Genomic DNA, 72089 nt, shown 5'->3' with positions numbered 1-72089 from the left:
TAGGTGCATCGTGTTCGTTCCTTTCCGTTTATTGAAAAATGAGTCATTTTAATCAAGAGAAAAAGTGTCAAGTTATAATTTATATAAATTTATAACTGCCGGTTATGACACGCATTTTCTGTTTTGTGACATATAGAACATTACTTATGTTCTTGGAGGTTCTATGACAGCAACTTATGACATACAAATATTTCTGTCATAAAGGCTCTATTTGATATTTTCTTGACGCAAACTTTTATATTGAATATTTACAAAATACTCCCTGACAGTTTGCAAAATAGTCACAAAGTTTCCTTTTTCGAAAATTACTAGAAATGGTGTCCACTTATCAAGATCCCTTTTTATAATTTATATCTCTAGACATAAGAGCATAGATAAAGGGGTTAAGTTGGACACACCCAATAGTTGGGAGGCTCTTTTGTACAAAGTATCCTCTGTTCTTTATGAAATTTAGAAATACTTCGTTCATGAGTATATTACTAAATAATAATTTAATAATATTTCACACACACATACAAACATACGTATATATGCAATGATTTAATAATCTAGACAAGATTTGACTTGTACTCTCCCCCAAAAACATTAAAACATTGAAAAAGGTGGGGTATGAAGCTCACCTTGAGTTTGTTGAGGAGTTGTTTGGAGTTATGGAGTGAAGATCTCAAGCTTAAACTTTTGGCTGAGATGAAGAACTTCCCTGGGAGGGATGTTTTCCTAAGGATGATCATCACATATTATTATGAGCAAAATAATATGGATTTATCTTGAAATATTATAAAATATTAGATGAGTGGAGGAATTTACCTTAAAATTTCCCAGGAAGAAGTTGAGAAATTTCCTTTCAGCAAGATCCCATGTTCTTGTTTGAAGATGAGTTTTTGAGAGAAAATGGGAAGAGTGTGGGAGAAGGTGAAGTCTAACCCCCTTACTGTCGTTGTATCGAGGAGTATAAGAAAAAGGGAGGAATCTTTGGTGCATGATCTGGTGGTCCATGCATGGATATTTGGTGGGTAAAGCATGGAATACTGTGATTTGCATGGGGAATAGGAGTTTCGTCAAATCACAAAGTCAACCTTTTTGTCTTTATCTTGATTTAGGATAGGATCTTCCTAAATCCTAAACTTTCATTTTATGTAAATATAATTTAAATAATTAAATTTGGCATAAAATAAAGGTTTTAGGGGTCTTAGTTAAGAAAAACACGAGTTTGGTGGGATTCCCGACCTCAAAATACCCCGAAATGAAGAAAAGGTCCAGAATAGTCCAAAATCCGAGGCTAAATAGTAAATTCCGGAGCTCTAGGGTAATTTCCGAAGCTGTAGCTCAAATTCCGGAGGGGAGTATTAAAGCTGCGAGGATCCGAAATGGTTGGCAAGAAGTTCCGGAGCAAACAGTACCTTCCGGAGTGCATTCTCGGATTCCGAAGTCAGAGCGGGTCCGCGGTCCGGACCGAGGATGCGAAGCGACTAGAATTTCCGAAGTCAGGCTTAACCGAAGCATTCCGGAGCTTGCACCTTCCGGAGTCAATCCATCCGGAGCAATAAGGAGGTCCGAAGCACATGGGTTCCGAAGTGAAATTCCTCTTGGCTCCTTAGAAAGCATTCCGGACTAAGAGGGTTCCGGACCAAGAGGAGTCCGGATCAAGAGGTTCAGGACCAAGAGGATTCCGGACCAAGAGGGTTCCGGACCAAGAGGAGTCCAGACCAAGAGGTTCAGGACCAAGAGGAGTCCGGACCAAGAGGGTTCCGGACCAAGAGGGTCCTTTTGGGGTTTCCTCTTCCGGTTTTGAGCTGTTTTCGACTGAGGAAGGTACTTCGGGAGATTTGAGAGAGATTTGAGATACGTGGAGAGATTTGGGAGAGATTTCACATACTTGGAGAGATTTGGGAGGGATTTCACATGCTTTGAGAGATTTGAGAGAGATTCACTATACTTGGAGAGATTTGGAAGAAGTTCACTATCCTTGGAGAGATTTAGCATACTTGGAGAGATTTGGGAGAGACTCACTATTCTTGGAGAGATTTCACATACTTAGAGAGATTTGGGAGAGATTCACTATTCTTGGAGAGATTTTGCATACTTAGAGAGATTTGGGAGTGATTTCACATACTTGGAGAGATTTGGGAGAGATTCACTATTCTTGGAGAGATTTGGGAGAGATTCACTATACTTGGAGAGATTTGCATTCTAACACTATACGGCTCCTTAGGAACTCATATTGTTCAGTTAGGAGTGTTAGCACAAGTCTCACAATAGTACTTACTTACTTGAGGACGGAATTTCCTAGCCAAAAAGGCTAGTTGTGACAGAATGCTAAGCGATGATTGTGAGATGAGTGTCTTCTATATTTTAGACACGAGCACAAGTTTATTTTAGGAAAGATGCCTAAAATGTTTTATGTGTTAAATATTTAATGTTATAGCTATAAAGATGCCTTATATGCTATTATTTGTTCGGATCTATGGTCTGTTGCCGACCGGATCTGGAAACTTTATGTGTTTAGGATTCTAAGCGTATGACTACGATATTAGAACTAGCATGTAAACGTTTCGAAGTGATAAGGAGATTTATACGTCTATCGTAAATAAAGCTTTCCTATCTTAAATTCTCGCCCGGTACACCGAACGTTTGTTTGGGTGTACAAAACATTATGGTGAAGACTCGTAGAGAATTGAGTAGATGGAGGAAATGAAAAGCTTATGATAGTGAATGATACCTATCAGAAGATATCGTAAGAGTGGTATCTTGCCTTTAGAATATGTCTAATAAAATAACGGAACGTTTAGAGGGGTACGGTATGTCTGAAGTACACCTTCGATTGGCAGGATGATGGAATGATTGGTGTAATTCTTGAAGTTGTCCTATCGTCTGGAATTTCCATCACCAACCAAGTTGAAGTAGAATTGATGATTGAAGATACGCATGGAAGAAGTCCTAGTAGAGTCTAGGAAAATTCTATGATTAATTGGACACATTCATATGTGTTAAATTGTTTTGTGATTTTAGGACTTGGGGACTGCGAGACAATACTTGGGACGAGTATGAGTAGGTGTGAATAGTAGTAGAGATCTATACGACTGGAAGCACAGGACTCACACTTGGATCAGGGAAAGTCACAAGGTTACCAAGGAACTAATAATTGATTCCGTCTTATTCTAGTCTGTCGTTACCATCGTTCCGGTAATGACTAAGAAGATGATTGTTATTCCGACCCTAGAGGTCATATCGAATCGAGTCCGACTACGATGAGTTTATTACGTGGTTCAGATAACCAAGTTCGATGTAGTATTTGACTTAAGCCAAATTGAAGTAAAGGATGATCAAAGCGATCAATAGAAGTATCGCGTTCGTTGTTAAAGAAGTTGGGTTAGGTTGTGTTCTGACCCAAAGGGATAAAGTGATAGTGTATGCATCGAGGCAATTGAAAGAGCATGAAAGAACTACCCCACTCATGATCTGGAGTTGGCAGTGGTAGTATTCGCCTTAAAGATATGGAGGCACTATCTTTATGGCATTAAATGCAAACTTTTCATTGATCATAAGAGTCTTCAATATCTCTTTAATCAGAAGGAATTGAACATGAGGCAACGGCGCTGGCTCGAGTTACTCAAGGACTACGACTGTGAGATACTTTACCACCCTGGTAAAGCAAATGTTGTTGCTGATGCTCTCAGTCGGAAGGTAAATCTTGAAAAGAAAAGGCCAAGAGCGTTGAGAATTGAAGTTGTCTCGACAATTGTGGAAAGTATAAAGAAAGCTCAAGAGGAAGCTTTAGAGAAAAATGACCGAAAGGAAGAACGTTTGGGGAAAACGTTAGTGTTTAATACAAACGGTCAAGGACTGAAGGTATTCAAAGATAGGATTTGGGTACCTAAGACGGGAGGAGTAAGAGATCTTCTGATGGAAGAAGCTCACAAGACCATGTACTCGATTCATCTCGGCAGTACAAAAATGTATAGGGATCTAAAACCCTATTACTGGTGGCCGACGATGAAGCTCAATGTTGCTAAGTATGTGGCCGAGTGTGTAACATGTGCTAGGGTTAAGGCACAACATCAGAAACCGTATGGGAGTTTAGAACCTTTGCCTGTACCCATGGGTAAATAGGAAGACATCACCATGGATTTTGTGACTAAACTGCCCAGAACAAGGAACGGTCACGACATGATTTGGGTGGTCGTTGATCGCTTCGCTAAGAGTGCGCATTTCATAGCAGCCAACGAGAAATGGTCTATGGATAAACTTGCGAATTCTTACGTGAAGGAAATTGTGAGGCTTCACGGTGTTCCGTTAACGATTGTATCCGTTTTACCTCAAGGTTTTGTAGGAGTCTACAAGAGGAATTGGGTACTAAGTTGTGTTTGAGTACAGCTTACCATCCACAAACCGATGGTCAGAGCGAACGAACAATTCAAACGTTGGAGGATATGCTGAGAGCATGTACCCTGGAATTCCAAGGTAACTGGGATGAACATTTACCTCTAGTATAATTTTCCTATAATAATAGTTTCCACTCAAGCATCAAGATGGCACCTTATCACGCTTTGTATGGAGAAAAGTGTCGAACGCCATCATGTTGGCTGAAGGCTGGGGAAAAGCAGTTTCTGGGACCTGAAATAGTCCATCAGACTGCTAAAAAGTTGAAAGTGATTAGGGAAAGGATGTTAGCAGCTCAAGATCGACAAAAGAGCTATGCTGACAAGAAAAGACAACCGATATCCTTCGAAGTTGGAGATTCGGTTTTACTTAAAGTCTCACCGTGGATGAGACTTATAAGATTTGGTAAAAGGGGAAAGTTGAGTCCAAGGTTTATTGGACCATTTAACGTTCTTCAGAGGATCGTAAATCAAGCTTACAAGCTAGAATTACCGGAAGAACTAAAGGGTATTCATAATACCTTTCATGTGTGTTATTTGAGAAAGTTCACGGGAGATGTGCCCGACATAATTCCCATTTTTGAATTAAGGTTGGATGAAAACAAGAGGTTGATTGAAGAACCTGAGGCAATCGTTGACCGTAAGACTAAAAAGTTGCGACGCAAGATGGTCGATTTAGTGCTTGTGCATTGGAAACATACGAATGGGCCAAATCTCACCTGGGAAACGGAGAGTGACATGATGAGTCGCTAACCGCATTTGTTTGCTGATGTGTGATTCCGGGGACGGAATCATCCTAAGGGGGAGAGAATTGTAACGCCCGTGTTTCTAGGCTAGGCATTAATATTGACATAATAGTCTAGGTTAACCTTTGAAACTCATTTTGAAGAAATGAAAAGGAATTATGTGAATATTATGTGTTTTATGCTTAATTACTAGGATTTAATTAATTAAGAATAAAAATGAGCGTCGAAAATAAATATTAGATAAAGCCGATATCTATTAAGAAAGTTATAGTGGTTGTGACAAGGATTACGGATATATAAAGAATACCGAAATCCGAGTTATAACGAAGAAGTTATGACCTGTCGAAGTTTTGCGACAAAATCGGCACGGTGCCGAATGACGTAAAAAGTGAGGTTTTGATAAACTACTTTTTAGCCTTAGTAATCTAAACGAAAGTCGTAGTGTTCGTTAAACCGAGAGTATGTATAAATACAACGTCCAAATCTGACTTCGTATAAGGAAGTTATGATTTTTCTAAGTTTCAGCTTAGCAGTAAACAGCTAAAAACTCGAATTTTAGATCGAGTGATTTTTAGCCGACACAACCTAAACGAGAATCGAAGGTCTCATCAATAGTAGTGCAACGGTAAAAAGACAGACGAAAACGGACGTCGGATGAAGAAGTTATGAATTTTTAACGGATTTCCTGTCCCGGTCGGTCAATAATGATAATATAAAAATTAAATTCAAAATTAGCCGACGAAGTCTAAACGAAAGTTGTAGAGCGTAATTTTACCTACGCGTGCATATAAAGAACGTCAAAAACGGAGCTCGTATGCAAAAGTTATGGATTTTAGAAGTTTTTGCACAAAAATCGAGGAAATTCGCATAGTCATGCTTCGGCCACGTCACCTTCGCTCTATGCGCGCCACGTGTCCGAACTGCTGAGTCACCCGAGGCCAACTGGCGAGACGTGTCGCCTTCCCTCGCATCCGAGGTGCGGTCCTCTCCTGATCCGACGAGTGGCCTTGCGCGGGCGCCTTCCGAGCTCCGTCTCGTGTCCCTCTCGTATGCCAGCCACCTGCCTTCCCCGTGTCAGCATGCGAACCGAGCCATGTGCTCCCCTTCGGCCGAGGCTCTCCCCTATAAATAGAAGGCAGCGAGCCTTCCCGAGTAATTTTGGAAAATTGTCAATTTTGACCCCTAAATCCATTTTTAAGCTATTTCCACCTCCCCCAAAGCCTCGGGATTAATTCCAACGCCCGGAACACGTCCCGGAGTGCCCGAGAAGCCCGAAAAATTTATCTTTTCGGTTTCGAAGCCCGACCCTCGCAGAGCCCGGTTTCTCAATAAAACTCCCGGTTTTATTAGAAACGATCGTTTTAGGAAACGAAGTGCTGCCCGATTATCGTTAAATCAAGTGAGTGTATAGTCACTTTCATCTTACACATAGATATGAAGTATTTTATATAAAATACGTGCTATGTGAATATATATTGCTTAGTTATTTGAGATGAATGATTTATACAGGTTTTTAAACTGTATATGTACTTTTATCTACAAATATGTTGGGTAAAACATGGGTAGATGAATTAGATGATGTGTGATGAAATAAAAATTGATGAGAGGTATCGATGTTTAAGATGATCTAGTCATCTAGCAGAGTATAGACAACGACCACAGACTACTCTAGATAGTCCAGTGGAACGTTAGCAGACTCGTAATCGGTAGGTATGTTTGAACTATATGTTCATAAGGTGTTCTCGAACTATATGTTCATTAGGTGTTTTTGAACCATGTGTTCATCCGATAGTTCTTCTTTTTGACACTACTACGTGTCGGGGTACGGGAGCGTACGGGAGTACTTTATTAGTATTTTCCATATCCTTTTTATTTTGAAGAGCTTTGGAGTCTTCGTTTCTTTTATGAAGTGATCGGACGAGATTCATGAGTCAGCGTTTCCATTCTCGATGCCGAATAGGGTAAGTCTGGGGGTAAAATACCTCACGATTTTAGACCACTGCCTAGGCATGAGTCAGCGTTTCCATTCTCGATGCCGGATAGGGTGAGTCTGGGGGTAAAATACCTCACGATATTCAGACCACAGCCTAGGCAAAGTTCGATGTTGGATAGGGTGCGTCTGGGGGTTACATACCTCACGATATTCAGACCACTACCTAGGCAAAGTTCGATGCTGGATAGGGTGAGTCTGGGGGTAAATTACCTCACGATATTCGGACCACGGCTAGGCATTGATAACTACCCCTGACTTAATTGTCTTGTGGTTCTTTCTTTTACGAACGAAGGTTCGTGGTTAAACTTATTCCATTCATTTGATGTCTTTATCGATCCTTGTTTGCTGCTACGGAATTTCCGAAGCAGTTTCGTTAGTTGGTTGTTCATATCGATCCTTTAGGCTAGATCTAGTAAGATCACTGTATAGGATCAGTATGTGGGGATCGACGTTTGTTAGTGCTTGTAGTATAAACTTTGGGCAACGATGGATTTCGTGCCTATTCCTTAGGATGAATCCTTAGGAATGAGTGATAGTTGATTCTTAGGGTAAATCCTTAAGAAATAAATAAGATACTGGGGATTGGGTAATTGGGTTGATTGTTTGATGTTTAAGCATAATAAATTTATTTATTGTGGGTTGAAAACCCTATATGCTCACCAGGCTCCCAAGCCTGACCCACTCAGTTTATTTGTATCACAGGTATCGATACGAAGTTGCTTTACACTGAGAGATTAAAAGAGAAGTAGATCACTGGTGTAAATGAATGTAAGTTTTGTTTATGCTTATGTTTTTGTATTGACGATGACATCCCAATGGTTTAAATGAATAAAATACATTTCTTCGGAAATGATTTGATAACATATTTATCTTGTTTTTCTGGGAACAAATTCCGCAACACTTTTAATCAAATGATTACTCTGAAATTATTTTAAAAGCATAAATTAAACCGGTCTTTTCTGGCCGTGAATTTGGGGATGTAACAAATCACTAGAACCACACTAGGATGTGATGATTCTTCATGTTGACCTTAAATTCATAAACCAAAACATAGAACCATGATTATAAACAATAAATACTCCTTATAACACCATCAATCACCATCAAGGTTCATAACTCATACTTGTCCCCAAATCTCATAATCTAAACAAAGGATTCTACCATTTTTTGAATTTTGCTCTTTTAAGAAGGATTTGCAATCATACATTCCTTAATGGTCATGAAATCATATAAGGGTTAGATTATCACATTATCATTATCATTGGAAAATCTAGAGTTTGTGGAGATTTAGAAATTCCAACATCAAATCTACCATGGGATGATGGATTTGAGTTAGAAACCCTCATAATCATCTTAACTTGCTTAGAACACAAAACCCTAGTCCTCAATTGAGATGAAAATCAAATTCAAAACTTACAAACAACATGTGAAACTCGAATTTGTACATAAAGGGAGGAAGATTTAATATTATTTATTCCAAAGTCATTAAATATCCACATGAATGTTCCAAGTGCATAACATCATGCTAAAACACATTCTAAGGATTCTAGAAACTTAGTGTAATTATGGAATTACCAAATCCATTCCATATTTTCCCAAATTGCCCTTATGGCCAAACAATCACTAGAACCACTTATAGATCAAGAGACTATTCATGTTTTACATCTAATTTACTCATAAATGTATCTATTCATGAATATGAACATCCTTTACATCAATATATTCCATCAAACTAAAAGGAAATCAATGATCCACTAATAAATCCCAAATTCGATGTATCAAAACTTGATTCTTTCATTTATTTTAGTGTGTGCATCCTTAAAGGATTGATTGCAACAAAGCTACAACAATGGTCATTAAATCATCTAGGATATAACTTGACAACTCCATAAACATTATATGAGTTTTCTAGGGTTTTGTTTTGATAGATTTCCCCCAAATCATCAAACCCTTTAAATGCATCGTGGATTTGAGCTTAGTATCATGAAAAACATCTAAAGAGGGTTAGAAATTGAAACCATAGTTATCATTTCAACATAAAATCGGTTTTAGATTATACTTCAAACATGAAACCTGAAGTCAATGTATAAAGGGGTAGAGTTATACCTTAGAATCATAGTTTTCTTCACACTTGATGTCAAATGAACCCTAGTAAACATGGAATCGAATCTAGGAGGTGATCTTCATGAAAATCGCAATTTCCTCCTTGTTCTCCCTCTCCAATCGATCAAAGTTCTGAAATGAGAAGAGATTGTGTTCTTATTTTCTAATTTTACAACTCCTACCCATTAATTTTTCATTTTGGCAAAAATAGCCCAATAGTCCAATATGTGTGACTTTACTTTAAGAATAGACATCCTAATTCCATATCCATCCTACATGTGACTTAAGAAGTCTAAATCATCCAAGTGGATTAAAAAACCTTGGCCAAACCCAACTTTATCGGTTTGACACTTTTAACCATGTCTTTCTAATGTATCACCTAACGACTCTAAGTCTTCAAAATCTTATTTATATTAATCCAATGTGCTAACCTTTATTGTTTTAAATTATTTTATTTAGTAAATTATTATTGATATTTTATTACTCATGTTGCTCTAACTTATTACATTACTTACTTATTTATTATTATTAATTTATTTACATAAAAAATTAAATTTACCTTAAATTTCTAGCGCCGAAAATCGGGTATTACATTCCTAGTAATTCTCATATCTCTATTGAAGTAGCAAAAGTAGAGTAGATATAATATAAGGAATCATCCAAGGCATTCAAAATATAATTTCTGCAATTATATTAATTCAATTTCCAAGATGCAACATTCCTTTGATGTTTAGTCATTTGGGCAGCAATGTTTGGATTTTGTCCTTCACCAATGGGATATGGTAGATTTTCATTAGTAAAAACATCCGCAACATGAAGAGTTCTTAGATAAAACAACATCTTCTTAAATTTGAACCTTTGAATTTCTTAGGTTTTTCCACATTGATGGATTGTTGATCTATTCTTGAGCTCTTTGATTTGTCTAAGAATGTTATGAAAGAAGTATATAATCAAGAAATGTATAATTAAAACAATAAAAAAAATAGATAACTAATATAAATTTTCAACAAATCGATCAGTAAACGTACTTGAATATGATGCTTACACAATAAAATAAGTTTATACTGAGGCATGCGAATGCATTGTCCTAAGACGAAAAAAATATTTGTGTACGGATATCTCTAGATGATACAATAATCCAATCAATAGGTGTTCAAAGGAATTAAATTTTGTTAAGTTCAAACAAATTAGTTTTCCAGCTGCTACATAATTTGAAATGATCATTCTTAATTTCCCTCAAGATTTCCCACTCTCCACAATGATTTCCAAACACATCTTCCACATATTACTCAAATACATAACATTCAAAAGTTGATCATTACTAAACGGTTGACATGCCATATGCACCCATTAGCATACACTCTCAGAGGATTAATTCCAACCATAATGGATAAAAAATCCTCCAACTATAGAATGTGCCAATACGTCCTCATATGTGCCCATTTTGCGATCAAACCTCTCAGCTTCATTTTACGTTGGTTGTAGCTTTTGATTTTGTTATTCATAAAAGTTCATTGATGTATAGATCTTTGTGTGGGAGATGTTGGCTTCCCGTAAAGCTTGAGGGGGGAAATGGGGTTATACGTTGATGATTAACAAAAAAATATTTTGTTTGGATTTAAAGTGTCAAACAAAGCTAGAAAAAACTTCACCAATTTTCAAATTGATTAAGGTTAATCATCATGCTATAAATCCTTGATTCAATTGGGATTTTTTTTATTCATGTCCATTTTGTTTCAATTCATTAGGATCCTCGATTTAAGGGATGGGTTGGGTGGGGATGGCTCACGAAAAAGGATGGGAATGGGAGTGGTGAGGATGCCTCACTACAGAGGATGGGATAGGAGATTGTAGAGGCTATCGAAGTTGTGAAGATTGTTGAAGTGCTAATTGTATATCCAAAGTCTACTTATCTGTTGAAGAGAAGTTTGAAGGAGTAAGAGAGTGTTCTCTAAATCGAAGTGTCAACTCTTCGATATATATTTTTATCATACATGGAATTATTTGTATACGTCATCGTTTAGTTCATGTATCTTTTTGTGATCAGTTGATAGCACTTTATCTGTGTCTATATATAGTGACGTATATTTGGTTAGTTTGGATCGTTCTTTCACACGTTCATAACACAATGTTACCTATCGTAACCAACATACATTCCTGATCAATATTAAGCTTAAACATAATTATTTACATCTTTTTCATGAATTGATTCACGAGTTAAACACACATCAGAGATGGTGTATTTAATCTTCACATTGGATGAGGCCATGAAAGGAGTTGGTGGTGCTAGTGATTTTCATGACAACAGTGGTATGTATCATAAACAAAGATGCATGGGTGGAAGAAGGTTTGGTGATTAGTATTTGATGATACCAGAAACAATCAATCCATTAATATGAGCTTTTAAGGTCAAATAAGTTCAAGTAAATTAAACAAGCTATAGAGGAGCTTTTTCATTTTATAAGTTTTTTTCAAAAAGTTTGGGTAGTTACAAATTCTTACCAAAAGCTTTTTGATTCTTTTACCTATTTTTTTATTTTTAATTTTCGAAAAGAATTAACCAAAAAGTTTTATTATTATAGAGATATTTTGAGTTTATATTTTGTTGAGACGACATGAAAAAAACTTAACCAAAAACTTTTGTTTTTGTGGATAATACAATGCATATAAACCTACCACCGGTATCCATCACAAAACATGTTATTGATTGAATCTCTAAAAGTTAACGCCTCGTATATCTTGATTTACACACGAGTAAACCTGTCGTCCCCACTTGTCTTAATTGTCCAAGTTGCCCTCGTGCTTCTTGTTATCTTGTAATCTTAGATAATATCCTTGGATAGAGAGTGAATGAGATTGACAAATTGGGACTTAATTGTCACCTTAATGACATAAAAAGTCAAACTAGGCACTAATAATGTGGAATGGAGGAAGTGATTTCCAACTGCCCTCACACCTTGACATTGACATATATGTTTTTCCGACTAGATACGATTATATGTTGGATTTTAATTGGTTTAAATGTATTGGTAAATTGTTTAAAAATATGTGAATGAAAAAAAAAATGCCCTCTTATTACGTAGATGGATTGACAACTTATATGGCATGTTAAGCGAATATGTTGTTGAAGTTAATCAATTTATTGTTATTAACTATCAAAAAATTAATTTTTATTTTAAATTAAAATATTTATTATTTTAACTAAGATATTATATAAAAAAAATTATTTTAAATTAAAATATTTATTATTTTAACTAAGATATTATATAACCTAAGTGATGGGCCCGTGTAAATATTAACCTTACAAATAAGATATTATATAAAGTATGTGTGATGGCCGTGTAAATATTGACCTTCCAAATAAGTTTTTAAAAGTTGAGTTTCATAGATTATTCAAAACAAAGAAACTAAATTTGAACTTGACAACCTATATTTGCTAAAAAAAATGAGTTTCATAGATTATTTAAAACAAAGAAACTAAGTTTTACTTGACAACCTACATTTGCTAAAAAAAATTAAAAAATATTATTATTATTATTATAAAATAACCAGTTAGGTCAAACAAAATAGTTGCCAACTTGTCATGTAGTGCATAAAATTTCCTAGTACACACAGTTTATTGAATTGATATCTAACTAATAATCATATTATACAAAAGAAAAACAACATAGATACATGAAAACAAACAACTATAAAACAAATAACCACTGTCCCCATAGCATAGTGAATCAATCATGCAGGCGTTGAAAAAAAGCTATTCGTTCTTTCTTTGATACTATGATCAACATAGGTGATAACATCTTACACACTCACCATATCGAGAACATATTTGTTTGTTAGCTCACAAGAAAGAAGGTTTGCTACATCCGCTTGATTTTATTTTCGTCAAGTATAAGTCAAAAAATTTATGTTGAAAAAACATCATAAATGGTCCTTGTGGTTACCCAAAATCTGAAGTTTAGTCATCGTGGTTTAAAAACCTCATAGATGGTCCCTGTGTTTTCAAAACTTTTGATGTTTGGTCCTTTTTGCTAACTCCGTTAAGTTTGTCCGTAAACTGAAGGGTATTTTCGTCATTTCACCACCACAGAGACCATTTATGATGTTTTCTCGTATTTTTTAAAAAAAGAAAAATTTAAACATAATTAAATATATAAAAGCTCTCTCTCTCTCTCTCTCTCTCTCTCTCTCTCTCTCTCTCTCTCTCTCTCTCAACAAACACATACATACACTAGATCCCCACTATTCTTCCCCAGCCTAACCATTCACCTTCATCGATCCTTGCTTCCCAATCTAATCATCCATCTCAATCTGGTGAACCAAACCTCCCACCATTTTCGTTTCCGATTCCCACCTCCTCCGATAACTCCATCGCCTCCAATGTCCAGTGGCCCCGTCTGAAAGCTTCACCGCTTCCCCATCATTGCTCGCCGGATATCAGAGCATCATCAGAAATCTCTCTTCATCCTCACCGAATTTCAAGTCGGAAGCCTCTCTTCATCCCACTAGATTTCAATCTGGAAACCACTTAAACTCTCTTCATCCCCACCGGAAAAACCTCCCAAGATACCAATGTTTTTGTGGCGGTTGTTCTGTTTGGTGGTGTTGTGAATCTGATGGCTAATGGTATCGGTGGTGGAGGGTTTATGGTTGTTCGATCTGTGTATATGTTGGAAACCCTAGCATTTGATTTCAGGGAAACTACTTCGGCGGCTTCCAAACAAGTTTAATCGATTTCATTCAATGGGGGGTTTTGCCTAATTTTGTTTTCGACTCGTTGAAGCACTGATCTCCGATTTCTTACATTTTTTGCATCTGATAATTTTGAAGGTCTATGTTCTAGTGTAGTTGATGGACTGTGATTGGTTTAATGAATGGGATGGTTGTTTTTGCTCATTATTGATTGGGTATTCACATGGGAGAAAAAATGAACAATTTCAATGAAGAAGATGAAGAATACGATATTAGTAAAGATAATGGCGGTGGTGAAGGTTATGTGGTGGTTTGGCAGGTGGAAGTTAACGATGACGATGGTGTTTTGTAGTGCTGGAATGGAGAAATAAGGGTGGTGATTTTGGTCTAATGATAGCAGTGGTGATGGTGGATGGTGGTGGCGATGGTGGTGTACGAGAGAGAGAGAGAGAGAGAGAGAGAGAGAGAGAGAGAGAGAGAGAGAGAGACCTTGGATATTAAATTTAATTTTTTAAAAATAAATAAATAAAAGAAGGGAAAACCTCATAAAAGGTCCCTGGATAGGTAAATGACGGAAATACCCTTCATTTAACGGTGGAAAGTTAACAGAGTTAGCAAAAAGGACCAAACATCAAAAGTATTGAAAGCACAGGGACCATCTATGACGTTTTTAAACCACAGGGATTAAACTTCAGATTTTGGGAAACCACAGGGACCATTTATGATGTTTTTTCTTTTATGTTATGTGTAAACAGCCATGTCCTTTAAATTAACCAAAACAATTTGTATAAAAAATTGTTTACAAATAATGCTTAATTTTCAATAATACCAATTGTGTTCAGTGCACTAGACACCACATATGTTCAGCGCACAGGGCATAGCATATGTTCAAATATGTTCAGTGTACAACGCTTACAATATGTTCGGTGTAAAGGGCTTTTAATATATGTTCGCAGTTCGGAGAATATACAGGGGGTGTTTGGGAGTGCTTTTTGAACTCTAAAAGTGATTTTAGATAAAAATGTTTATTGATTTATGGTAGTAAAATGAGTTTTTTAAAAAATGTTTGAATTAACTTTTATAGTATAAAAAATCAATAAATTAAAAAATATTTGGCTTAAAAAATGCTTTTTGAAGTTATTTTGGTTAAAAAGCTATAAACAGTTTCAAAAAATCAAGTTTTACATACTTATTAAAAAGTGTTTTTTGAAGCTTATGGAAAAGCTATTTTGAAAAATGCTTTTGAGTTTGCCAAACACTTTTTTTGACTTATTAGCTTTTCAAAATGTCAATAAGTCAATAAGCTATTCTGAAAAACAATCCCAAACATCCCCATATTATGTGTCACAGAGATACGAAAAGAAAAATAAACAAAGAAGATTAATATGAAGATTTGTATATATTATGTTGCAAAAACAAAGAAGATTAATATGAATACTTAATATATATTATATTGCAAAGGAGATACGAAAAGAAAAATAAATATAGAAGATGAAATAAACTTTGGCTTCTGGTCTTTTCTGATACTACAGTACAGTCTTTAAAAAGACCTGTCTGTCTCAGTCTTAGTCTCAGAATGGTCTGGTCTTTAAACCGAACTCAAGCGAGTCTAAAGGTTACATGTATAGATCCAAATATTGTTTTGCAAATAGATTCATACGACTAAAAAATAGTAACTTAGAAAGTAGAAACCATGAAACATGTTTAATCCAAAATACATAACCAATCAATAGTGTATTAAATTAAAATATCAACAAAAAGTAACCATGGATTGATTGCATTTGCATATCTTAGACAAGTGGGGGATACAGCTTTGCTTGCTGGCGAACTCTTTTCTTGTACTCCACAGCATCCTGCACATAATTCATACATTCATCATTTGTATGAAACTACTAATAATAATATGTATAACTGTGACAAAAAGTGTCAAACTAGAAAATGAAATATTAATTCCATTTTTGCAATAAAAAAAATACCTGAATAAAGAGATGATATCCATCAGTTTGAGCAGGATCAGCAGGGTTGGGGGAATCCAACAAATCCTGGATACCAACAAGGATTTGTTTCACTGTTATTGCTGGTCTCCAACCCTATAAAAAGAATAAACAACAAATACACATCAAATATCATTATTAAGATTGAGTAAATTACATTTTTGGTCCCTGAGTATAGTTAATTTTTGCAACTTTGGTCCCAATAAGTTTTCTCTTGCAATTTTGGTACTTATTTGAGGTTTTTGTAATTTTTAATGTCCATGTTCCAAGTATAATGACTACTTTTGGTCCATGAGGCCTGAGTATAGCTGATTTTTGCAATTTTAGTCCTAAAAAATATAGTCATAGAGTAATTTACATTTTTGGTCCCTAAGTATAGCTGAGTTTTGCAATTTTAGTCCCAAGAATATAATCATAGAGTAAATTACATTTTTGGTCCATAACTATAGCTGATTTTTGCAATTTTGGTTGCAAAAAAGTTTCCTTTTGCATTTTTAATCCCTATATGAGGTTCTTAAAATGTTTTTGTCCCTATTCCAAGTAAAAAAAAATGAGCATTTTTGGTCCCTCGGTATACTTGATTTTTGCAAAGTTTGTCCCAAATAGTCATTTTACTTGAAACGGAGACCAAAAACATTACGAAAACCTCAAATAATAATTCAAAATTGCAAGAGAACTTTTTGAGACACAAATTGTGAAAATCAGCTATACATAGGTCTTAGGGACCAAAACTGTAATTTGTTCATAGTCATATTACTTGAAACATGGAGCAAAATGTTACAAATTTACAATAACCTCAAAATAAGGACCACAAATTGAAAGAGAAAACTTTTTGGGAACAAAACTGAAGAATCAACTATACTAAAGGACCAAACATGTAATTTACTCATGGTCATATTACTTGAAACAGGGACCAAAAACGTTACAAAAACCTCGAATAAGGATCAAATTGGAAAAACAAACTATACTCAAGAACCAAACATGCAATTCATCCAGTCATATTACTTGAAACAGAAATCAAAAACATCGCAAAAACCTCAAACAAGGACCAATAATTGCAAGTGAAAACTTTATGGGACCAAAATTGCAACAAGCAACTATACTCAAGGACTAATAATGTAATTTACTGAAAAAGATTTAACCTTCTGTATAATAATTAATAAGGATTGGAAGCTCTTACACTGTCTTCATTAAGAATTGAAAGACAAACAGTTCCAGAAGGGTAAACATTTGGGTGGAAGAATCCTTGAGGGAATTTACACTTTGGTGGCTTGCTTGGATAATCTTCTGTGAAATGAAGAGCAAGGGGGTAATACCCTCCCTCCCAGTCAGTCTGAAGAAAAAAAATCAAGATTTTTATTATAGTGTCAAATTACTGAAACGCCCATCATTTGTTTAAGGGTGATTTTAATTGTTGGGGAAGGAAGTTATTCAATCAAATATATGTTGCTTGATTTTAGTTGTGCTTAGTTTGAACATTTTTTTGTTTAGTTTTGCAGCAGGAAAATGGGCAACTCGATGAATAGGATGCAATTGTTTTCATCAAATTGACTCTTGAATTGAAAGGAATATGTTTGTTCCTTCTATTAGAGAAGTAACTATACAATTATACAGAAACGATATCATATCAGAAGTTTAATTGTCATATGTTTTGTAGCATCAATTTATGACATGCAAATTGTGGAACCTACCCAATAATAAACTTTCTTTCAGTTGAAAATGCCAAAAGTTATATCATAGATAAAATCCAGTTTAGAAAAATGAAGAAAAAGAAGACTTCTCTCACCAAATTCTTAATAAATGCAGCATGAGAACTACAAATTACTGTATAACCCTAGACCTACTTGATTAAGATTTAAGATCACATTAATTGTGTAAACAATGTTGTATTCGACCCTATATTCTAAACCACAACAAAGATTAAGAGACACGAAATAGCTTTCTGGCTTCTGCAAAATGGTACCAAACACAACCTTAAAGAGAATTTCAGAAACAAGGGTTTCAAGTCTATTAGAAAGATAACGAGTAATTACGGAAGCCTGTTAGCAATTACAACAAATTAGTAACAAAAAAGTGAGAGATCGTGATAACTTACCCCAACCTTACCAGGAATCGTACACTGCCAAACCATCAAATTAACTGTACCATCGGGAAGAGATTCTGGCTTCGCAACAAAGCCCTAGTTCATTAAACCAAATGAAATCAAATCAATGAAACGAAATCTGCAAGGTGCGTGTGTAAATGATTAGTGTAATGTAGATTAGGGTTAGGAATAGAACGAACATGAGGATGATTCTTTCGCCATGCTTTTCGTTCCTCGGTGAGACGACCACGAGCTATTCCACCCGACATGATTTACAGCTTCGATCGATTTCTGTAGAATTTATGGAGTGCGAAAGATTTGCAGCCTCTCGACTCCTGCAGCTGGGTGAAGAAGACGGAATGGGTTTTTGGTTTTTGAGAGAGTAGTCATTATTATATATATATATATATATATATATATATATATATATATATATATATATATATATATATATATATATTAAAGTTGTGGAAGAAAGGAATAGTAAACTTGGAATAGTTTGTCAAGTTTGGTCCCTTGATTTACATATTCGGTCCATGTACTTCTTTAATTAATTTATTCATGTCCTTTTGTTTGTGTTCCATTCAACTTCCCATTTTTTTGGCAGAATTGGTCCATGTATTATTGTTGGAAGTTAGGAATACTAAATTTGGATGTTTTTTGGCAACTTTGGTCATTATTCTTTACCCATTTTGACACTTTTGGTCCTTGCAATCAATATTTTTACATTTTTTTGGAACCTTTTAATATTTAAAGTTTGGCCACAAAACTTTAACGGTTTGACAACTTTGATCCCTTTTCTAAAAAGTTGTTAATTCCTACCCCTTTAATTCTTTAGCCATTTTCACACTTCTTGTCCTTGCAGTCAAAACTTTTACATTTTTTGTCCGGGGCAAAGCCCGGACTTTTCATCCTTGCACTTTCTATGTTTGTCATATTTATCAATTCGGAAACAACATTGAAAGCTTCTGGCCCCCGCGTAGCGGGGGTAACCTTTCTAGTATATATATTAAAGTTGTGGAAGAAAGGAATAGTAAAGTTGGCATACCTTGTCCATGTTTGGTCCCTTGATTTATATATCTGGTCCCTGTACTTCTTTAATTAATTTATTCATGTCCTTTTGTTTGTGTTCTATTCAACTTCCCATTTATATGTAAAGTTTTTAATTATATAAATGAATCAAATTAGTTAAGTTGAGACAAAAAAAAATAACAATAATAAATGAAATAACGAAAAGTTGATAATGTAGTTAAACAATTTATTGTTTGATAAATAACTATGTAATTCAAAATTCTGCACAACAGCAATATATTAGAATTTTGAATTTTGAATTTTGAATGTAATTCAAAATTCTAAGATGTTTAATGACTAATCAGAATATCCATGGAATATCCAATATACAAAAATACTAGATTATAACCTGCGTTAAACGCGGGGAGCATATAAAAAAAACATAGAATTGTAAACATATATTACATCATAGGAAGCATGACAATTAAAAGTAGATTACCATAGCTATTTTAAATTCATTAACATACATTACAATAGCTATTTTAATTTCATAACAATTAAAAGAATAAATAAAAAAAAGTAATAAATCATAGAATAATATAAAATATTAAAATAGTTCATTAAAAAAAACAACTATGTTCGAATGCAAATTAAAATATATATAATCACTACTATCTACTTGGCATAGTCACTGTATCAAAATCAGAACGGATTGAAAAAACTTGTTGAGAATGATGTGCCGGAACCACATACTCAATCGTATTTCCTTTAAAGAAATATAGGGTATTGTTTCTATAATCTTACCATTCATGTGCACTTTCATTGTAAGTACTAACATCTACTTTAACCCACCGATTGTGAATGAAAATCCAAATAGCCCACGAACTATCTCCACTTATAGAGAGATATCCCAATTTTCCGTGAAACTTGATTAGTCTCGATGCATACGATTTTAATTCATTAATAGTAGAAGGTGCAAATATGAGTATATGTTCTTCTGAATAAATATCAAATCGCAATATGGTATCATTAGATAATAAGAAGTATACGACACCGCCACTTGTAACTGCCTCATCAGAAACAGGATAAACAGATGATGGTAACCGGATATTTTGAAACTCCCTCCATTGCCATGTAGTAGATGAAAACAATTATATGTTGTAGTAATCATAGTCCACTTTTTCCTTAGGCATATCACTAACATATAAGTAAATCATAAAGTAAATTAATAACATAAAATGTACTACATATAAACTCTTACGATGGCTTTGTGTATGACAATCGAATGACCTTGAAATGTAACGGGTTCGAACTGATAACTACCAAAGCAAACTTTGTTGCAGTGTATTCAGAGGTCGGAAAAGGTATCCATTTGGCATCTGAAGTCGTTGGTTTGATAACAAATAAAATCTTTGAAACGTATTCATCTGGATCATAGGATTCAACAAGAAGGAGTCCACACAATGATGATGCTAAAATAGTACAAGTATCTGGTAGCCAATTAATGTCATGATTGTTGCTACCAGAAGACGGAAGAAACTGACGCTCTATATTTCTCCATGGTTTTTTTTTGTTGAACGATAATTCCACAAACCACATTATTTCTACGGTTGTAGTTATGAAGAACATAGTTGTTGTATGTTAGATTTCCATAATATGTATTTGTACAACGTACAGTAGCAAATGTTTGTAATGATGTTCGTGAAAGAATTTCAATAATTAGTTCAGAAGTCAATAACGATAACTGCAAAAGAAAGAAATAATAAGATAATAATATTAGAAAAACTTAAAATTTAATATTTGATGACATACGATTTTAATTGATAATAAGTATATTGTTTGTAGCATTGAGGGTAAAGAATTTTACCCGATCCATTTTCAATATTTTTTCCAATTCATCAATGATTGTATTGTTAGACGTGATCCTTGAGATAGCATAACCTTCTGTTTTGTTATTCAAATTGTCATGTGTAATTTGAATTTTGAACGCCATCTTTTTTTCCAATAGTATATTTAGAGCAGATGGATAAATTTCATTATTACCAACCTAAAAAAAAAGAATGTTTATAAAAATAGATATACAAAATAATAATTTTGTTTTATGTAAATGAAGTTAATATGTATAACCTTATAGAAGTCATGAACCAACTCTTGTGCGTTTTTTCTTATAAGCTTCTTTGTGTCAGAATCATATAAAGTAAGTGACACCGAACCGGTAATATCTTCCACTATAATGGTGATTTTAAAACTGAAAGCATTGATGTAAACATATTTAGTAATATAAATTTATATAATTTAACAGAACAATATAATAATATTTATAAAATAAGTTTCAAAACCTGGGAACAACAGAAATGACTTTGTTTATGCAGCTTGAAGTGTTACAATAAAAAACTTCTTTATCTTGAGACTGATCATGATGGATTAAAATTTGTTTCACGACTTTTGTGTTGACATCTAATACAAGTATAACAGTACCATTCCCCTTCAGCACATACTTGCTTAATCGTATCGACAACAATTAAAGTTTTTTCCTAAAAAATGTTAATGGAAGTTTAAATTTTAGTATAAAATAATAATAATCAAGGAATAAGATATAAATAATACAAAACCAATTTCTCATAATTTATATATTGTAAATGAAAGTGATTTATATATACCTGATGTACTTGTTGGAGATCAGCAATACTATTGAAATCAAAATTATGAAGGAAATCTTCATTTTCGGAGTAGATGATCGATGACGAAGAGTTGCTACAATTAGCAATTGTGGTTTGAGCCATTTATCTGGACAAAAAACAAATATTGTTTGAAGTTATATATATATATATATATATATATATATATATATATATATATATATATATATATATATATATATATATATATATATATATATATATATATATATATATATAACCCGAACCTAAGATTGCAAAAAATATATGAAGAAATATAGAAAATGAATTACCCTCCATGCAGGCTACGTAATATTAGTTTGAAAATGAGTCAAAAGCATTAATTGTGAATGTAAAATGATGGTAAATATTAAATAAACGATGCATTTTTTTTAAATTTTTTTATTTGATTTAAAGTTTTGTTAAATATAAAAATGATGAGACCTCCACATCTTTAAAATCGGATAACCGAACTTTTTTAATAGTAGACTTTTCATTTCAGATATACAAAAAAATTAATACAAAGTTACAAACACAAGTTCCTACAATTTAAAAAAAATACAATTCAAACACGTCAATTTAAAATTTAAAAACAAACAACATATATAAATATTTATATTTAATATGATATTAATGAATTAAAATTAAAAACGAAAATAACTTGTTTTTCATACGAATACATTATTAACCCTAGATATTTTAGGAACATTCACATATGTTTGTTATTTATCACTTAAAACTTACAACCTGATTCAATAATCAATAATACAGTGTATAAAGTGAAGACGATGAAGACAGAGTTTTCAAAAGAAAAAAACGTACCTGATCTTGAAGATCTAATTTTGAAGAGAAAAGAAGACGTGGAGAATAACAGAAAACAGTGAAATTGGCGAAGATGACGGCAACAATGGAGGACGGAGGTTCGGAGAGTAGTATGAACGGGTGCCAGTCAGGGACTCAGTGAGTCAGCAACAGGTGCAAGGCTAAGAAGATGGTGAAATCGGATACTTGGGAATGACAACTGAGAGGGATTGGTGAGGTATGTTCTAAAAGATCAAAATAATGAGTTTTTGTCCCTAATTTCCTAGATATTTATAATTGATTCGTGATATATTTTTTCCTGATTTTCATAGTTTTTGTGAGATTTCTTTCCAATTTTTATAAAAAAAATTCTCCCTAATCTTGTACATTTTTATATTTGTTTATGATCTGTATGCATGATAGCACTAAAAATCAGCATCGTATCTTCAATTTTTTGAAGAATAAATCTCGATTTTGTACTCGAGTATGATCACGATCGCAACATTTTCCCTCAAAATCCCTGAGTAATTTCCAATCAAATCGCTATAAAATCGTTTTCATGTGACAAATTACATAATCCATCAGCAAAAGCTTCAACGCAAGTTTGGATTTTGACCAGGGGCATCATAATAAGAATTTCTTGACATCTATCTTTGTGTGATAATGCATTTGCATCACTTATTTGCTTATTTTAAAATCCTTTAACAGTAATCATATCATCTTTATTAACCCTTATGAACTAATTCTATCAAAATATAAAAGAGCTTTGACTTACTTAAACAAAAAAAATCTTTTTCTGCCAATTTTAATCCAAGTTTTTGACTATTATCTCGAGATGTATGCTTCCAACACTGCAATTTGACATCCAATGGGAAATCCGTGAGTGATCCATGATATGTACAAGAGCCATTATACATAAAATGGAAAAATGGGATTGTCTCAGTGGCTGCAGATACCAATGTATGCTTGTTAGGGAAGAAGAAAGAGATACAGTTGGCGATACACCTGTCAAATATCATGGAAAATGGGCACTTAGACGTATGATGTTCGGTGGAAATAAAGTAGGTTGTTATGTATCCAACATTTTTTTGGGGTTGTTTCTTTATAAAGTATGATGTACTTACAGGGGTAGATTGGTCATTTTACAAATTTCATATTATAATGTGGCTAAGTTTTGTTTATTAACTTTAGGTGTTCAAACCAAGGGCACTTGTTGATCTTGCTGCAGCAGTGTCGTCTGCATTGTTAATGAATGAGCCTCAATGGGTGGGTATAATTGTCAAACCAATAAATTATTCCCTAAAAGGAGCTGCTTTACATATTGATACTGGTCCTGGATTGAGGATAGAAGAGTCATTTCCCATTGAAATGGAGAAATACGGATTAGAGGATAAAAAGAACGATAATGATTCTGTTAAGGAAATTACGAAATTAACCTTGAAGAATGGTAGCATAGAGTTGCCTGATTGGGCAAGTAATATAGAGAGTGTTTTATGGGTTCCAGTTCGTGCCATTAATGAAGGACTTGCAAGAGGAACATCTGCAGGTTCAGTTATTACTATTATTAGAATAAGTTACATTTCTGTTCCCTGTGTAAATGAGGAAGAACATCAATAAATGGAAGCTACGAAAGAGAAGAATAATAAATATTTTTGTAAAAAATGACAATGTAGCATAAAGTTACATTTCCATCCTTATACATGTTTCTTTCTCACCCTTTTGGCTTATACTACTGGAACCCATTGTCTCACGAGTTTGTTTTCATGTATGGTATATAATAGGGAGGACCAACCAGAAAAAAAGCTATGGTTAATTTAATTTGACATTCCAATCATTTCAGTTTTCAAGGGTGCTTGACATAGGTGTGGTTTTGCTTCAACCTAATTAAGTATTAATTAAATTCAATTATGTATTCTAATTAGATATATCTTTGTTTAGCTTCAAAGATCCTGTTTTTTTAAAAAGAATTACTAACATGTTGAAGTCTGATTATGTTGAAATTTAGAGCTAAAATTTGTGCCTTCATTAAATGACAACCATTGCACATAGAATTGTAGAAGTTCGGGCAATAGTTGAATCGGTGCATGATAAATCAGGGTTTGTGAAAGTTTTGTGTATTGTATGTTTCTTGATTCACTGTATTTTCTACATATTTCAATAATACCAATAATCCTGATTTTTTATAATTATTCTTCAATATTTATATACATTTGTATTTTATTTATGCGCTCCCCTGCGTTACCAATAATATGAATTTTAAATGTACGTTACCAATAATATGAATTTATTTACTTATAAGAAACAAAGGAAAATAATTGTTTATTCAATAAACAAAAAGCTGTCTTTTACAGGTTTTAGACTTTGGACTGTTTCATATGTTTATTAAATTAACACATTTGATTTAAGGGTGTAAAACATATAAAGAAAACACAATCAAGGACCCCGATTATTTAAGATGATATCATAAAAAACGTACACAATAAAATTAAATATGATAAAGTAACATAAAGACACGTCGTTTTATTGATTATATTGATATGTCTAAATAAATAAAAAGAAATGTATGATTATCTATAATCGTTGAAGGACCTCCTTGTACACAACATTTTTTGTTTTATTGGTTTGACGACCTTCCTCATCACATATGAGTACCTTCAAGCCTTTTTTACTTGTCACGCGAGATACAGCTACATATAACTGACCATGAGTAAAGACGGGTCTACGTAAATACAATCCAACAGTTGATAATGACTGCCCTTGACTCTTGTTAATGGTCATGGCAAAACAAACAGCTATGGGAAATTGTCTCCGCTGAAAACGGAAGGGGATTCTTTTATCAGACGGAGTTAACTTCATGCGAGGTATATAAGTAGTCTCATTGAAGAATCTACCAGCTATAATGCGTGCCTCAATGACATGTTTTCCAAGCCTAACTATTTGTAACCTTGTACCATTGCATAGACCTTTGGTTTGGTCAATATTACGAAGCAACATGACCGGAACACCTGTTTTTAATGTGAGTTTATGGTTGGGAATTCCAGATGCCTTAAAAGCATTCAGTACATCCGGAGAGTAAACTGATTCCTCAAAACAATCTGCTGACTCTGTCTCACATAAAGAATCTGAACTCAGATAAGTTTTCCCTTCGTCTTTCATCAATCCTAACATGTAGTCATTGATAGCATCAACTTCTTCATTTGTAGGAACCAAAATAGCCTTATCTTGAAAATATGATGGGTCATCAAGATGGTTTTCAAAAGAAGGATAAATGGTCGATACAATTGAATGAATATGGTCACCTGTAGAGCGAATGATAACATCTTTTGGAAATTCAACTTCAGCTTCACCATCATTAGGACCACCAATATTACCTTCACCAATTTTAAGAATCCATTCTGCAAATGCTTTTGTCTCATCCAAATCATTAGTTCGACAACCAACCTGAAGCCTCATGTTTACCGTTAAACGTAAAACTGTACATTCACTCCATAATCTTGATGAATGTAACGATGCCTGCACAATATCCGAACGATTACCTCTTTGTATTACTGGAAGAATTTGTCTAAAGTCACCTCCAAATACAATGGTCTTGCCGCCAAACGCTTTATTCCTGTCAGATGAACGGATAATGTCTCTAAGTGTCCTATCAAATGCTTCAAAACAATGATGGTGCATCATCGGAGCTTCATCCCAAATGATAAGTCTCGCTTTGTTCAGTAGTGCAGCAAGATCACTGTCTGGCGCGATAGAACAAAATGAATTCTCGGTCAAGTTAATTGGGATAATAAATCTTGAATGCGATGTCCTACCACCAGGGAGCAATAGTGCTGCAATTCCACTTGAAGCAACGTTGAGAACAATTTCACCTTTGGATCTAATAGCAGCAGACAAGGTCTTCCAAACAAATGTTTTTCCGGTTCCTCCGTAACCATAAAGGAAAAAGACACCACCTTGTTTGTTGTTAACCGCATTCATAATGGTGTGATAAACATTTTTTTGGTCGACATTTAATTTGGAATACAAATCTTGATGCTCAACTTCAATAATAGCAGGATCATAGTTAAGCTCATCTTGAATTAACATATTGCATGACTCTTGAATGTATCTATGATCAGGAAATGGCATATTTGGTATTTGCTTCAAACTCAATCCACAGCTCAATAATGATTTCTCGATGTATGACAACGTAAGGTTGAAAATTGCATCCTCTTTTAACTTCAGGCCTGAAAAAAAAATAAACAACGAAATTAAATATAGTTATAGCTATGTAAATGGCTTATGTTAAGACCTTTATAACGACTATAAATGATGTAATCGCGAGTTGCTTTTTTGTCAGTTTTACATGCATAATGTATAAATGATGGAAAACGAACAATTTTTTGTGAAAATGGCAAAAATAATTGTTGATTATGTTTTATGTCAAATTTTTTCATAAAGGTCATTTTTAAGCAATATAGTTCCGTCCAAGGACCATTTGTATATGAACAATAATTGGGTTGTTTTGGAATCAAATTAAAATGTAGGGGAAAACGAAATTTTAGGGCAATTAATACAAATGCAATTCCTGACCATTTAAATATGACCTTTTGTTAATTAGTTTTTATCCGTTTTATTTAAAGTTGAAATTAATTGATTTTCTTTTCAAGAAGAAATTAATTAGTTTAAATAAAAAATAACTATAAATTAGTGTATTTACCTCTGAAGCCGATTTCTTATTCACGAACGTGAATGACATCATCAGAAAGACATTGATATGTCTCTTCAAAAACATGAGCAGGACTTGACAAACTATCTGATGTAATCAACATAACAAAGAGAGACCGGCAGAAAGAAGCTGTGGCCCAATGATGTGTTTCGTTTATTGACGAAATGTACTCTCTATCATCATCTAATAGACCAAGAGCATAGCAAGCATCTTTGTAAGAGTCATGTACAATTCCGTTAATTGTCTTGATATCTTCATAGCATGTAGGACCCTTGATTTTGTTCAACAAAATCCGTAGGTAGTAAATGTCACCAGCCTTGGGAGAAACGTGGTTTAATCGACCGAGTGCCTTGGACTTGGTTTTTCTTTTTGTCAATATCTTATCTGATTTATTCCAAACATATTTAGTTGGGAATTCAACGTATGACAACTTCCGTGCATCTTCATCATGCTTGTTACATTCCATCCAAGCTAAAAATTGAGAAGCAGCGACAGTCGGTTTAGAAACAACCTGATTAAGATGTTGGTTTGGTTTAAAAACAACAGGTTGTTTGTGTTCGAGGTGAAATGACAACTTTTCGACAGACGGTGTTCGATAATGAATATCATACCCAAAAAGCCTCCAACATGCCTCACATGCGGAAATATAACGACAGTTATAGAACTCACCAATTTCGTCATGGTCGTTATTTTCTATCTGTTGTTTTTTCTTTTTTGTTGGATCAACAATAGATGTTGTTATCCTATCCGGTCCTTTGTTAATATACTTAAAAAGATACTTTATCGATCCAACTTGGTTACACCACTCTAGATTCATGTGAGCTTGATATTGTTTCAGAAGGATCTTATTATATGGAACAACATTTCTGAAAAATCAAGAAAAATGTCATAAACAACATTAAATGATAATTTGAGGTTAACATAGGAAGAACATAAGAAAACATATATAATGAGTAATATGTTTTTATAGATTACATTATCCGTTTAAAAAATAAAATATTAGTACCATTTTAATTTAAGTTGTTTATTGATATTTATGTATTTAAACATATAATAATATATTTCATAAAAACAAAACAAATTTAAGGAATTAAAATTTAGTAAATCATTGAAAAGGATTTGTGTATACCTGTTGTCTAAAGAAACACCGTTTTTAAGGACATTATTTTCATCGTTACGTCTCCGGTAAATAGGATAACCATCTTCATCAATATATGTATGATCGGTATATTCCCTTGGAAATCGTTTTGAACATTTGCCTTTTTTCATACACGGCATAAATGGTTGATCGTTGCCACAAGGTCCGTGTATCATGTTATCACAAACAATCTGATACAAATCGGGTTCACTATCCTTGTCTGGCAATTCAGCACATATAACACGGTCTATGTCTTCAGGATTTGGAATTTTAGAATTTTTTTCCAAAAACAGACATACATGACAATGTGGCAGGCCCCTCTTTTGAAACTCAATCGTATATACAACTGTGTGAGCAAAGAAACCAACCAGGGTTAAAAGATAAAATTATCGAAAAGTTATAATGTTAATGAGTAAAAAATATATAAGATTGATACCTCCAGCGACTTCACCCAAATTTTTTTCATCCTTCAATTGACTGATTAATGAATCAAGTTTAATTTTGAAAATTCGTGTCAGAATATCTGGCCTGTCTTCCGGTTTAAGATTCTCGGCTTCAACAAATCTAATGACTTCTGGCCATTTAGGATTACATGTAAGGGTTAAAAAAAGATCTGGATAACCAAACCACTTAACCAGAGTCATCGCATCTAAGTAGTTTTGTTGCATGTAACGGCTGCCGCCAGTAAAAGAAGATGGTATAATAATACGGTTTCCCATCAAAGAAGCATCTTCAATGCCATCTTCAGCTGCCTGGGCCAAGTTGCGATAAGGTGTCACGCGTAATGTTGGCTGGTTAAACCTAATATAACTAAGTCGTTCATTTTCAACCATTGTATACGAATCAACCAAAAACTGTTGGAATAGTTTTCTTGAACGTAATATCAATGATATTTCATCGGTTCTCTGTTGTATACGATAAGCAAAAAACTCTCGCATGGTCAACCTTATTCGTCCATCAAATTCTGGATCTTCAACACCACGATGTAGTATATCGACTCGAAATCCATCTTCGGCATAAGGGAATAATAAAGGATATTGAAGTGCAAGATACTGAGGATGCAACTCATTAATACGTTGAAGTTGTCGACTTTGCGTTTCCAATACGATATCCCTTGAATCATACCCATCAATGTCACCTATAATGAGGGCAGCTACCTCATTTGTGGTAGGAAGATTATACTGCCTACCATCATTTTCTCTTGACCCAATCAATTTCAACCTAATACGCTCTGTTGGATTTGAACCAAAGCGATCACGTGCCATTCTAAATTGTTTAACCAGTGGATTAATGAAATCCAATAAGCCCATCAACTCGTGAATAGTCCAGAACTCAAGAGAAAACGGATTTGCCATGGACTCATTAGATGTGGTCTTTTTCTTCTTATTAGACCTACAATAACATAATAAAAAAATAATGGATATAAATTTTTTGTAGTAATATATATATATATATATATATATATATATATATATATATATATATATATATATATATATATATAATGGAGTTATAATATAGGGTATTCACACACTCGCATGATTTGAATCTGTTTTGAACCTCATGATCTGTATCATATATGTACAACTGGCAAAATCTTGGTGATTCACCCTCTTCGGGAAGTAAGCTGCCTGCAATATGATAATTTTGGCCATGCATTCGATAAACATAAGGACCACCTCCTGAGTTAACGGTGTGATCAATCTTTCCAGCCATAGATGTGAATGCGAACATCATATTGTATCGACGTATATTCTGTATAAAGTTTTGACTTTTTTCCGAAAGACCGCTATATAAATCAAGCAACAACTGAGGTGGGTGAATCAGACTGGGTAGTTCAACTTTTCCATTGTAACAACAAATGGAATAACATGTTTTCTTTAAATCCTTATTTCCTCGAATTGCTTCTCCCTGCCACACCTTAGCTTTACATACTGAGCAAACATATACAGCATCTCCAGAATCCAAATAATCTATAAATAAATAAACAAATTTACGAAATTATATTTGTGGTATGCTTTAAATGTAATAGGGTAACGACATTTTATTTGTCATGACAAATAATTTGTGGTGTGGATATAATACCTTTGCTTATTCCGATATATTTACTATGATTGTTACCGGTTACATCATTCTGAGCATTTGAAGTAGAAGGAATACATATTTGTGTCTTCTTTTTTGTAGAAATTGGTCTGCCTCTTTTTTTCTTTTCTTTATAGTTAACGCTGGTACCAACTGAAAAATGTGTAACTGTATGTATGAATAAAATATATAATAACACAACTGAATGATGAAGTTGATCATTATTAATAGATAAACGATCAAGTTGAACAATATGGGTACCTGAAGGTTCATCGAAATCTTCATTCAACTCAAAAAATGGAATATCTTGTGTATTAAATTGTTTCCGTTTCGTTGTTGTTGAATGAGTTGTGTTGTGCTGAATTGTATCTTGGTTGTTGGAAAAGTCTGGTGGTAATTCGGTAAACTTTTGAGCAACTCGACAATTAGGGGGTATGAAGAAACTATTTTCTGAAAAATGAAAATTTGTATGATAATTTAGCGAAATATCTAAATAAAATATATGAATTTAATACACATAAGCAAATAAAAAAACAAAAAATGCAATACAAAAGAGACATAACATATAACAAAATGTACCTTTGTGAGAATTTCTTTGTATTGTCTGAGATGATGGTGTTTTCAAAGCATTCGATGAAGAGGGTGAATGAACTAAAGAGGAAAAGTATATATAAAACATTAAATTAAATAAGATATTAAAGGAAAAAGATAGTTACCCAAATTAGATATTATAGACCTATATGTATTAAAAAAGATAGTTATACAAATTAGATATTATAGACATATATGTATTAAAAATTAAATGTTAAAAGTTTATATATTGGGAAGTTAAAATTGACGTTATATGATTTAAGAAGTGGATGTAAATATAATATAAAAGAAATTAAGAATACTTTACCTTGATTGGTTAGCTGTGAAAGTGGCGATCTTGAGGAAATAAATGTGGATTGAACATTCGGTTGTATGATGTTATGAGACGGGGTAGCCTTAGGTAATTCGGAAAGGTTTCGAGCTACTCGACAATTAGGTGGTATGAAAAAATTATTTTCTGAAATGAAGATTCGTATCATAAACGGAGGAGAAATATTAAAAAATATTAATAGTACAATAGATAAGCAAATATAAAAACGAAAGTGTAATATGAAAGATGCATAACATATAAGAAAATGTACCTTTGTGGGATATTGTTTGTAATGTTGAATGTGATGATGTTTTTAGAGCATTGGATGAAGATGATGCATTCACTAAGGAACAATGGTATGTATATCAAAAACTCAAAGGAAATATAAATAGAAATGAGTTATACAAATTGAACATTATAAACATTTAAGCACTTCAAATATAAACAAAATGCTTAAATATGAATCTTACCATTTGTGATGTCAGACAGTGGTGTTGTTGGGGAAGTGTTGTTGGGTGAAACATTAGTAACAAACCTTGTAGGTTTTTTCTTTCCCGAAGCATTTGAAATGTCACTCATTTCAATACGTTTGATAATTTTTACGTTCTTGGTCATATCTCTGTATATATATATAGTGATGATGATGATTTCTAACACTTTAAATAAGGGAACTGGATATTTGAAGGGTTTAAATTTGGTAAAAAATAAATATTGCATATAATTAAATAAAGTAATGAAATATTAGTTGGGTTTAACTTAGGTAATAAATAAAGTCTTCATATAATTATGGAGTAAATAAATGCAGTATAGAAAAATTGATTTTGATTACATATTCCATGATTTTATTCTGTTACCATATGAAAACGATGCATATTTATGCAAATTAAAATTAAAATTTGACTTTAACAAATAAAAGTAGGTGAAATATCATATATAATAAAAATATAAATTTCCATGTGTATATATATATATATATATATATATATATATATATATTTAAATTAGGTAACTGAATATTAGAAGGATTTAAATTAGGTAAAAAGTAAAGCATGCATATAATTATGGTAGGAATAAATAAAATATAGAAAAATACATTTTGAATACTTACACTATGATTTTATTTTGTTACCATATGTAAACGATGTATATTTATGCAAATAAAATTTAAATTCCATTTAGACAAATAAAAGTAGGTGAATTAGCATATATAAAAAAAAATATTAATTTTCGTGTGTGTGTCTGTGTGTGTGTGTATATATATATATATATATATATATATATATAATAAATTTATAAAATCAAATGATGAACGAAAGAAAAAAGAAAGAAAATATGCATTAAATCAAAAGAGTTCAATAACTTGAAATTGTCATAACCTCCAATTCTATCATCGTGTACACACCAAATAAAAACTCAATAAAATTTTAAAAACAACCAAAAGATCAATAAACAGACAATTTAAAATGCGACACACAAAAGATTAAAAAGAAAATGTCTATAAACATATCGAAGATGATATGTAAAATTTTGATGGGCGGCTTCATATTAGTCCAACTTTTCCAACTTTGGGATCTTCAAGGTATCCCGTACAGCACGAGTTTTTGAAGAAGACCACTCCAAAGAGTCAGTGTTGGCATCAATCTCAATAGGGCGCTTCCCCGTACTCGATGATGGTGTTACAGCTTCAAGGTCAACAACATCAAGATTGTCATCATGCACAGAATTAGTATTTTCCTGCAGAAAACAGAAAATAATAAATATCGATCAAGAAAAATATAAAACAAAACATAACATATTTGCACAAAGTCATGAAAAATGAAAGAAAAATATATTGAAGAGAGGGCACATGGTTTGACTTTGGAAATATATGAGACAGTTACCAACCTTATTTGGCTTGTTAATAGGAGTACCATTATCATTTATATTATGATGTTGATGATTTGGTGACCGTTTTGTCACCTCAGCAAGAACCCTTTCATCATCAGTTAACTTATGCACAGTGTAAGCACGATAGTTGTTCTGCAGATTGAACATGGATATCTGAACTTTGAAGACAAACTTCTTATTTAGAAGAATTTTGAACTCATCAGGTATCTGTTGTCGCCCTTGATCCTAATTTACATTATAAAATGGTTGGAAAAGTTAAAGAAGAAAAATCATATATGTCAATCATTTAAATAACAGAGATATTTTATCAAACCTTAGCTATTTTTTCCATCAACCATTGGTTTCCACGATGAATAAGATCTTTTACATGACGCTCAAACAATACAAACGAAGAAGACCCACTTTCATCTTGCACACGAACTACTATCCTAATCCTAAAAATTATAACATAATACTTATATTTAGCTTGACATACAAAATGAAATATATGAAAAAAGTAAAATACATGTATAGTCAAAGAGATAATAATTACTTACTTTCCAAATATATCCGAGACAAATCCACAACCATCACAGTGAAAAGGGCCAGCATCAACATCATCATCATTTTTAGTAACTTTTTTAGAACAAACACGGCAATAAAATGAATACCAACCATCATCCATATCAAAACCAATGATAGTAGCGATAATGGTTAAACCAACTTCATGTTTCATATATAGGAAAAAAAAGGAATCATATTAAAATATTATTTCATATCAATTGTACATATAAAATCAAAACAATAATAGAATGCGGAAACTGTTATATAAAAATGTTAAGTAAACCTCATTAAAATCAGGAATTTCATCAATGTTTTTTATCTGAAAACGGAGGTAGTAATCCTCTGGATTAGCCACAACAGTATCTGAGTTGAGCTGGGATGTACGGCTAGAAGACTCAACATTCGTATCCAAAGCATTAAGACTACATATACAAAAAAGTGAGGTTATTCAACAAAAGTAATGATTTAGTAAGATAAATGTGTTAACTATGGTAAATAACATACTTTGATTTGAACTCCAAAATCTGAGGCATATCATCATTTATATGCAATCTAGACCCAAACAAACAATTACCAACTTGAGGCTGACCTGCAACAAAAAAGTAAAATAATATTGTCAGTAATTACTTTGAAGTTGAAATGATAATTTGTTGTAAAAAATACTTACCACCCCAAATTTTGAGTTTGGCCAAACGTAGCAGGATAATAACAGGAGCAGTCTCATTATTATGTTGTGAAATGTAAGTATTCAGCTTCATTGCAAAACTGCCCCACAAAGCGACTGCAATTCTCGTACCACTAAATATGCATGGTGGTTATTAATGAAAGATAAATATAAACGGGGGAATGTGTAATAATAATACGAATGTGTACCTTAAATCCTGAGCAACCAGATTCATTAACCTTTTCTCTCTTCCATACTCAACAATGACTCGCATGGGATCAGTTGACACAACTTCACCTAGAAAATATATGTGAAAAAATGTAATAAATTAGTAATAATAATCCAAATGTGTATTACATTAAAAATTGAAGTATAGAAATAAGTTAAACTAACAACATAACATACCAAATGCAACACGAGTGTCAAAGGTCCTGGCTAGTAAATCTGGGAAAGATATAAAATGATAAGGATCTACTGTATCAACAAAATCAGTGGATACACGAACTTTTGTGGTTTTGTAGAAATTGATTTTATGTTTATGAGGAACAAGCATGTATTCGCTTTCATTGCTAGCCATAGCGAAGTTACTGATCTCCCGGACAGCTCCTTCATCGAATAGGGATTCAAATACAGGAATAAGATTTTTTTATTGTTGCTTGAATTCTACTTCCCTGTAGGTGACAATGAAAGATAAAAAAGTGTAAAAAAAAGTATTAAAAAAAAGGAACAATAAGAGATTTTATTACATAAACTAAAGTTTATTATTAAAAATAATAAAGTTGATTATTAAAATTGTATGAATAGAAGTAAAAAAGCATAACAAAAATCGAATTTAAATTTTTTTGAATAGAAATAACATAAGAATTTGATAATCTAAAAAATAAAGTGTGTAAAAACAGTACCTCCTGGTCAATTAAAATCATGTCCAGGCTTGCGACCATATTAGGATTGTTTATATAGGTCGGCTTCCAAAGCATGACGACTTTAACACGTATGTTCCAAGACTCTTTAGATGCGTTGATTTCAGCAACCTTATCAAAGACGACCTGATCTGCATTGTTAGCTGCCATGGAATACTATTATCTGCAATGGAAGGGGATAATTAGTTAGAGAGAATTTTGATTTGTAATGAAAAATCGTAGACAGTATATTTATAGGGAAAAATAAATTTGGTTAATGCTGATATCACATAAAGATTTTGGAATGTAATATCATTTCAATACTTAAGATATGTTTTATATATGATATGATATCCAAAATAATATCAATATACCATGTCAAATATAAGTACAAAAATAGATAAAATCATACCATATTTAAGATAATAATTACCATATAAAAAACTGTAAATTTGAAAAGCTTGTAGAATAAGGAAATTATATAATAAATATATAATATTTTCATAAATATGTTATGATATCGAAAATAATATCAATATACCATGTCTAATATATTTACAAAATATAGGGAAATATAAATTTGGTTAATGCTGATATGACATAAAGATTCTGGAATGTAATATCATTTCCATACTTAAAAGATGTTTTATATATGGTATGATATCCAAAATAATATCAGTATACCATGTCAAATATAAGTACACAAATAGATAAAATCATACCATATTTAAGTTAATAATTACCATATAAAAAACTGTAAATTTGAAAAGCTTGTAGAATAAGGAAAAAATATAATAAATATATAATATTTTCATAAATATGGTATGATATCGAAAATAATATCAATATACCATGTGTAATATATTTACAAAATGCCCCTTGTCATAGTTTGTAATTTTAAACTGAAACTTCGACAAAATTACTAAAATGCCCCTCATCGATTTTGGTGATATCAGACCGAAACTTTGCCAGGATTACTAAAACGCCCCTAATCGTATTTGGTGATTTCAGACTGAAACTTTACCAAAGTTAATAAAATTCCCCTAATCACCTTTTGTAGGCTCCATGTTATTTTTATAGCACAATTTTGACCTGATGCCAAAATTGCCGCATTTTTGTCAATTTGACCTTTCCAAAAACTATCTCATTTTGACCAAAATGTGCTCGCTTTAGTCTATTTTACTTGATATACAAATGTCCATTTAACGGAAATACGTTGCTATAAATTGCTCTGAAAATGCTCTTTTCTGCACAATATTTACGTAATGCCAAAAGTTGCTATAAATTGCTCTTAAAACTATATCATTATGTATATGTGTTTTTGTATGGGTCTTTGTTAGTATTCATAATAATGCCCCTCATCGAATTTGGTGATTTCAGACTGAATGAATGATTATTTACCTGTAAAAGAAGATCATACAACCTCACAAGTTCTCAGGTTTTGTAACTTTTTCATTTTTTTCATCACATGGTGAGAAACGTCATTCATTTAATGGTGACCTCGTGGTGAGAAACGTCATTATTAAGAGTTGACCTAAGCCAACAATTTTGTATATACTTAAGATGACATTTTATTAAAACGTACTGTCAAGTACAAACTATAGAGTCATGGCACGCCATGACAAATTTTTTAGAACCTTGGTTTATGATGATTAGAGCGGCTTGATTAGTTTTGAAATCGTGAGATATTTAGGGAGGATGTTTATTAACCAAAAAAACTAAAATTTTATTTTCTATTTATTGAGCATGTTTATTTTTAGAATTTTGAGTTGATATTACATTATTACTTATTAGGATCTAGGAATTGCAAATTTTAGTTTTCAATTGCCATATTTAGTAGGGATTACCTGTTTCAGTTAACAATTGACAAATTTAATATTATTTGAGGTAAATAGCTAAATGTTATGTTATTGTTTATTTATTTATTAGGAAATTCCTATTTCCGTTATCTTATTATTATTTGTCATGAAATATGTAACTGTATAATAAGAAACTATTTAACTTATTAATATTTCCTCTTTTAAGTTTCAAGATTAAAGTAATCAAGGTCCAATTAAATAAAACTATAGGCAATTAGGCATGATGTCAAAAGGTTGGCCGAATCAAATAAATCAACTACACCTAAGGTCAATTAAGTAGTTACAGCATCTTAAATTGTCCTATTGAATAGAATAAATTAAGCTATAGCAACAATAATAGTATAGCTTTATAATCATATTTAATACATTACGTATTTATAAATTTAAAAAAATGGGTGGTAAAGTGTTGACAGACCATACATAACAGTTATCAATATTGAGACTCTTTGACATGTGTAATCTAATTTATCTTTTACTCTTTGAAATACTAACAAACAGTTGGTTGCGTTCAACGGTACGTTGCCCTAATACAGCACCTATAGCTGAAAGGGTAAATCGGGAAATCGAAGAATTAGACATACCCTCGGAAGCACTAAAGACTGATAAATGATAACTAACCTTTCAAAATGGAAACACGAGTTTTGGCATTTGATATTGGAAATTTATGCCCTAGCCAATGAAATTCAGTCATGGATGCAGCTTGTTCAGATCTTGCTTCATCTATAACAACCTGTATTTATAAAAAAAATGAAAAGAATGGAAGAAATAAGATTTGTGTGAAGTTAAAAAGGTATTCAAATTAATAGCATTACCTAGAATTTAGCTTTAAAAAGGTCAAGTGCAGGTCCAATCTTACTAAGATGTGGGATCATGTCCACGCCAAACATAGTCTGTAATTGCCATGCCTTATGCAGCTGCACCTTTTCTGACAGCATCCACAACAACAACAAGTGAAGCACCTATAATAAAAGTAAAAGGTTTTCTTGTTTCTTTAAATTAATTTATCAAGTAGCATGAAAATGTTTCTGTAAATTCTTTAAATTCACAACAGCTGAAAAATAAAGGACGAATGATTCAAGCATATAATCATTAGTACATGAGACAATTTAGAAATTAAATGCAGGAATATTATTGATCAGCTCCTTGAAATACCTGCACTTATATTCTCAAATGCAGGACTACTATTGATTGGTTCTCCTCTTGTCTGACTCATGGTACACCTGTAGTAAAGGAAAGATGGAAAAAATCTATCAGAATGGTTACTTCAAATGCCAACAGAGGAAGGCAGACAATCTGCAGGCTTAAAGGTGGAGGCTTAGTAACTGCATAAAACAAAATTAGTATGGAATCAGAACCGATATACATGGTATTATTTTCTAAACAGTTAATATAATAATATCATATGTTGTCATACCATGGCTATTTTCAAGATAGATGCAAAGAAGCAGTTCAAATGCAATAAGCAAAGGTGTGGCAACAACTGCATGACATGGTTCCCACTGCATAAAAGATAAAGAAAAAGTATTCCCTGATGCATAATGTAAGATATGGAAATGACACAGTTCATAAGGTTTATACAGATTGTTCATACTTATAGTCTTACATATTAAAGTGAATGAAAAATGATGATGAAAAGGAAGAAAAAGAAAGAGATAATACATCACGGACATGGGGAACTGATGGTGCAGGTAATGAGAATCTTCCTCTGGCAACAACAACATGAAATAGGAAAAGTGGGAAGAAAATGACCCTGCATACAACAATAAATCATAATCCACTATGCTTTCATTCTGCAATTCATGCATAAAGGATTGAAAAACCTTCGGCTTTAAGACACAAAACTCTCTCTTTCAATCTAAAGTCGCATAAGAACTTTGGGTAAACATGTTTAGAGGGGATAATCTAGATAAAAAAGGAGCCAAATCTCGAAGCAAACATAAGTACACAAAAACCCCAATAAGCCTTAATGATATGAATTCAGATACGTGAACAGAAAGTTCAGTAATCAGTACAAAGCTACAATCGGAGCTGATTTCTTAACTAAAGAGATACAATTTGAAGATAGGATTTTCACTTTACATGTCTGATTCATTACAAACGTCCATGAAATCACGCCATTATTATAAGTTTATAAGCATCCATTGTTGAAATCGATAGGGTTTGGGGGTTGATTTTGTTACAGATATGGGACACAGCTGGACAGGAAAGATTCCAAAGCCTTGGTGTGGCATTTTATCGTGGTGCAGATTGTTGTGTTCTTGTGCATGATGTGAATGTGATGAAGTCATTTGAGAGTCTTAATAATTGGAAGGAAGACTTTCTTATTCAAGCTAGTCCTTCTGATCCAGAAAACTTTCCATTTGTTGTTTTGGGAAACAAGATCGATGTTGATGGGTGCAATAACAGAGTGGTAATATGGTCTTTTTGTCATTTTAAATTTAAATTCATCAAGATTCAACTTCCAATACACAAGTAACAAATGGAATGCGAAAACACATTTGTTTAATCTACTTTCTTGTTTTCAGGTGTCGGAGAAGAAAGCAAAAAGCATGGTGTGCTTCAAAAGGAAATATTACTTACTTTGAAACATCTGCTAAAGAAGGGTTTAATGTTGAAGCTGCTAAAGAAGGGTTCAAAATGGAAACGCGGTTAGGGTTTTCAAAATCTTACCTGCATAAAGAACTCGATCTCCTAATCGAGCTTCAACATATTTCATCTGCATCTGAAGTAGAACACACAGGATCGAAAATCGTTGATGGTAGACGCGGTGCCCCTCAAGGCTTCCTGGGGTTACGCATAGGATCGATTCCATATCAGCAGAAGTAGAACGCATAGGATCGATTCCATGTATATATGAAATCAATGGGGTTACGCATATCGGCAGAAGGAAGGGGTTAGGGTTCGTATCTTTTGAGTTTCATGGGGAGCTGATTGTGTTGATTGTGTGGACAGAAAACATAAGAATGAAATTAGGAATGAATCGTAAGAAGGAAGTTTTATTCGGGAGGCGCGTGTATTTTTTTGGGTCAGGATGATGTCAGCAAAATGATCCTAAGGTGTATAGTAAAGGAGGGAAATGCAATCAAGGGCCCTTGTTTCTTCATTGAAGAATTTAAGGTTTTATTTTAGTAATATTTAGAGATATGTCACAAGCTACACAAATTAATTACAATTACTTGAAATATATATTCGGTTACAATTTAAACTAAGAATAATTATAAAAATAACAACATATATTTATATAATTATAGGAAACTAGGTATGAGACCTATGTGTCACATTGGTTTATTTAAAAAAAAAACTAAATATAAAATTCTAAACATTTGAAAATTTTGAATTTATAAGAAAAATGAGAAAAAATATTGAATTATAAAAATTAAAGTGTTTTTTTTTCTCTAAATTTAAACAAATAATTTAGATAAATAAATAAATGAAATTAATGAAGCTTTAATTTAGTAATTTTGAAATTAAAAGGAAAGTTCATTAATGAAATTAATATGCATTTATTATTGCATTTAAACACTATGTGGAATTTAATAAAATAAAATAAAACCCATAAAATGACATGTGGAATAATAATTAATTCAAAATACCCACATGACATTTGGTAAATTGAATGAAAGTGTGACAAGTGGCAAAAATAACCTTCATTTATTAGAGCAGAAGAGAAGATAAACTATTTTGATTATGTGATAAATATTTAAAATAAATTAGCAAAAGATAAATTGAGTTTTATGCAAGTTTTGTCCCTTAACTATTTTTAGATCTACAGCTGTAGTCCAGACAATTTCATTTGTTTCATGTTAATCCCATATAGTTAATTATTTATTCGGTTTAAATCAGATGGTTAACTTAATCAGCTTATGAGCTTTTTGTCTTCTCACCAACCTTATCTTAATTTTTTATTATTTTTGTATTTGAATCAAAATTAGTCGTATTGAACTTAATAAATCTTAACAAACCATAAAAAATCAAAACCCTGCGAATTATCAACGTCAAAACCCTGATGTTTATTAATGTTTGTTTTAGTAAGATGGTTTTCATTTTTAAGAGTAAATTACAATTCTGTTTCACTTTTTGATATAGTAAAAATTAGATAGTCCAAGTTTTGGTTTTGTTGCAAATTTGTTTTTGTGGTTTCATTTGTTACGACGGCTATGACTTCGATGTTTAAGCTCGCCACATAGGGGTGGGAACTATTTGGTCCAGAACCGAAAAACTCGAAAGCCAAATCGAACCGAAATCGATTTCAGACTAAACCATATTCAAATTCGGTTTTTGGTTTGGTTTGAGACCAAACCGAATTGTGAATTTGGTTTTTGGTTTGAGTTTCGGTCTCATGAAGTTAAAACCAAACCGAACCGAAAAACCGAATTTCATAAATCAATTAATTAAAATATATATTTTATATTTTATATTAAATAAAAATATTAATTATAAAGTAAAATTCATTTTAACCCATTTACTCTTTGGATCATTTTGTATGAAACTTTAGATTTTTCTGTTTACAATCTTAGGTTTCTATGTTAAAAACATTTTAATTTATGTTTTAAATTTTTTTAAGTTAATATTTGGTTTCTTCGGTTTTCAAACCGAACCAAACCGAATTAGAATTCGGTTTTCGGTTTGGTCTAGAGAATTTGAATTCGATTTGGTTTGGTTTTCGAATTGGACAAAAAAAGTTTTCAAACCGAGGAAACCGAAAAAACCAAAAAACCGAACTGATTCCCACCCCTATCGGCACATGCTTCACACATGATGGCACGATAGTCAAATAGTCAATTTCCTCACTCCCTCTTCTACCTCAATGATTTGACAAAGCTCGAATAATCTCATATTTCTCCAATCGTGTTTCTTTTGTTAATATGATTTTTCTTATATTGTTAAACGTGAGACGTAGCATGGCTACAAAGTCAAGTCCTGAGTTTTACGAGTGATAATGTTTTTCAAAGCGTGACTTTAGGCCACTATTTCATGAATATAAAAAAATATAAATCACATAATTATAGATTTATATAAAATATATTAAGTTTTTAGAATAGTTATATCAACCCCTAATATCATGCTCAGTCTAAAAATATGTGTACCGAAAAAACTCACGCCTTTGACCCGCCTTGGCATGAGTCATGCCTAACATCAAGGTTTCCGAGACGGTGTAGCTGCACCCGCAGTCTAGGGGTGAGCATGGTGCGGTTTTTGAAATCTAGAAACCGTTGGGTGCGGTTTTTCAATGGTTCGGTTTTGCGATTTTTGAGTGCAGTTTCGGTTTGTACCTGTTCGGTGTCGGTTTTAAACCGAGTCAAACATATGGTGCGGTTTTTTATGTTCACCGGTACGATTTTTTTAACTGTGGTGTTCATGTGAAGATTTATGATTGTATGACATGGTGTCATTTCGTTTCCTCACATTTAGAAGCTGTAATTTTGAGTTTTTATGTTGTTTACTTGATCACTTCCTTTGCAACCCATATTCCCAAGCTCATTTTTTTATTCAATTTGTGCTTAGAAGTTACAATCTTGCAATTTGTAGCCCACATAGTGTTTACACTTTACACATAATCATTAAGTCACAAACAAAATGGACAAACTCACATATTAAACCTAATACCTAATTACTAATTACCTTCAAGTTCAATATATAATATATGTATAAATTAGAATTTATTAGTTTTTTAAATAATATGTATAATTGTATAATATAAATTAGTGATTTATTTTATTGTTAATAAGCTTGCGGTGTGGTTCGGTTTTGGTGGTCCGGTTTCTAGATAAAAACCGTACTGCATCAATAAATTCGGTATTTCAAAAAAATAAATTGTAACGCTTGGTTCAAGTATTGGTCAGTTTTCAACATTTTTAGGGTTTTGTGCATGGAATCGGCGGGTTGGGGAGCTCTAACTCGTCGAGTAGAGACTATTATGAGGACGCGGGATTTGGATTCTACTCGACGAGTCGGAAGGCCCCGACTCGACGAGTAGGCGTTGTAGAGAGAAACCCTAATTTTCAGGGGTTTGTACCCTATTTAAAGGACTTATGGATCATTTGTAGCCTCCCTCATTGTCCTTACAGTCCAGAAAGAAACCCTAGCCGCGTATTTGAGCTTCCTTGAGTGTGTGTGAGCCTTAGAGAGTGAAATTTGTGCCTTTGAAGATGGAAACTTGAAGGTTGGGGATCTTGAAGAGAGGAGAAGGCTTGGGATCCAGCATCTACTGGTTGTGAGCATCCATTTAGAGGTAAAAAGTTACCACCTTGATCTCTATTTGCTTAGATCTCATTTCATGAAAGGTTATGATCACTTTTGGGTGCTAAATGGGGTCAAACTCGAATCTGGACTTATCATAAGGATATGGTTCCAGATCTGGACCTCTCTAGGTCCCCAATGACATAAAGTTGCTCTCTTTATCCAGCTTAGGCCCTTTCCATGCACTAAAACCTTGTAGAAAGCCTAGTTTTGATGTTATAGCCTTGGAGGACCTTGCATGCACGTAAAGTTTGCAACTTTGCGTGGTATCTACACTAGGGGAGGTTAGATCTGAAGTTTGGGACCTTAGATCCCACTGAAAAGGGTTGAACATAAAAGGGATTGAAGGAACTCGTCGAGTCCCTTAGTTGACTCGACGAGTCGAGGTAGGGTTTGCTCGTTTTTGAGTTCTGACTAAGTGCAATAAAGGATTAGGGTTTGGTCTGAATGAACTTTTGGTATTATGGATAGTTGATGAACTCGACGAGTCACTACGATGACTCGGCGAATTGACTCGGATTCAGTGGAATGGACTCGGGAGGAGCTCGATGAGTTATATAGGTAACTCGGCGAGTTGAAGGGTTATTCAGTTAACTCGACGAGTTGTTGGATACACTCGACGAGTTGAGGTCAACATGGACTGTTGACTTTTGACTTTGACCAAGGAGTTGACTAGGGTTGACCATTCAGTATTCAAGGCCTTTTTGGTATTGGGCCTTCGCGGATTAGGTCCATTGATGGATTTATGGACATTATAGTGTTGGGCTTTCGTTTGGGCTTGGGCCTCAGTCTTGGATCAAACTGGGCCAAGGGTAGAATGGTCATCTTACCCCATATATGGATTAGGGATTATAGTATGGAACCCAATTTGCTAATTGGGTGTACTGATTGGTATTGATAGCTCGGAAAGTCGACAGGGCAGCAGCTAAGGATGTCATTCGGGAAGCTTCTGTATTCGAGGTGAGTCTTCTCACCATACCAATGGGTCTAAGGCACCAAGGCTAGCCCATTTTGTGATATGTGGTATACTTGTTGTGTAGAGATATGTGTTATGATAGTTAGATATTCTTAGTGTTATGCTAACTATATATGTGATACTTGGAGGGAAGACCATGGGGGGATCCCATGGCACCTGGATGTAAGACCATGTGGGGGAGCCCATGGCTTTTCAAGTAAAGACCATGGGAGGAGCCCATGGCACTTGGATGTAAGACCATGTGGGGGAGCCCATGGCTTTTCAAGTAAAAACCATGGGAGGAGCCCATGACACTTGGATGTAAGACCATGTGGGGGAGCCCATGGCTTTCCAGCTAAAGACCATGGGGGAGCCCATGGCACTTAGGTGTAAGACCATGTGGGGAGCCCATGGCATCCTGCAGTAAGACCTTGGGAGGAGCCCATGGCATCCTTATATGTTGTATGCATGACTTATGTAATATATGTAGCTTTTATAGCTAATATGATATGTGTTATGTGGATTGTGTGTGGGGTATGCTCTAGGGGACTCACTAAGCTTCGTGCTTACGATTTACAGTTTTGGTTTCAGGTATCATCGATTTGGAAAGGAAGGGAACGACTTGATCGCAGCGCACACACCCATGTTTTCCGCATTTACTAATTTTGGGATGAACTCTGATAAATGTTTTTAACTAACGATGTCTTGGATGTTTGGATTAAAGGATATTTATGTTTTGACTATATTAAAAACGAAATTTTTACCCTTGATTTTTGGGTCGTTACATAAAATCCGCACCATCGGTTTTTGCGTCGGTTTTGGTTTTTCGGTGGCGGTTTATTGCGGTTTTTGCGATTTTTTCTTTAATCGATTCGGTTTTTGCTCACCCCTAACCCGCACCATGGCGCGCCTTTTAGAACAATGACTAACAAGTATAAATGAGATCTTTAGTAAAAATAGCTATTTTTTGTTTTTTCAAAATAACTATGTTCTTCGAAACATCGTATTCCAGAGTCCAGAAGTTGTCATTTATACATTGTTTTTGTTAGAAACAAATGTTGTTAGGATCTAAACAGATATAAATAGAATCTTTATATAGAGATAAGTGAGATATCTAATGATTTTGAGTGGTATGTGAGAAATTATAGTTAGATGGGGTTTTTGTGTGATAATAAAGTGGTAGATGACAATAAAATGGTAGGTGGAAGTTTGGTAGTTATGTTAAGTCAAATTACATGAATGGTCCCTGTGGTTTGGGCTAATTGGTTGGCCCAACTTTATTTTTTACTTAGAAGGTCCCTATAGTTTGACTTTGTTTCGAAGTTCGTCCCTCCTCGATATAAAATGACTAATTTGCCCTTACTGATTTCTTTTACCCTTTTTATTATTAATTAATTAAAAAATATTAATTAAATGTACTAAAAAGTATTAAATAAATTAAGACGAAACTTCATAAATGGTCCCTATAATTTCACAAAATATGGGATATAGTCCCTAACTTTAAAAAACTTCATAAATAGTCCTTATGGTTTAAAAACTTTTGATATATAGTATCCATGCGGCCTATATAAAACGTACGCACCATCTCCTCTTTTGATCACGTATTATATGGGCATATATATATATATATATATATATATATATATATATATATATATATATATATATATGTATATATATATATATATATATATATATATGTGTGTGTGTGTGTGTGTTTGTGCTAGGAAGTAAAACGGATAACTAGCAAAACTATAAGCACACAAGACACAGTATTTACGTGGTTCGGTCAATGTGACCTATTTCCACGGGCAGGAGGGGTATTCTTTTATTTTAGAGCTCTCAAACAGAGGTTACATGTAACATCCCAAAATTCAAGACCAAAAATTTCTTTTTTAATTAAGTTATTATATAAAATCATCAGTATAAAAACATTCATAATAATATCTCATGTCAAAACCATAGTGTCGATAATCAAAACATATTATCATAAAACCATATCAGAGTGTAATCCCAAAGATCTCATGTGCAGAAAACATAGTGTGATGCGCTACGATCAAGCCGGCCCCTTTCCTTTGAAAACGAAGTACCTGAAACCAAAACTGTAAACCGTAAGCACGAAGCTTAGTGAGTTCCCCCATCATACCACATACCATACCAATCACATACTGTCGGGCATATCTGGGTGCCCGGCCTACCCTGTCAGGCATGTCTGGATGCCCGACCTACCCTGCTGAGCATACCGAGGTGCTCAACCTACCCCACTGTCAGGCATATCTGGGTGCCCGACCTACCCTCCGGTGTATCTCAACTGGTTACTGGGACTATTTCACCCCCTACCACTACCACATAATAACATAACATAACATAAACATACTGTCTAGCATAGCTAGGTACTAGACTACCCCTTCGGCCCTATCGACCGGTAACCGGGGACTATTCCCCCTACTACCACTATCACATAACATCATATCACGAACATACTGTCAGGCATATCTGGGGTGCTAGACCTACCCTTCGGTCCTAACGACCGTAATACAGGGACTATTCCCCCTACTGCTACTATCACATAACATCATATCAGGCTAACACATAAAACACATCAGGTAGTAGCAAACCTAGATAATTATCACAAAGACAATTATCTAACATACAACTCCTACTAGTGGGCCGGCATTGTGGCCGTGCACCCACCACTACTAGAAGGTAACTCACCTCACATTGCTGAAGTCCCATAGACACAATCCCAGCTGCTGGTTGGCAGATTCTTGAACTGTCAATATCAAACATCACCCAATTAATAATTGGGTCCCAACACATAACCATAAGTTATTGGAGTAACAGGCTACATTACCCCATCTTGGCTTGATTCAAGCCCAAGGCCCAAACCAAAGGCCCAAAAGTCCAACTATGGCTCAAAGCCCAACATATGGCCCAATTTTCCAAATTGGGCCCAAACCTTCACATGGTCTCATTCTAAGGCCCAACCATTTATTCCAGTCCAACAATTGACATTCTAATGGCCCAATATCATATAACCATTAAGGCCCAAACTATAGCCCAAATTTCCAAATTGGCCCCAACCCCTCATATAGGCCTTACCCTAGAGCCCATCCAATTATTCTAGTCCATTGATTGTTCTTGGATGGCCCATTATTGGACCAATCACCAAAGCCCAATAGGAAGGCCCAAGTGAAATTAGGGTGTTCACATAAAATGACGATTAGGGTTAAGTGTTTCTCACTTAACCCATTAAGGACTTAATCCATTAAGTCCAACACTCTACTAGATAAGTCATATGGTGTGATTGGGTGTAGTTCACAGTTTCATTCCAATGGCCCAAATGTGGGTCCCGATAAGTCCAAGACCCATATATCCACAATTAGGGTTTTCTAAACCCTAATTAGGGTTTCCAACCTACTCCCAACCCAATAGGCCCAATAGCTAAATCCCTAGATCCATTAGGGTTTCATTAGCCCATTAGGGTTTCACTAGTCGGGCACCACCCACTACCACCTCGGGTAGTGGTGGTCAACGACGGCTCACGGCGGTGTCCACCACCTCACGGTGGTGGTTGGGGTTTCTAGTCCATTTTGTCCAAGCATCCAAAAAGCAACCACACGCAAGCAAAAGCACACCGCCACCCAACATGGCGGTTGGTGGCGGCAGCCACCACCTCACGGTGGTGGTTATAGTTTTCTATTATTATTTTAGGCATCATTTACAATTTACAACTCGATAACACACACACACACTCACTAATATAAACATACACACACAGCCACCCTTGTGGTGGCCGGTGGTGGTACAAGGCGGCAGAAAAAAAATGGTGGCAGCCACCATGGTCGGCTGCCATGGTGGCTCTCATCAACGTCCAACCAGCCAACAAACGCACACACACACACGCGTGAAGCACGATCACCCACCACACAGCAACACCTCGGACATGGAGGAGGAGGTCGGCGATGGAGGAACCAGCTTCAGCGGATTCGTCGGTGACTGCCGGGCAGGAGGTGGAGAAGATCGATCGGAGTAGCGTCGGTGACGGACATCGTTCATTTGTAGAAGACAACAGCGGCAGAGGAAAGGAGATGGCGGAGGAGCGGCGGCAACAGCAATGCAACAGTGGCGGATGGATGGTGCGGCATCAGAAACTGAAGAGATGGGAATGGCGGTCGTAGCTTCCCGGCGAACAGCAGCGGCGATCCACATCAGCACCCTCCGACGGCCTTGCATACCTCCGACGTAGTAGGGTTTACTCCGGCGGCTGGAAGGGAGCGGGAGGTATAAGGATGGGGAGATGATGGCTGATATGGTTCCCTAGGGTTAGGGTTTTGTATGCTTTAAATACCCGAAACCTCCCAAACTTATTGCCATAATGACACAAATGGCCCCTCCCTTCAGAATTATTTTCGAAACTAACCCCTAATTTACCCTTTCAGCCCTCGGCCTTAAATTCATTACAAATTAAGTATAATACTTACCAAACAGCCCCTCTTTTCAAGATCTTTTTCAATTTACACCTAGAAATTACCTTTTTAACCCCAAACTCTCAATTATGTCATGTTTAGTCCTTCCTCCTCTTTTTCTTTCAAATTACATCCAAGTTTACCCAAATAGCCCTTAGTCTTCAAAATCCTTTCAAGTTAAGTCCCAATAATTTACCAAGTAGTCCCTACCTTCATAAATATTTACAAAACCAATCCGAAACTTACACTTTTAACCCCCAACTTCTAAAATTATGACAATTAGCTCCTCGAGACCAACACCCTGCTATATAATTATTGATTTTAGGATTACTATACATTTATTTATTTATTTATTAAATAAACGGGGTATTACATTACAAGTACAATTACACAGAGATTCGCATATCACTCTAGAATTCAAGATACAAAATGACCTAGCATGCATCCCTATATATACTTGAGGGATAAGACCTAAAACCCTAATGGGCGAAGCCCATTTTATGAAAGGTGTCAACCAATCACAATCCGCCATGCAGCATCTTCTGGAACATTCTTCCATGTCATACAACCCATTAGCATCAACAACACACATGATGGAGCACCTTCTGCCATAGTGGAGCATCATGATGTACAAGTGGCACATCATGAACACTAATGGCCCGATTGATGGGTTTTGAGCATAACAACATTCCTATGGTGTACATGCAACTCTAATTGCTTTGGATCTAGGTTTTTCTCTATTAAACATACAACTATAAACTCCAAAGCATAAACCCTAATGACTAGCATATAATTTCGAAAATCACATATGATTAGGGTTAGAAACTTTACCTTACTTGTTATGTAGCAATAACAAGAACAATCTACAAAGTTCTTGACTCTTGAAAGCTTAGTGCCCCAAGTTTTGCACCTCTAATGGAGTCACAAACACTCTTGCAAAGGAAGACTTGGGAGAGATGATAAAATCGGCCCTCTAGGGTTTCTTAAAGCATAGATTCGATTTTCACAAGGCAAGGGGTCTATTTATACTTGTGGCTGCTAGGGTTTTAGGTGGAAACCCTAATATGACTGCTCAGGCCTTAAGCAGTCCATGGAACCCTTCTAGAAGGCCCCTTGGACGAAATCTATATGGGCTTCCCATAGATTTCGCCCATCCCTTCTATTAGGAGTCCATAGCCCAATTTTGCAACTAACAATTAATTGCAATATTAGTCCCCTTTATTTAATCAGTCTCTTTTGATCACCAAATTAATTTATGATCAATATTAATTAAATAATATGATTTCCAAATAATATATTAATAAAATCATTCTGAGTACCAATTTATTATTCTTATAATAAATCCTACTCTCTCTCTCTCTCTTTCTCTCTATTTGTCATCATATCAAGTTGCATGAGTGAAGGAAACCGAAAAGGACCATGCTCATAATCAAATCAAGCACATACCAAAAATAGTTATGGACTTAGACACCTAATCCAACAGTCTCCCACTTGGATAAGTCTAATAACTATTATTGCAAGTACGACTTCAGAATTTGATTAGCAATTGTAGCTTTCAAAAGCCGTTGTCGAACTCTAATCTTATCAGTAACGCGTCCTTTAGATAATGGATCATATATTCCTCCATTCTATAAGATATAATATGGACATGAGACATGGATTATAATCATTCTCTCTGTCCATGTGTTGTTTCCCGATTTCCGATTTATGATGACTACCAATAGACTACAATTGAACACATCAACTTAGTCCAGGCTTGGCCAAGCGCTTAGGGTGTCATCACTAAATCATCGAGGGGCCCACATATATCACTTTTATCCCCTTAAGGTAAAATGAACGGATAAACTTCGACTCATATGTTTGTAATATTTACTCATCAAATCACACACAACAATATGTTTTATAACATCAAGTTACTGATGCATTTACGTATTTTCAATGCACAACCGACTTGTAAACAACAACTCATATCTCTCCGTTTAAAAAATATAAGATATTATCGTCTCACAATCACTCGTGATAAAATCCATGAAGTGATTCATGTGAGCGTGAGTTTAATCCAATACTCAAATCTTATTTCAGGAGCACTCATGAACACTGCAACAAACTTTTGCTATGTCTAAACACTTTAGACAATTTACAGTCGGATTCATGACAGTCTTGCCTCAATTCCTGCTTCCAAAGTATGATCGACTGTAGATAGTTTGAATAATATTATTATTCGGGAAGTCAAAACATGCAAAGTGAAACACAAGAATAATCGAATCCAATATGATCTTAAAACTTTTGAGTATAAATAAAACACTTATTATTTAATCACCATATTGATTACACATATTCATCGTATAATGTTTCGACTAATCAACTTAATACTCGAATTAAAACAATAGTCATCCCATGCTCCAAGCATGCACACTATGTTTACCTATGGTCCTTACTTTATGAAATAGATCAATTGAACACATTTCCAATGATGTTCATTTCACAATTCCAAATTCTTATCATAAGTGCGAGAATTCCAAATTCTTGTCACTTGTAGAATGTGTTTAGAGTCTAAACTTAAATGCAATGATTCTTTTGTAAAGTCAATGCACCAAAGTCACAGAGACGTGGACAATGATATTACAAAATATTCCACTGGAGATTCGTTACTAAACAACTCCATGGAAACGAAGTCTCATATTTAAAGTACATTCCTTTGAACATCCTTCTTGCACAAAAGTTCCTACACATAGATTCTTAATATCCAACTCCCATTATGGAAACCTTTCCATATTTTCCATATGACAATTTATTCTTAATAGAATCATGTCTATTCATAATAATGTTAATATGGTCCATCCATTACAATACTTCCAACTGTCCACAAGCGACCAATCCTCAGCGAACCTTAGATCGTCTTTGACAGTTGTTTAACTACTTTAGTCATATCTGGTTCTAGTCCTTTTTCCCTCTTATTGCGCTAGGCATTTGGAAAATTAGAACACATGAATATTATAGCATATGCAATCGATCCTATACCCGAAGCATATGGGATACGATTCAAAATAAAGATATGATACTTTACCAATCTATTGCTATAATATTTCCATATATAATTTTCAATGTTGAAACATTTCAACATGGTATTCATATATACTCATGACTAAGTTTGATTAATACTTCTATCTAAACTTTTAGATTCGAAATAAAGTAGTGTATCCTCTCCCTTAAAACTTACTATAGTGAAACAATTTCCAAAATATGAAGCTTTGCAAATTTAAAACTTTGTTTCCTATAATTAGCATTGATAACTTGCAACACTTAACGTAATAATCGTGCTCCCACTAGCATAATAATTACATACTTATTAGCATAACACTTATGCTCCCACTAGCTTCGACATGTATTCAGAAATCAGTTGGACTTCTAGAAATCAATACTTTATTGACTTTCTTACCAAAGTTCATATTTTCGATGCGAGATGCTTCGATAAGCCTTTATCTTAGCTTATACACCTTTTATAATAAAGCTCATATGTGTGTTTAAACTATTTCAGAACTTACAACAATAAGTTCCGAATGTTCAGACTATTTTCCATTTCTCACAAATCGAACTATGAAGAGGGATGTCGTAATCATAATCGAATTTGAGAACGCAATTAACACAACTGCTATCTTCTCAAAATCTATTTAGTGAAAGTGTTTCCTCATAATCATTTTCATGAAATGGAGAGAAACCTTTGTCACTTAGATTTTGTGGTGTATGTGTTCCTATCCATGTGAATTTGTCATTCCAACCACTATCATAAGACAAGGTCTATGCCAAATTCAAACTCATATGGACCGAACTTGCTTAATCTTAACTTCTTGCCACTTGGTAGCACAAGGGCCTACCATGTCTTCCAAGTTGTTGAGCAGATCACCCTTACTGATCAATGAACTTTCACTGATCAAGGTGCTTTACCTAATGCAAACAATTGAGAACTCATAGATTTCACATGCATAGTCAAATTTAACTGGAATGGGCACAGAAATAAGAATATGTCAACACGATAGGTTACAAATCTCAAGTCATGTGCTAGTGATAACAGTAGGTTTACTCTTGATTAGTTCTTGAGGCTATTCAATATCATTAAGACTCCCACTAACTTCTTGACATATAAGATTCATTTGTCAAGGAACATTACTTGACAACCAAATATTCAAGAGTTAGTGACGATTCTTATCAAGACAAACACTGCGCACAATTGGTCTTAGTTGGTCTTTTTCTTATTCAAGACATCACAACTTACCAATTTCAAATGTGCAAGATTAAGAAACATTTCTACTCCACATTTAATGAGTGTTATAAACCTTCTTTAGATATGTCACTCAATGCACAATCTTGGAGTATTACTCTAAGATTTGATTTTGAAACGAAGTATGATTCACCTTGTTGATTTAACCATTTCAACAATTCCCGATTCCTCTTATTAGCCATACAAGTGTACTAAGGTGTCTTTAGAGGATGAATTGTGATATGGTTTCATAATCATTAAGATGATCATAAAACACGATACTAAAGTATTCTCCTTTCCTTTCAGATTGGAGAAAACTTTATGTAACATCTGGATTTTCAGGGACATTATTGTGTATGTTAAGCTTGAGATTGAATGAGAGACTCGACGAGTTGAGGGACCAACTCGACGAGTCGAGTCGAGTTGCTCGCGTGGATTTAATGAGTGGACTCGACGAGTCAGAGGAGGGACTCTCCGAGTAGGTGTTGGGTAGAGAAACCCTAATTGTCCGGGTTTGTGACCTATTTAAAGGCCCTTATGGCTTTCATTTGCGGCCACACTTTCCCTTGAGAGACCCTAATCGATCCAGAGAGCATAGAGAGAAAGAGGGAGCTAATTTTCATCATCTTGGTGCATTCTTGCAAGGAAGAAGGAGAGGGTTCAAGCTAAGCTGACTTGAGGGGCTCAGATCTTCTGCTATTTCATTCAAGGCTGTTGTTTAAGGTATGAATCCATACTTGTTGTCGTATGAATAGTAGATTTCATGAATTTAGGATTTGTTTACCCTCTTTTAAGTTGAGTTATGGAATATGTGAAGTCCCTTTGAGGCTTAGACATCGGATCTGGACCTTGAGAGGTCCAGAGAGTCCCAAGAACCCATCTTTATGCAGCCACATAAGAGTATTGAGCCTAAGACACCATTATGGAGGTCATTTTATCAAATAGAGCTAGATGTGTGAGGCATGAACATAAAGATCGAACCTTGACGTGATTAATGGGTAGGAATGGCAACGGGGCGGGTTCGGGGCGGGGCATGGTTTCCCAAACCCGCCCCGATATCTTTCGGGTACCTTATCGGGGCGCCCCATTGGGTTTCGGGTTTTCCTGTCGGGTTTCGGGTATCTTATCGGGTTTACAACAATTCATAATGAAATCTTTATTCCGTTTTAGGGTGCCCCGATGTCTTATAAAAAATATATGTTCTAGCGTCCCTTTTAAATTAAAAATATGATGTATCACTTTAATAAAATAATTTGGACGTCATATTAAAAATTATTTGATTTAAGTTTAGCGTAATACATCAAAACATAAAAAAAAAATGATCATTCACACCGGTTTGTTAATAACTAAAAAGATTGTCCACAATAAGTATGTTATATTTGAATGCGTGCAATTAACATCAAAAGATTTCAAACATTATATATATATATATATATATATATATATATATATATATATATATATATATATATATATATATATATATATATATATATATATATATATATATATATATAATCGGGTCGGGGCGGGTCAGGGCAATGATAACTCACTCCCTGCCCCGAACCCGATAAAAAACCAGATAACGACCCGTTATCCGACCCGAAATGATCGGGTTTCGGGTTTCCCCGTCGGGTTCGGGCTTTTTTGCCATCCCTATTAATGGGCCTTGTGATCATAGATCTGAAGTTTGGGAAAGTATCTTGCACTAAAATGGTCTGAATGCAAAAGAGTCTGAATAGACTCGCCGAGTTGAGCCGCTGACTCGGCGAGTAGCCAGGGTTTTGTCCCGATGAACTGAGTCAGGTGGTGACTCGACGAGTTAGGGGTTAGCTCGTCGAGTTGGAGCTTGCTGGGGTTGCCACGAATTGACTGGACTCGACGAGTCTCCCGAGTGCACTCGACGAGTCTGGTCAAAGCTGGAGTTGACTTTTGTTGACCTTAGGGTTTGGTGAGGATGAGTGAAAGAGGTCAGGAAGGGTAGAATGGTCTTTTACCCATCTGAGAGAGAGAGCATGGGAAGGGAATAGTCTAGCCTTTGAGAGCCATTGTTAATTAGAGGAAATTTCTGTATGTGATTAGGCGGAGGCTAGATCAGTGTTTCAAGTTCGAGATCATCCAAGTTTACCCGAGGTGAGTCTTCTCACTATACTTTACCTTGAGTGGTAGTTATGTGTGACCGGAAGGTCTTATGTGCTTACATTGAGTATTATGTTATCCTGCCTTATGTTTTATGCTGTGCATTATTTCTTTGTGATTTATGCCATGCGGAACTTTACAGACCGGATCAGAGGGTCCAACGATTTATGAGGCCAGAGGGTCCTCAACCAGACCGGACCGGAGGGTCCAACGAGCTAGACCAGACCAGAGGGTCCAACGAGCTATGGGACTGGAGGGTCCCGCTAAGACACATTGACCGGAGGGTCTTACAGAGTATAGCCTCGAGTGGCGAATTTATTGTATGTGGTATCTTGGGGAACTCACTAAGCTTCGTGCTTACCGTGTTATGTGTTATGTGTTTTAGGTATCTCAGAGGATCGCGGGAAGGCACCGGCTTGATTGTACACACACCAGTGAAAGAGCTACGTTTTGAGGATCCTGGATTTTAACCGAGCAATTATGGAATTTAGAATTGCAAATTTAATAAATGAGATTTTTGTAAGATACATTATGAGAGTTATGTGATTTTAAAATGAAAAATTTGTTTTGAAAATTTACGTCGTTACAAGTTGGTATCAGAGCCTTGGTTTGAGGGATTCGGATGCACCTCCGGGTGTGTTTGAACTCAAACTGAGGAATTGAGAAAGATTTTCAAAAGAGATAAATTTTTCTAAAAATGAGAAAGAGTTTAAGAGAAAACGAGTTGGAGCAGTGTGTACAATCAGCCAAAGCCCGAACGGTGATTTCCCAAAATACCCTTACTTTTGTGTTATGAGATATTTTATGAGATATTATGCATGCTAGAGATAGGCTAGGTATTACATATTTTTGGACTAGAGTCGCCTGATTTGTGATGCCTTAGCCTAGGAGTTGTTGTTATCTGTGATGTGCTCTTGAGTATGTGCTGAGTAGAGTAGTTAGATACCTTGAGAGATAGGATTACCTGAGTCGGCAATGTCTTTTGAGTTGGGAATAGAGCAAGAGGAAGTATATGCCAGAGTGGCTTTATGTGTTAGTAGGGGTCATTCGATGCCCGAATGCTGCTTGCTTCGTGCTTTGTGGAACTCTTGATGATGGGAGGTAACTACTAAGCGAATATGACGATGTTCAGGAGGTAGATGCCTGGCATCATGAGGAGTTCTTCAGCAGCTGATGGCAGAGAAGTGTGAGAACCTAGGAAGAGCCTAGGGAGTGGACTTAGTCAGATAAGTACGCTGGAGGAGGAGAGTATTCGCTGGAGGGAGAACTTGCGTATCGAGAATGGTGATCAAGAAGGTTGAACAACTACTTAGGAAATCTAGGACGATCTGTGTGGAAAGTATGGGTAGATATGGCAGGTAGTATGGGCCCGTACTACTGAAAGCAGAGGACCCATACTCGAAACAGGGAGAATTCCAGAAGTTCTAAGTAACGGATTGAGAAGAGGGAACATGGTTCGAGTACCATGATTCATAGCAGATCGAGAGGTGGCCACATGGTTCGAGTACCATGACTCGTGGCGGTTAGTGCTTCTGGTTTACCAGTTATTCTGTTGTAATTGTTTAGACTGAGATCATGTGACAACCGTCAATTTCTGGTCAAGTCAAAGTCAAATAAAGTCAACAAGTCAAACCGGTCAACTCAATTAACCCTTGTATATTAGGGTTTACCTTATGTTTACTATTGTACAACGCACCATCGTAATACAAAGCATCGCTTAGAAGTTTCACGTGTTCAGAAAATCTACACCCAAATTAGGGTAAGTGATGGATCTACTCGATAAAACATTAGTACATACCCTTCGGGGGCGTATAACATTCATAACAAGGCTTAACGGGGTTTACACACCTTGCGTAGCAAAGCTAAACATCCAAAAAGGTCTCAAACGAAGTCTCTCTCAAATCTCTCTCGCTCTATCTCTCGCTACCAGAAATCTCTCCCAAATCTCTCCAAGTATGTGAAATCTCTCCCAAATCTCTCTCTGTATGAGAAATCTCTCCAAGTATGTGAAATCTCTCCCAAATCTCTCTCTGCATGAGAAATCTCTCCAAGTATGTGAAATCTCTCCCAAATCTCTCTCGAAATCTCTCTCAACTGTTTATAATCACTCGGGGCATCCCGACCCTCGAATTAGACGAAAACAGCTCGAAAACGGAAGTCTACGCGAAAAACAGCCTTAAGGAGCCGAAACCTCTTAAGGAGCCGAACCCTCTTAAGGAGCCGAAACCTCTTAAGGAGCCGAAACCTCTTAAGGAGTCGAACCCTCTTAATGAGGCGGAACCTCTTAAGGAGCCGAACCCTCTTAAGGAGCCGAAACCTCTTAAGGAGCCGAACCCTCTTAAGGAGCCGAAACCTCTTAAGGAGCCGAACCTCTTAGGAACCGAACTTTTCAGAAGCGAAGATGTTAGAAGCGAACCTACACCCTCTCTGTAGCACCTGGTTCCTGGTATGTATTTTATTTAAGTAATTTTGCATTTTTGGCCTGGGACTCGGCGAGTTGAAGGCCCAACTCGCCGAGTAGAAGCGGGATGAGATGCGGGATTTAAGTATGGGACTCGTCGAGTCGGGTCCTGGACTCGACGAGTAGGCTCTGTCTGGACAAAACCCTAATCTGAGGGTTTGCACCCTATTTAAACAATCTTATACAGCCTCCATCGCCCCTTTATGCTCCCAGAAACCCTCCATAGCAAACCCTAAGTGTTTTGGTGCAAGATCTAAGGCTTTTGAGTGATTTTGTGGGTTTTGATCACAAGGAAGAAGGAAGAGCATAGAAGGATCAAGAGGAGGCTGAAGGATTCGAGTTTGGTGCATCATTTGCAGTGTTTGAAAGGTATAAAGTATGTACCTTGCTTGCTTATTCGTTTGATCCCTTTTTGGGGAGATTTAGGGCTTTTATAAGCCATTCTTGGTAACCAACCATGATTGCAAGCATGGTTGGGGGTTGAGGCTTCGGATCTAGGCCCATGGAAGAGTTACAAGGCAGAAAAGGGCTGCTTTTGCACCCATGGAAGCCCCCATGCAACTTAAGAGCCTCTTTTAGAGCCTTTTTGGCTCAAAGTCCCATGCATGTACGTAAAGTTCGTAACTTTACGTGCTAGATCGAGTTTAGGGGCCTAGATCTATCATTTGGACAAGAGTTGTACACCAGAAATCGAAGGAATAGACTTGGGACTGTATCGACTCGGCGAGTCATCCTTGGGACTCGGCGAGTCCGAGGCTTGACTTCCTTTTTTTCTGTTATGGTCCAAGAGACCCAGTTGAGTGAGAGAAGGGTTTAAGAGGGTCCAGGACAGTGACCCAAATGTATCGGGATAAGCCATAGTCCTGGAGTTCATAGGACTCGGCGAGTGCATGAGTCGACTCGGCGAGTCCAAGGCAATCTCCCAACTCTTGAAGATGAACTCGACGAGTTGTTCATACAACTCAGCGAGTCGAGGTCAGGACGTGTTCATAGGATGAAGATGGACTCGACGAGTTGTTCATACAACTCGGCGAGTCGGATGAAAGTTCATCCGGGGTGGTGTTAGAAGGAGAACTCGTCGAGTCGTTGCAAAACTCGACGAGTAGAGTCGTGGATGAGGTCAGTTGAAGAGATAGGGACTCGACGAGTTGGCGGCCCAACTCGACGAATAGAGACGTGAATGAGGACAGTGGAAGAGATAGGGACTCGACGAGTTGGCGGCCCAACTCGGCGAGTCGGGTCAACTGGAAGTTGACTTTGACTTTGATTTGGACTTGGTCAGGGGTAAAATGGTCATTTTACCCTAAGAATAGATATCAGACTTTGATTAAGTGTTTTGTGGGGATTATAGCCGGAGGATTTCTGGAGCAGCAGCAGACAGAGATTTTCCCGCACAGATTATCAGCAGCTACTCGTTCGAGGTGAGTTACCTTCCAGTAGCGGTGGGTCTACGGCCACAATGTCGGCCCACCAGTAGGAGTTGTATGATTGGATGATTGTCTTTGTGATGTTCATCTAGGTTTGCTACTACCTGATATGTTATATGCTAGCATGATATGTATATGTGACAGTAGTAGAGTCCGATTGTTAGGACCGGAGGGTAAGTCAGACACCCCAGATATGTCTGACAGTATGTGATGATATGATTATATGCTGGCATGATATGTTATATGTGATAGTGGTAGTAGGGAGGGAATAGTCCCCAAGTTTGGTTTTTAGGACCGAAGGGTAGGTCGGACACCCCAGAAACGTCTGACAGTATGTTTACGTTATGATATATGTGATAGTAGCAGTAGGGGGTGGAATAGTCCCCGAGGTTCGGTTGATAGGACCGAAGGGTAGGTCAGCACCCCAGAATGGCTTGACATGGGTAGGTCAGCACCCCAGAATGGCTTGACACGGGTAGGTCGGCACCCCAGAATGGTCGTACTGGGTAGGTCGGGCACCCCAGAATTGCCCGGCAGTATGAATGCGATATGTCTGTATGGTATGTGGTATGATGGGGGAACTCACTAAGCTTTGTTCTTACAGTTTTAGTTTTGGTTTCAGGTACCTCTTCGTCTAAGGGGAAGGAGCCGACAGTGTAGCCGCGCATCACACCCACACATGATTTCTGCATGGAGTTTTCTGGGATTGTACTCTGATTGATTTTACTTTGACATTATGATTTCAGACACATTGTTATAGTTTTGTTTGCAAATGATATGGCATGGGAAATGTTTTGGTAAACTATGTTGAGAATTACTTAATTTTAAAAAAAAATTTGGGCTTGGAAATTGGGATGTTACACTCTCGGACCGAAGCTCAGCAGACCGAACCGTGACCTCGGACCTTCGGTCCCTCCCCCTCGCACCTTCGGTCCCCTCCTCTTCTCTCGGTTCCTTCCTTCCCTTCTCTCGGTTCTCACTCCCTTAGAGCCGAACCTCGCAGGTTCGGTCCATATTGCCGGTTTTTGACCCAAACTTCGTTTTAAGCTCGTTTTTTGTGATTTTAACGCGGGATTTTCACCCAAGCTCGTATTTTAACATAATAAACCCTAAATATCCATATTTTAATTATACTTTGGGGAAAATCCTTGCCTAAGAATAAAATCTAGTAGGTAAGATTTATGGGTGGAGTGTTGACTTACCCTTTGGGCAAAGACACAAGTTACCTCCCATACCCACTCCTTGACTATTCCCAGTCACTATTCACCCATACCTAGTTAATCATTGTCCTTTCACCACCCTCTCCAGCAAGATTCAATACTCAAAAGCTGAAAATCTCCTCTCTCCTCCCACTTTATTCACTCTTCTCAAGAAGAACAAACACATCTCTTTCACTTTCTCTCTCTAAAATTCGAGATTCAAAGGCTGGTCTTGCGTTTTTCCTCCACATTTGGTAAGTATCTTCCTCCTACACTTAGATATTCTGCTATCCTTCATCCAAATCATGAATTGCTTACACAAATATCGTCATAATTATTGTTAGATCTTCAAATCTTCAAGCATCTCCCAAGTGTTCTTGAGTTGAACACTTCTTTTCTTCCTCATCCATCTACTGAAATCACTCAAGGTGAGTTCATACCCCTATCTTTCATGTTTTTCTTAAGTTTTAAGGTGGGGGGGGGGTAATATAAGTTAAAACACCAACAACTTGACTAAACTCAAACAAGAACTTTCATCAGAAAAGTTGAGTCCTATTCACGGACTGTTTTGACCAACTTAGACTTAATATCTTTCAAAACTGTTTAATATGAAATTAGTTCAGGTTCATACCTTTAAAATGACTACTTGCACATATCCATACGATTTTTCTACAATTTATGGCGATTTTCACAAAACTGCCTATCACTGTAGCAACGAAATCGGACCAGTCAGTGAATATGAACGTTTTCACACTAGTTAGAGACTTCTAAAAATCATAATAAAAATTATGAACAAACTAGACACATTTTTTAAACCCTCAGAATTTACGGAATCAGTTTTTGACTCCGTATGATTTTTCTATAATTATTCCAAGAACAGGAACATAAAAGATAAAACTAGAAAATTGTCAGTAACTCATTTACACCTTGTAACTTGCTGAGCAAGGTGTGTATTATCATATATAAGTACATGTTGGTTATATTACATGTCTTTTACCTCATTATAAGGGTTTACATCATATACAAAGAGGATTTCTACCACTACAAAATGTTTTGATAAGCTATAATAGGTATAGTTTATGATTCCATTAACACAACAAACACAGTTCGGAAGGTTTTATTCCCACAGAAAAAGGTTTTACACACACACACCACACGTAAACTTGTTAACGTAAATTGTGAGACATTCCTCTTAGTACTCCTAGAGTACGGGTTAAAATTCCTGGTAGTTATAACCAGAGTCTCTTGTAGGGAGAACGTGATAGTTGTGTATAGATCTATATTGGGTTTGACAAACCACACCTGAGCTGCATGCAACAGCTAGACTGGCAGGTCTGAGGTGACAAGTGTCATTATCTTTTTCGACGCCTGAGAAACGTCATGGCAGGTTCATTAGTCATAGTATGGTTATAGCGACTCACATAGAGAGTTAACAACACATAAAGTTTACGGGGATTTTTCTCAAATCAAAAAGGGTTTTATGTCAATTTAAAATCACTTTTTATATCAATAAGTATGGATAGTACTGTACACTTTCGGTCTTGGAATTAAAGACAACACATCACTTTGCAAGGAAAATATTGGATTTTTCTTGATATCACACAATTTATAACAAAGATCGGTTTCCAAACTCTTCATCTAGAAAGCTTATGAACTCACCAACTTAATTGTTGACATTTTTTCAAACTACTTGTATTCTCAGGGAATCAACGAAACCAGGTAATCACAAGCTTTTGAGGATGGAACGCTACGGCGTTGAACAACTATTTTTATATCATGTTGTAATCAATCATTGAAATATGTAACACTTGAAACCATGTAATTCTTTTCCTTTATATTTATGATTGGTTGTATTGCTTTGATCACCGTTATACACGTTGTTATGATACTATACATGAAGTCCGCCACCCCCGGACGTTTCCGCCATCCTTGGTTTGGGGGTGTGACAGATCAGATGTGATAGAGTGTGGGGCCAGAGGGCCGTGTTGAACAAGTTTCAGTAGGACCTACCTTGAGAAGGAACTTGAGTTAGTTTTGAGAAATTTTACTGGTGAGGTGCCAGTTGGAGTCGCAAGACTCAGAGATGAGGCTTTATGGAGGACTGCGGTCTGAGTTGAGCAGTCAGCCGGTAGATGAGGTGTCACATTCTGTGACAAGAGTTGCGCTTTTTCCGTTTCCTGTTAGAAACGAAGGAGATAACGAACTTTTGGTTTCCGAGTTGGAGGTAAGCCCTGCGGAGTCTCCTGTTTCTATGATGATCCACGCGACGGGACGTTGGAGGAAGGATTGGAGACGAGAAGTGTGATATTGCATTATTTCCAGATTGAGAGACGGGACTAACTCGGGACAGTTAGGATATCCGGCGGTGTGTTGGTCTGAGATTTCGAGATGGCTGGAGACAGTCTCGTGAGGAGTTTTATGGGATTCGTGGATTTTGGGATAATTGGAGTTATGTGGTTATTATCCGGAAGATCATTGAGCGCGGTGTGGTATATTCCATAAGGCGGAATTGGTGCCTCTGGCAAGCCATTCTGTGGAGTAGATTGTGGTATACCAAATGGGGATGGTTCGAACCCTGAGTGGGGGAGAACTGGATTATTTACTGAGAGAATCAAATAATTTTTCTAGTGCGGTTAGAGAACTGGATATGGAGACCTGCGGTGTGGATACATGAATTCCTTTAATTGAATACGTACCAGGAATCGGGTGCTACAAATCTCCCCCACTTATTTTAGACTTCGTCCTCGAAGTCTGCTGCTGATTCTGGAAAAAGCTCGGGGTAGTGCTCCCTCATCTCATCCTCCGGCTCCCAAGTCCATTCCGATCCCTTACGGTGCTGCCATTGCACCTTCACCAGCTCCAATATCTTGTTCCTCAGGTCCTTCGACTTCCTGTCGAGGATCGCTACTGGCCGCTCGATGTAATTCAGGCTGTCATCCACCTGAATATCCTCCAAGGGTACAACTGCCGAGTCGTCCACCAGACACTTCCGTAACTAGGAGACGTGAAACGTACTATGAATCTGGCTGAGTTCGGCTGACAGGTCCAGCCTATATGCCACCTTGCCCACCCGGGCTACAACCTGGAAAGGCCCAATGTATATGGGGCCCAACTTGCCCCGCTTCCTGAACTGGATGACGCCTTTCCAAGGCGACACCTTCAGAAGGAACATATCCCCGACCTGGAACTCCAAGTCTGATCGGCGCTTGTCGGCGTAACTTTTCTGCCGACTCTGAGCAGTATGAAGTCTGCTCCTAACCTGTTGAATTCTCTCTGTCGTCTTGAGCACCACTTCGGTGCTCCCCATGACCCTCTGTCCGACTTCGCCCCAACATATCGGGGTCCGACACTTCCTCCCGTACAACAACTCGAAGGGAGGACGATCGATACTGACGTGATAGCTGTTGTTGTAGGAGAACTCAGCTAATGGAAGGTAGGTATCCCAGCTACCCCCGAAGTCTAGAACGCATGCCCGCAGCATATCCTCCAAGGTCTGGATAGTCCGCTCACTCTGACCATCTGTCTGCGGGTGGAATGTCGTGCTGAAGTACAGACGAGTACCCAACTCGTCGTGAAACCTCTTCCAGAACCTGGAAGTAAACCGCACGTCTCGGTCCGAAATCACCGAAACTGGCACTCCGTGCCGAGCTACTGCCTCTCGGATGTAAATACCAGCCAATTTCTCGGCCGAGATGCTATCCAGAATCGGTATGAAGTGGGCACTCTTGGTCAACCGATCCACGGTGACCCAAATCGAATCCACTCCCTGTGCAGTCCTGGGAAGCTTGGTGATGAAATCGATAGTAATATCTTCCCATTTCCACATGGGAATGTCTAACGGCTGCATCTTGTTGTGTGGCCTCTGGTGCTCGGCCTTGACCTTCCTGCAGGTCAAGCACCGCTCTACGTACCAGGTGACGTCCCGCTTCATGCAGGGCCACCAGTAATCAGGTCGAAGATCCCTGTACATCTTCGTCGCCCCGGGATGAATCGAGAATCGGGATTTGTGCGCTTCCTCCATCAGAACCTGGCGCACACCCCCATGATAGGGAACCCACACCCTGCGGTGTAGCGTCAATAACCCACGGCTATCATAGTCGAAGGAGGAAATCTGTCCCACGATACACTCGCTCTTCCGATGTTCCTCCTTCATAGCCTCCTGTTGGGCCTCTCGGATCTTCTCCAAAAGAGGAGTCACCATCGTCATCCTCATGCAGATGTCTCTGATCGGCGCTGCCTTGCGGCTAAGCGCATCGGCCACGACATTGGCCTTCTCCGGGTGGTAAAGGATCTCGCAATCATAATCCTTTACCACGTCTACCCACCGACGCTGCCCATGTTCAGATTCGGCTGATCCATGAGGTACCTCAAACTCTTGTGGTCCGTGTAGATGGTACAACGGACCCTATAGAGGTAGTGTCGCCAAATCTTGAGGGCGAAGACGACTGCCCCCAACTCCAAATCATGCGTCGGGTAGTTCGCCTCGTGAGGCTTCAGCTGCCTCGAGGCGTAGGCGATGACATGCCCTCTTTGCATCAAGACTGCACCCAAACCTGAAATGGACGCATCATAGTACACCACAAAATCCTCTACACCTTCGGGCAGGGCGAGAATCAGCGCCTCGCATAGTCTCTGTCTCAACATCTTAAATGTTGGCTGCTGCTCAGGCCCCCAGCGAAAAACAACGGCTTTCTTCGTCAGTCAGGTCAAGGGTACGACTATCTTGGAGAAGTCCTGAATGAATCTCCGATAATAGCCTGCCAGTCCTAGGAAACTCCGAATCTCAGATGGATACTTCAGAACCTCCCATCTCATCACAGCCTCCACTTTGGCCGGGTCAACTAATATCCCGTTCTGGTTGACAAGGTGTCCAAGAAACTGCACCTCGCGCAACCAGAACTCGCACTTGGAGAACTTGGCATACAAGCCCTCCCTCCTCAGGGTATCCAAAACCTCTCGCAGATGCTCCTCATGCTGATCCTACGTCTTGGAGTAAACCAAGATGTCATCAATGAAAACTATCACAGACCGATCTAGCATCGGTCTGCACATGCGGTTCATGAGGTCCATGAATGCGGCAGGAGCGTTGGTGAGCCCGAAGGGCATCACCACAAACTCATAGTGACCATAGCGAGTCCGGAAAGCAGTCTTCTGTACATCCTCCTCTCTGACCCTCATCTGGTGGTATCCTGACCGCAAGTCTATATTGGAAAACCAAGGCGCTACCTGAAGCTGGTCGAATAAATCATCTATCCTCGGAAGTGGGTAACGGTTCTTCACCGTTACCTTGTTCAGCTCCCGGTAATCTATGCACATACGATGCAACCCGTCCTTCTTCTTGACGAACACGATCGGGGCTCCCCAAGGCGAACTACTCGGCCTGATAAATCCCTTGTCTAACAGCTCCTGCAGCTGTGTAGATAACTCCTGCATCTCAGGAGGAGCCAACCGATATGGTGCCTTGGCTATCGGAGCCGCACCAGGAACTAGGTTGATCCTGAACTCCACCTGTCGCTCCGGAGGTATCCCGGCAGCTCCTCTGGGAATACATCCACGTAATCTCGCACCACGGGTACATCGCTCACCGACGCCTTGCCCGCCTCTCGGGTATCCATAACATAGGCGACATACCCAACACAACCCTGCTGAAGATAGCGCCTAGCCCTCGCTGCTGAACATAGTGTTGGGCCGCGCTGTGGCCTCTCGCCCTGAATCACTAGCTCTCCCCCACTCGGGGTCCTGATCCGAACCAACTGTTGCGCGCAGTCGATCACCGCCCCGTTGGGGCTCAACCAATCCATGCCTATAATCACCTTGTTCCGACACAACGGAATGGGAACCAAGTCTACCAGATAGCGCTCCTCGAACAATCTCAAAACACAGTCCCTGAAGACCTCTGATGCTCGCACTAACCGGTCGTCCGCGATCTCGACCTCTAGAGGGCAATCCAACCTGCCCGAAGACTCAAGGAACCTCTTGCTAAGTGCAAGAGAGACAAATGATCGGGTAGCACCTGAATCAAATAACACCTGAACTGGGATACCGTTCACATAGAACGATCCTAAACGAGACATACCATAACATATCAATATCATAAGCAACATAAGATAAAAGCTAGGGAGAAGAAATCATACCCGTCACCACATCGGGTGCGGCGCATGCCTCCTCGGTAGTCAACTGGAAGGCCCGACTCCTCACCACCGGAGTCTCCAACTTGTAACATCCCAATTTTCAAGGCTAAAAATTTCATTTTTTTTAATTAAGTAATCGTAGGAAATCATTTATCAAACATTGCTAATATTATATTAATTCCTAAAACCATTACGTCGTGTCTCAAAACATATCATCAGATAATAGTAAATATCATAGTACAATCCCAGAAAACTCAATGTGGAAATCATGCGTGTGTGTAATGTGTCGCTACCGCGCCGGCTCCTTCCCCTTTGCTGAAGAGGTACCTGAAACAAAACTGAAAACTGTAAGCACGAAGCTTAGTGAGTTCCCCCATCATACCACATACCATACAATCATATAACATACATACTGTCAGGCATATCTGGGTGCCCGACCTACCCCTTCAGCATCTTTCAGCCGGTGACCACCTAGGATATCTGGGTGCTGGCCTCCCCTTCGGTCTCTTTCAACCGGTAACCTTGCCTAGCATATCTGGGTGCTGGCCTACCCCTTCGGTCCTCTCGACCGGTGACCTTGCTTAGCATATCTGGGTGCTGGCCTACCCCTTCGGCCCTCTCGACCGGTCTATCACATACAGTCACGTAATCATAATCTAACATAGTTGGGTACTAGTCTACCCCTTTGGCCCTATCGCCCGGTAACTTGGGGACTATCTCCCCCTACTACTACCATCATCACGTAACATCATATCATGCTAGCACATAAAACATAACAGGCAGTAGCAAACCTAGATGAATATCACAAAGACAATCATCTAACATACAACTCCTACTGGTGGACCGGCATTGTACCCGTAGACCCACCACTACTGGAAGTAACTCACCTCGATGTCGTGTAGTGTCTGAAATGTCCTCGGTATGAAAGTCGACTCCCTTCGACTCCTCAATCCCTACACGAAAACCCTTCTAAGTTATCAATTCGAACATGCAACCCAAACCAGGGTCAACTCAATTCCTTCAAAGTCAGCATCCAGTTGACCTGACTTGCCGAGTTGGTCTACCAACTCGTCGAGTCCATACTCTTCTAACTCGAACCAATCCCCGTCTCTACTCGTCGAGTCTAGCAAGAACTCGACGGGTTCTTCTTCAATCATACCATTGGGGCCATCTTCATCCGACTCGCCGAGTTCGACCTTGAACTCGTCGAGTTCATCTCCCTCATAAGAAGGTGTCCAGTCTATGACTCGCCGAGTTGTATGAACAACTCGTCGAGTCCATCTTCAAAGATTAGGAGATTGCCTTGGACTCGCCGAGTCTGTTCATACACTCACTGAGTCCTATGATTCCCAAGTCCCTTTACGCGTCTAAACAACTAAGGGACTTCCTCCCTAATAACTGGTCCATCCACAGAAAGGATTTGGTGGTCAATACACTGCGACTCGCCGAGTTCCAAGAACAACTCGTCGAGTCCATCCTTGACCAACACTGTACAGTCGATTTAAATGGGTCTTAACACATCAAAACCATAGATCTGGCCTCCTAATGTCCATTTACACGTAAAGTTCCAAACTTGGTACACATGCAAGGGGTCTTTGGGCCAAAAAGCCATAAAAGATGGCCTCCAAAGTGCATGGGGTGTTTATGGCAACAACATGGGCACCTTTGTGCCATAAAACCCCCCAATAGACCTGGATCTAAAGCATACACCGCCTTCCAACACTAAATCCCGAATACAACCTCTCTAGGGCTTAGAAAGATGAAGGAAAGGCCTAAAAATCAAGATCTATAGACAAAGGTTCAGCTTCATACCTCCAATAAGCTGAAAATGAGCTTCAAACTCTGGATCTTCTTGTTTCCCCTTGGTCTCAGAGGTTCCTTCCCTCTTCTCAAGCTTCACAACCCACCAAAAGCACCAAAATGGCCTTAGAACACACAAAAACGGCTAGGGTTTCGATATGATGTCTTCTGGGAGTACAAGGGACGATGGAGGCTGAGATAAGGTGTTTAAATAGGGTGCAAACCCTCAATTTTAGGGTTTCACTCAAACAGCGCCTACTCGCCGAGTCGGTCTCCCGACTCGTCGAGTAGGTCATTTAAACTCCCGCGGATCACGACTCTACTCGACGAGTTGGGCCACCAACTCGTCGAGTCCCAGAGAAAACACATGAATTCTTTTAATTAAATACGTACCAGGAATCGGGTGCTATATATATATATATATATATATATATATATATATATATATATATATATATATATATATATATATGGTGATTATCCTTACCAAAATAAAAGATAATTATCATTTAATTAGATAATTATTGCCTTATGTGATAAACTTTAATTATTTGAATTATTTGATTGAATTCTCTTGCATGAAATTGAATTAGGTCAAATCTAGATAATCACTAATTAATTGTTTAATTAAATTATTTGTAATTCGATCTAGAAAGTTTTGAAAAGTTTCAAAAACTTGCCCTCAAGTTTTGGAATTTAAATTTTTTGATTAAAAGTTTAATTTTAAAATATTTAAATTCTAAACCCTAGAATTTTACAAGTTTAAAATTGAACCCTTATACTATTATAGTATTACAAGATTAATAATATATATGTATAAGATTAAGCTAGTCTTACCGTTAGTAGGCCTCATTCACGAAGCCGATCTATAAGGGAAGTATAAGGAAATTGCCTATAAAATGGCGATTGAATGGGTGTCCACTCTCACCCACCGCTTCCTTGATTGGTGGAGGGTCGTTAGTCGAACGGGTAGGATAGGGAAACTAATTCCTCATTATAAGTATAATGAATATATCAAGTAACTAAATGTTTTTATAAAATTCCCAATCTTAGTTACTTTAGGAAAAATGTGAAAATGACGCTATTCCATGAAATTACACTTTGTACCCTTGCCAAGACGTTAGTGGAGCGTGTGTGGTTAACCGGCACACTATTTTGGGTCTAGCAAAGGTGGCAAAGGGTGACTCGATGTTTGTCATAGATCAATAGAGCGTGTGTGGCTAACCGGCACATTGATTAGGTGACTGTAACATTGAGGGCACCAAGTACATTTGCATGGTTATTCACACCTTGTTTGTGATCCTCGGTATCCCAGTCACAAACTTGAAGGGCATATCGAGATTTATACATGCCATTGAAAAGTTCAATGAATCTCAAAAGATCTAGTAGTTTCAATACATTTAAAACTTAATCTTCGTTTTTGTTTTTCATGGTGGAAATTAGTGAATCGTCATTCACTTACCTTCAAATTATTTGCGATTTAGATTACGGCATCCCTCTTCTAAATTGTGAATAATGTTGTTGGGTCCTAGCCCTAATTTCTCATTTGGGTGTTTAATTGGGGATTCTTATCTAATCAAACTTTGTCTCTTTTATTTTTCAGATGTCTACTCCAAACAACAACAACGCTTCGGGGACTAATGCTTATGGCTCCTTCTCTCTCATGAACCTTTGTGGGAGAGTGATCTTCAATGGCACCAATTTCAATGACTGGATTCGTAACATACGAATGGTGACCAGATACGAGGACAAAGAATATGTCCTCGACAAGGAGCTCAAGGAGATTAACCCCAATACTGCTACTCCTGAAGATATCGTTGCGTATAATGCCCATGAAAGGGACGTTACTAAGGTCCATTGCATCATGCTTGCGACTATGAATGCCGAACTCCAGAAGTCCTATGAGGACTACTATCCCTATGAGATGCACCACGACTTGATGGAGAGGTACCATCAAAGTGTCAGACAAGAAAGGTATGAGATCATCGTCTCAATGATCACTACCAAGATGAAGGATGGAGAGTCCATCACGGCCCACCTGAAAAAGATGCAGAGGTATGTGGACCGCTTGTTGAAGTTGAATGTTAACTTCGACGAGGAGCTGGCGATTGACATCATTCTCCACTCCTTACCTCCTTGCTACAACCAGTTTTGTATGACTTATCACATGAATAAGGAGGAGGTTACACTAAGCAAGCTTCAAGGTCTCTTGCGAACTGCTGAGAGCAATCTCAAGGACAAAACTGTTGCATCAACTCCTACTGTGGCTACCCCTGTCCTGGCTATTGGGCAAGGCAAAGGAAAGAAGATGAAGGCTCCTCACAAGAGCTTCAAGGGCAAGACCCATGATGGATCCTCTTCTAGTGGAACCAAAGCTGTTTCTGCTACTCCCTCTGCCAACCCTAAAGTAGCAGAGTGCTACTACTGCCACGAGAAAGGGCATTGGAAGCGGAGCTGCCCGAAATATCTGTAGGATATCAAGGATGGGAAGATCATGTTGGATTTAGTGTCTAATCCCATAACTATAATTGGTATGTACTTGACCTGAGAGTAGCATCGTCCATTTGGGTTGCATGGCACCGGAGCAATCTGAAGGATGGACTTTTGAGAAGAGAACTTTTGAAGTGGTAATGATTGTGCTTATCCAATTTCAAAGATAATTGTTAAAGTTTCAAGTTTTATATTAGTTTATATGATTCTTGAAAATTGTTGATGTGAATTATTCATGCTTATGAGTTTTGCTAGATCATAGATGTTGTTTAACATTACTTGTTAAGTTTAATTATTGATCTAAATGCCTTTTAATGGACTCCATAACTTGTCCTCAAGTTATGGAATTCCAAAAGTATTTTCCCTAAAAGTCATTAGAACTCATAAGTTATATAAATGAAAGGTTTTGAATAGTTTCAAAACTTGCCCTCAAGTTTTGGAATTTGTAAAGTCACTTTAGAATACTTTAATTCCAAACCCTAGAATTTTAAAAGTTTAAAATTCAACCCTTATACTTTATAGTATTATAAGTTAATAATATATATATATATATATATATATATATATGTGTGTGTGTGTATAAGATCAAGTCAGTCTTACCGTTAGTAGGCCTCATTCACGAAGCTGGTCTATAAGGGGGGTATAAGGTTACTGCCTATAAAATGACAGTTTAATGGGTGTCTACTCTTACCCACCGCTTCCTTGACTGGTGGAGGGTCGTTAGCCGAACGGGTAGGATAGGACTATAATTCTCATTAAGTATCATGATAATAAAGTAACTAAACTTTTTATTAATCTTAGTTACTTTAGGAAAATGTGAAATTCATGCTAATCCATGAAAATTGCACTTTGCACATTACCAAGTCGCTGATGGAGCGTGTGTGGTTAACCGACACATTAACTTGGACTAGTAAGGGTGGAAAAGGGTGGCTCGATGTTTATCATAAGATCAATGGAGCGTGTGTGGTTAACCGGCACATTGAGTGGGTGATAAAGTCGAGAGTACCAAGCACATTTTGCATGGTTATTCACACCTTATTTGTGATCCTCGGTATCCCAGTCACAAACTTGAAGGGCATAATCGAGATTTAAACATGCCATTGAATTGTTCAATGAATCTCAAAGGATCTAGAATTTCAATCCAATTAAAACTTAATAACTATTTCGTTTTTCATGGTGGAAATTGGTAAATCGTCATATACCTACCTTCAGATATTTTGCAAGTTGGATTACGGCATCCTTCTTCCAATTTGTAAAATATTGTGTTGGGTCCTAGCCTTAATATTTCATTTGGGTGTTTTATTAAGGACTCCTTATCTAATCTAAACTTGTCTTTCTTTCTTTTCAGATGTCTTCCAACAC

At 36.5% G+C, this 72089-nt stretch overlaps 3 protein-coding genes across 16 annotated transcripts; all 3 read right to left on the bottom strand.

Moving 5' to 3' along the window:
• Window positions 1-15405: 15405 nt before the first annotated feature.
• LOC145109171 (SUMO-conjugating enzyme SCE1-like) lies at window positions 15406-18370 on the bottom strand. Its single transcript, XM_079046280.1, has 5 exons — window positions 18191-18370; window positions 18003-18086; window positions 17088-17240; window positions 15890-16003; window positions 15406-15766 (listed from the first exon to the last, which is right to left on the bottom strand). Exons 1-5 carry the CDS (start codon window positions 18257-18259, stop codon window positions 15704-15706), a joined length of 483 nt encoding a protein of 160 aa, XP_078902406.1. The 5' UTR covers window positions 18260-18370; the 3' UTR covers window positions 15406-15703.
• Window positions 18371-25051: 6681 nt separating this feature from the next.
• Window positions 25052-31921, bottom strand: LOC145106811 (uncharacterized). Its single transcript, XM_079043740.1, has 10 exons — window positions 31777-31921; window positions 31578-31649; window positions 30985-31056; window positions 30667-30855; window positions 30409-30573; window positions 29858-30296; window positions 28760-29715; window positions 28315-28669; window positions 27201-28051; window positions 25052-26703 (listed from the first exon to the last, which is right to left on the bottom strand). Exons 1-10 carry the CDS (start codon window positions 31919-31921, stop codon window positions 25052-25054), a joined length of 4896 nt encoding a protein of 1631 aa, XP_078899866.1.
• A 702-nt stretch (window positions 31922-32623) lies between these two features.
• Window positions 32624-40141, bottom strand: LOC145109169 (uncharacterized). 14 transcript variants are annotated; one of them, XM_079046279.1, is made up of 13 exons: window positions 39829-40140; window positions 38818-38908; window positions 38573-38657; window positions 38311-38480; window positions 37971-38117; window positions 37777-37888; window positions 35303-35483; window positions 34806-35071; window positions 34610-34697; window positions 34404-34534; window positions 34241-34325; window positions 34020-34158; window positions 33777-33895 (listed from the first exon to the last, which is right to left on the bottom strand). In XM_079046279.1, exons 8-13 carry the CDS (start codon window positions 34975-34977, stop codon window positions 33887-33889), a joined length of 624 nt encoding a protein of 207 aa, XP_078902405.1. In that variant the 5' UTR covers window positions 34978-35071; window positions 35303-35483; window positions 37777-37888; window positions 37971-38117; window positions 38311-38480; window positions 38573-38657; window positions 38818-38908; window positions 39829-40140; the 3' UTR covers window positions 33777-33886. The 14 variants fall into 14 exon arrangements, 11 of the variants coding, with proteins under 11 accessions (XP_078902404.1, XP_078902405.1, XP_078902401.1 ...); XM_079046275.1 differs by lacking the exon at window positions 33777-33895 and having other exon boundaries at window positions 33916-34158; window positions 38311-38378; window positions 39829-40141; XM_079046276.1 differs by lacking the exon at window positions 33777-33895 and having other exon boundaries at window positions 33916-34158; window positions 37971-38083; window positions 38311-38378; window positions 39829-40141.
• Between the last annotated feature and the right edge of the window lie 31948 nt (window positions 40142-72089).

Source organism: Lactuca virosa, chromosome 4, assembly GCF_052849685.1.
Source record: "Lactuca virosa cultivar CGN04683 chromosome 4, Lactuca_virosa_CGN04683_v6, whole genome shotgun sequence".
Lineage (NCBI taxonomy): Eukaryota > Viridiplantae > Streptophyta > Magnoliopsida > Asterales > Asteraceae > Lactuca > Lactuca virosa.
The sequence above is the reverse complement of the archived record's forward strand: the minus strand, read 5'-3'. Positions and strand labels throughout refer to the sequence as shown.

What these genes read in the sequence shown, in the direction of transcription:
- LOC145106811 (XM_079043740.1), bottom strand. Translation starts at nt 31,921, where the DNA reads ATGACCAAGAACGTAAAAATTATCAAACGTATTGAAATGAGTGACATT. An exon ending in GGTGTTTCTTTAGACAACAG is followed by an intron (nt 28,052 to 28,314) that starts GTATACACAAAT and finishes TTGATTTTTCAG; the next exon opens with AAATGTTGTTCCATATAATA. An exon ending in TGATGATGTCATTCACGTTC is followed by an intron (nt 26,704 to 27,200) that starts GTGAATAAGAAA and finishes TTTTTTTTTCAG; the next exon opens with GCCTGAAGTTAAAAGAGGAT.
- LOC145109169 (XM_079046275.1), bottom strand. Translation starts at nt 34,977, where the DNA reads ATGGCTAGCAATGAAAGCGAATACATGCTTGTTCCTCATAAACATAAA. An exon ending in CAAACTCAAAATTTGGGGTG is followed by an intron (nt 34,326 to 34,403) that starts GTAAGTATTTTT and finishes TTTTTGTTGCAG; the next exon opens with GTCAGCCTCAAGTTGGTAAT. An exon ending in ATTTTGGAGTTCAAATCAAA is followed by an intron (nt 34,159 to 34,240) that starts GTATGTTATTTA and finishes TTGTATATGTAG; the next exon opens with TCTTAATGCTTTGGATACGA.
- LOC145109171 (XM_079046280.1), bottom strand. Translation starts at nt 18,259, where the DNA reads ATGTCGGGTGGAATAGCTCGTGGTCGTCTCACCGAGGAACGAAAAGCA. An exon ending in CGATTCCTGGTAAGGTTGGG is followed by an intron (nt 17,241 to 18,002) that starts GTAAGTTATCAC and finishes TTTTTTCTTCAG; the next exon opens with ACTGACTGGGAGGGAGGGTA. An exon ending in GATATCATCTCTTTATTCAG is followed by an intron (nt 15,767 to 15,889) that starts GTATTTTTTTTA and finishes AATTATGTGCAG; the next exon opens with GATGCTGTGGAGTACAAGAA.